At 35.0% G+C, this 72,089-nt stretch overlaps 1 long non-coding RNA gene and 2 pseudogenes across 1 annotated transcript; 1 reads left to right on the forward strand and 2 right to left on the reverse strand.

Moving 5' to 3' along the window:
• Nucleotides 1-21,913: 21,913 nt before the first annotated feature.
• LOC141497716 (uncharacterized) lies at nucleotides 21,914-51,172 on the reverse strand. The gene is made up of 4 exons (XR_012471416.1): nucleotides 51,101-51,172; nucleotides 27,697-27,876; nucleotides 24,612-24,664; nucleotides 21,914-22,195 (listed from the first exon to the last, which is right to left on the reverse strand). It is a non-coding gene; the product is annotated as an uncharacterized LOC141497716 (long non-coding RNA).
• On the forward strand, nucleotides 36,875-36,992 carry LOC141503855 (U6atac minor spliceosomal RNA; annotated as a pseudogene).
• LOC141503850 (U6atac minor spliceosomal RNA) lies at nucleotides 38,918-39,035 on the reverse strand (annotated as a pseudogene).
• Nucleotides 51,173-72,089: the final 20,917 nt, after the last annotated feature.

Here is a 72,089-nt window from a genome sequence, read left to right on the forward strand (position 1 = left end):
TTAAAATTTTATTTATTTAAGGCAATGGGGTTAAGTGACTCAGCCAAGGTCACACAGCTAGGCAATTATCAAATGTCTGGGGTTGAACTTGAACTCAGGTCCTCCTGACTCCAGGGTCAGTGCTCTATTCACTGTGTTACCAATTGCCCTCAAATCTTTACAATATCCCTTGCTAATAGTTATTCAATCTCTGTTAAAGACTTCTAGTGAGAGAGAACTCATTGCTTCCAGAGGTAAATATAACATACTTTTTAACAATTCAAATGATTTTGATAAGGATATTTTTTCCTATTATAGCTCCTTTGTTTATATGGGTCTCTGTTTGATCTCTTTGGGATATAGGTTTAGAAATAGTGCATGACTAGATCAAAGAATCTGCACAGTTAAGCTTTTTGGGGGCCATTATTACAAGTTACTTTCCATAATGGCTGGACCAAATTCAAAGTTCTACCAACAGTGCACCTGTTTTCCTATAGTCCCTCTAACATTGGTTATTTTCCATTTTTGTCAATGTTGACAATCTGAATTCTTAATACTTTTTCCATACTGTGCAATAACATTCCATTACATATATTAAACATTTTTTCATTACATTTATGTGCTGCACAATTTAGTTATTCTCCAGTGGATAAATATATAAATTTGTTTCTAGCTCTTTACTGTCATACCCCAAAAAAGTCCTCCTATGAAGGTTTTGGTGTCTAAAGGTCCTTTCTTTCTAAAAGTGGTTTTCTTGAGTTAATTGCCAGCAATAGAAGTTGTGGGTCAAGGGATAGAGATATTTTAGTCCATATAATTTTCCAGAATTTTGATCAATTCATAGTTCCACCAACAATATATTAATTTGCTTATTTTTCTGCAGTTCTTGTACATTAATTATACTCCATTTTGTCATTTTTTGCTACCTTGTTGGGTGTGAAAATAACTTTTTTTTTTCAGGTCAAACATCCCCATTTTCTTCAACCAACCCTCATATGTCATAATCTTGAGACTTTTATCCTTTAGGTTCCCCTCTACTGGAGAGTGTTCATCTTTGAAATGCCTCCTTCCCCCCCAGTATGGGAATGAACCCAGTCTCTACATTTGTTTGACCAGAGCAGAGTACAGCAAGAACATCAACTTCCTAGTCACAGAGACTTAATTCAGCTTAATATTTATATTTCTTTGGCTGTTATATCATATTGTTGACTCATATTGAGCTTTTAGTCCACTACAAATCCCCCAGAGGAATTTCTAGCCATGCCTGCTCTGTCTTATTCTCACGAATTTGATTTCAAGAAACACAGTGAAAGATTTTCATATTTAATCCATTCCATTTCATCTTATTACATATAGCCCAACATCCCAGACAAGTCAAGCTCTTTTTGTTTTACATTGCTGTAACTTAGAGTGTTACCTTATACTTCCTATCCTTTATCTTATTTGAAAATTTGATGAGTATGTCCTTTATTCAAATTGTTGATAATCATACTAAAGTAGCACAAGTTCAAGTACAGAAATGGAGGGCACTTCCCTGATGACCTTCTTCTTGGATGACATGAGAGCATGAAGGACTAATCTTTGAGTCCAGTCAATCAGCCAGGTTTGAATTTAATTCATTTCATTATTTATCATCTATCCCACATCTCAGTATCGTGTTCAAAAGTATGACATGTGAGATTTTTTGCATGTTTTACTAATGTCCAGATTAAACCATGTAAAAGCATTCCACCTCCATCTATAAGGCTAGGAACTTCATGAAAAGAAGATCATAGGATCCTGTATTTGGAGATAGAAGGACATTTGATTCAACTCTCTTACTTCGTAGATGAAACTGAGGTCCAAAGAGTGAAGGAGACTTAAAAAAGTTACACAAGTAGTCAGTGACTGATTCAGAAATTGAAGCCAATTCCCTCTGTCAACTCTCATCTCAGCATACCTTTAAATCAGGTGTCCAACCTGTGGACAGTAGACTGCAAGTGACCCTCAAAGTTCAATCATATGACACCCAATGCATAAATGGAAAACTGAAAGAATGAATGAGCATCACAGACTAGCTTATAACTAACATGGCTTAATTTTTTCATGTCACTAACACTGTGCAGTCTCACAGACTGCTGGAGTTTTTTTCCCCAAAAGATATGCTTATAGGAATTAAGATCTTTATTTTAAAATGTTATATGACTCATTGTAATTTCAACTATTGTATGCAGCAATTAATGCTATTTTGTCACAAGACTTTGAGAACAGATTTTAAGATTTTAGAAATACCAACTGTGTTTCAATATATTTGCTACTCCATTTTCATTTGGCATCAACACATTGCCTGCAGACTTGCAAAGAGAATGTAGAGTATTGCAATCTGATAATAATGCAACTTAAAGAAAAATTTATTTGTGTCTGTACTGGACTTTTAAAAGTTGTACCTGCCTAAAGAAAAGTGTCTGGTATTTCACAAACCTGCCCCTTCATGATATCTCTTTTGGGGAGCATGTATATTTGTGTGCAACTTTTTTCCTGTATGAAGCATGCAATAAATAAAAATAGAACACAAATTTCAGATGAACATCTTAAAAATATTTTTCACATCACTGTAAGCTCTATCAAACTAGATATAGATATGCTGGTACTGAAACAGGCTTAGTGTTCACATTAAAAATGGCATGTTCTTATTTTTTGTTTAAAAAGTAAATGTTTTATTATTATACTCATTATTTTTTATTATTATACATTATTGGATTTTATTATACTTTATTACATTTTATTATTATTATACTTATTGGTTATATGGGTTACATTGTAATCATAAATAAGTAAATTCTATATGTGGACCTTGGCAAGATTTTATTGGGTGATGTAGCACAGAAAAGCTAAAAAGTTGAACACTCATATTTTAAATAGTTCTTATATGACTTAGTTTCTGGTTCCTCCACTAGTCTAGTTTTCCTACTGCAGACAATTTTTTTTATAACAAAGCTGTTTCTTATAGCCAGAAGTTATCTCTCCTTCCTCTTAACATAAAATAGTCTACACCTCCAATTGCATTTTCACCTAGAAGGACAAAATTAAAATCAAAAGGTTTTGGAAGCTGTAGAGAAGGAAGATTTCTACTGAATATCTAACAATTAGTATTATTCCCAAATAAAATGGAATGTGTTCCTCATCACTAGAGGCTGGATGAGCTCTTCTCCACAATGAGGTTAGTAGCTACTTGTTTGTAGTGAAGTCAAGCTGGCTCTTTGTGATTATTGCTTTTTTTCCTAGAAGTTCATTAGCCATACCTTTAACTTCCTAGAATTTAGCAGATTATACACTCCTCCCTTTTGCAAAAAAAGGAGCACAATTTGCCTTCTAGTATAAAGAACTCTAGTACTGACTCCCTCTACAAAATTTATTCAGTTCTTCATTCATTAATTTGAATTCTTACTAAAGAATTCAATCATCCATTCATTCATCCATTTGTTCATTCATTACTTATCAACTGCCTTCTGTTTACGTAGTCTCTACAATATAATATTATTAACTTGCTTCAGGAATTCTTCTTGCATAGCCAGATATACAAAGGCAAAGTCAACTTCAGGAGAGCCCAGCTCAATTATAATGAATTTAAATAAGTAGAGCAAAAATTAATGAGATTTCTGCTTTTTAAAAAAATTATATTACAACACTATGAGACAGTAAAACAAACTCAGCAAAAATTACATGCTTAAACCTGAGTTAACAAAAACTGCAGCCTTTTATTTCCCTGGGCATCACAGAATTAATTTTCCAATCTCAAATAGACCATCAATATCAACAAAAGTTTTAATAATTTTGTGAAATAATAGCAATCATTAGAACCATAATCATTTTTATAGACATTATTACTCATGTGTATAACACATAGGGGCGTTGAAGTGGTGGCAGTAGAAAGGACACTAGGCTTGGAGAGAAATTCAACCATTGATACTTACTAACCAGGAATTTGTGGGAAGATGGCAAAATAAGGCAAGAAATTACCTAGATCTCTCAAATTCCCCATCCCCAATAAGTTAAATTAATGCTTTTAAGTGAATTTTAGTTGCAGAAACAATGAAAGGTCAGGAAAGCATTTGTGTAGCCTAAGATAACTTGGGAGTTTGTTAGGAAAAATCTGACCTCCTTTACTGGCAAGTGAAGATAATTACAGGGAAGAAAGTGAGTCAACAAACAGCAAGCCCATGGGGCATTTGTTTCCCTGGTGGTAGCCTCAGTTTCTTTCTGTGTGAGGTGTGAGTATGAGTGTGTGTGTGTGTGTGTGTGTGTGTGTGTGTGTGTGTGTGTGTGGTCAGATGACTGATTAAGGGAAGATTGTGGGGGCCTTCTGGGGCACTGGAGATAGGACCCTGAAGAGTTGACTAGGCCTAATCCTAGGCTGTGACTGTGGGGGACAAGGAGTGAGCACAAGTAGTAAGTGTGGTTGTAGAGGGGTGGAGATCCTGTTCATTGTGATCACAAACTATAGAGTAGAGTCCCTGCTTAAAAGGGATGACAGGGCAGAGGATGTGCTGTCACTTACAGCTATCTGACAGAACATGTGGAACAAGAATGGTTGTAATGGTAGGGGACTAGGAGTCCTGGTCATGGCTCAGGGGTAGAAAGGAGCTCTGAGGTCACTTATAGATCAAGGTGTGAGTGAGACAGTGACCATACCTGACTTTGGTTGGAGAACAATGGAAGAACCAAAAAGCCAAAGATTCACCCCCCCCAATAGCATGCAGAAAAAAAATAGCACAAAAACCTGAAATCTGAGACATAATTCCCTCATGCCTCTAACATAGTTAGCAGCCAAGGAATAGGTCATTAAAAATAATGAGCATACAAATAATGACCATAGATAGCTGCTATGGCAATAGAGAAGATCAGGATTTAAACTCTCAAGAAGTCAATGAAGTCAAAATAGCTACTTTTAAGACTTTGAAGAAAAATGTCAAATGGTCACAAGCCCAAAAAATAATTCTTGGAAGAGCTTATAATGGACTTTAAAAATAAAGTAATAGAGATTGAGAAAAAAATTGGGAAAAGATATAAAAGTAATGCAAGAAAATCAAGAACATTACAGAAAGAAAATCAGCCAAATGGAAAAGAGATCCATAAACTTAACCAAAGAAAATAATTCCTTAAAAATTAGAATTGGAGGGGCAGCTAGGTGGTGCAGTGGATAGAGCACCTGTCCTGGAGTCAGGAGGACCTGAGTTCAAATGTGACCTCAGATACATAATAATTAACCTAGCTGTGTGACCTTGGGAAAGTCACTTAACTCCCCACTGCCTTGTAAAAAAAATTAAAAAAAGATAGAATTAGACAAAGGAAATGGCTTTTATTTATATAAATTCAGATTGAGTCCCTTTATTTCTTAGAAATTAAAACTTCATCAGATAAATTTACTATAAAGACTTTCCCCAGTTATGTTCTTTCTCACCAAATGTAACTATATTGATTTTTTGTTTGTACAATAACTTTTAATAAAAATTGTTCATTTTATTATCTGTTATCCTCTAACTTCTCTTATCCATAAATCTGACATGTAATTTTGGCCTTGCTCCTCTAATTTGTTTATGCTATAACCCTTTTTTGTCAAAAATCATATACCTAGATGGAGCTTATCTTGGTATATTCACTGTGAAATGTTGATCTATACCTTGTGGTGATTGAAAAAGTTTGAAAGACATAATTTCTGGATAATTTAATAAATTTTTTATAAGGTCAATATATTTATTAATAAAAGAATGGTCATTTGACCATCTCTTTTAGACCAAAGAAAATCATGAAGGTTAGCTCACAGTTTATATACCCTTAGAAAAGTAGGTTTTCCCCATGATGGAAATCAACCCTGATCGATTAACAATTAATGAGAGAATAGAATACTGCAAGGAAGAGCTGAGAGTGACAGCATGTCACCCTTGGACAGGGCTACTACCTCCATACCCAGACTACCCCCTGTCTTGGGCAATCTCTTCAAAGAATTTATGTCCCACCCAAGCCTGAGCAAAACACAATGATTACTCCACTTGGGTGGAGTCTGAACAAGAAAGTTAGTCCAATCTTATTATCAGCTATGTCCTTAAAGTGACTGAAATTTTTAAAATTAGGAAAAAAGGGGGGGAACTCTGAATCTCTGAATTTCCCCAATCCATTGGTTATTTTTTTGTTGAATTGCTATTCAGTTTTCCCAATGGTATTTGTTAAATAAAGAGTTCTTTCACTAGAAACTGGGGTCTTAGAATTTAATAAAATAGCCTATTGAACTAATTACTTCAGCAGGTTTCACACATGGTCCTTTCCACTGATTGATCCTCATATTTCTTACTGTTTTGATGATTATTGTTTTGTGGAATAGTTTGAGATCTGATATTGCTAGGCCCTCTTCTTTTTAACTTTTTTTTTATTATTTCTTCTACGATTCTTAACATCTTGTTCCTCTAGAAAAATGTTGTTATTTTATTTCTAATTGTATAAGGTTATCCTCTGGTAGTTTAATTGGCATGCCATTGAAGAAGTAAATTAACCAGGTAGTATTAACATTTTATCATATTGGTGTATCCATGAAGAAATGTTTTTCTAAGTATTTAGGCCACTTTTATTTCTGTAGATTATATATATAAAGTTATATTCTTTTCATTTCTGTGTATGTCTTAGCAGATAGATTCCTGAGTATTTTATGTATTTTGTAACTATTTCAATTAAATTTCTCTTTCCATCTCTTCCTGTTGGGTCTTGTTGGCAATATACAGAAATGTTGATGACTCATATGAGTTTATTTTTATTTCTTATAGTTAATTATTTCAATTAATGTTTTAATTGACTTTCTAGGGTTCTATGAGTAAAACGTTATATCATCTACAAATAGCAATATTTAAAATTTATCTTTGCTTTTATTTCTGTTTCTTCAATTTTGTTTTCTTGTCTTATTGCTGTAACTAGCATTTCTAGCACTATATCAAATAAGAATGATATTAATGGATGTTCTTGCTTTATCTCATCTTATTGAAAGATCTCTAATTAATTTTCATTTTATATATAATATGGGCTTCTGTTTTTAGATAGACACTAGTTATATTAAACAAAGATTCATCTTTCCCATTGTTTTTTGGTATTTTGTTTTTGTAAAAATAGAAATGAATATCGTATTTGGTCAAAAGCTTTTTCTGTTTCAAAGGGTATAATTATATGATTTGTGCTTCTCTTATTATTAATAAGGTCTATAAAGTTGATAGTATTCTTAAGAGAGGAGCAGAGAAGGTATATAAATTCCTTTAGGCTATCATTTAACTCTGCCTTCATAAACTTTGTTACTGAATAGAGACTTTACTAAATGAAACTTTTTATTTTTGTGTGTCTCATAATTGTCTCATAATAAGAAAACTTCCCTCTTTTTATCCCTCTATTAATCAGTGGCCTAATGCTAGGGGAAAAATATTTCACAATTGATCAAAAATCTTATTCCTGTCATCAAGGACTGACCTTTCCTCCTATGGATTTTTTCTTCACTTTTTCTCATTCATTGTTCTTCACCCAATTCATCTCCCTTCCTCTTTCCTTTTGGAAGTGTTTTTCCATGTCTCCTTAGCAATAGCTCTTCTCACACAGAAACAAACATTCAAGGGGAGGTTGGTGATTTTTTTTGATGCTTTGTCCTTCATTCTTTTTTTTTTTTTTTGCAAGGCAAATGGGGTTAAGTGGCTTGCCCAATGCCACACAGCTAGGTAATTATTAAGAGTCTGAGACCGGATTTGAACCCAGGTACTCCTGACTCCAGGGCTGGTGCTTTATCCACTGTGCCACCTAGCCACCCCTTTGTCCTTCATTCTTTTTTTTTTTTTTAGGATTTTTTTTTTTGCAAGGCAAATGGGGTTAAGTGGTTTGCCCAAGCCCACACAGCTAGGTAATTATTGAGAGTCTGAGACCAGATTTGAACCCAGGTACTCCTGACTCCAGGGCCGGTGCTTTATCCACTGTGCCACCTAGCCGCCCCTTTCCTTCATTCTTGAAGAAGACCATGACATCAGGCAGGTGATGCCATGACAAGCATATGAATTTAATTTGAGTAAGGAATCATCTGGATCCAGTGGCTAGCTGTGAATCAGGACAATTGAAGATGATCCTTGATGCAGGGCAATCAAGAGATAAATGAGAGGGTGAAAGAGATAATTATAGTTGTAGAGGAAGAGAGTATCTTTTTTTTTAAATTTTTTTTATTAAAGATACTATTTGAGTTTTACAATTTTCCCCCCAATCTTACTTCCCTAAGCAATCTGTCAGTCTTTACTTTGTTTCCATGTTGTACATTGATCCAAACTGAGTGTGATGAGAGAGGAATCATATCCTTAAGGAAGAGACAAGAAGTCTAAGAGATAACAAGCTCAGACAATAAGATATCTGTTTTTTTTTTTTTTTCAAAATTAAAGGGAATAGTCCTGGAACTTTGTTCAAACTCCACGGCACTTTATCTGGATACAAATGGCACTCTTCTTTGCAGACAGCCCAAAATTGTTCCCGATTGTTGCACTGATGGAATGAACGAGTCCTTCAGGGTTGGGTTTCTAATAGAATAATAATGTTCCATGACATACATATACCACAGTTTGCAAAGCCATTCCTCAATTGAAGGACATTTATTTGATTTCCAATTCTTTGCCACCACAAACAGGGCTGCTATACTTTTGTACAAGTGATGTTTTTTACCCTTTTTCATCATCTCTTCAGGGTATAGACCCAGTAGTGGTATTGCTGGGTCAAAGGGTATGCACATTTTTGTTGCCATTTGGGCATAGTTCTAAATAGCTCTCCAGAAAGGTTGGATGAGTTCACAGCTCCACCAACAGTGTAATAGTGTCCCAGATTTCCCACAACCCTTCCAACAATGATCATTATCTTTTCTGGTCATATTGGCCAATCTGAGAGGTATGAGGTGGTGCCTCAGAGAAGCTTTAATTTGCATTTCTCTAATAATTAATGATTTAGAGCAATTTTTCATATGGCTATGGATTGCTTTGATCTCATCTGTAAATTGCCTTTGCATATCCTTTGACCATTTGTCAATTGGGGAATGGCTTTTTGTTTTAAAAATATGACTCAGTTCTCTGTATATTTTAGAAATGAGTCCTTTGTCAGAATCATTAGTTGTAAAGATTGTTTCCCAATTTACTACATTTCTTTTGATCTTGGTTACAGTGGTTTTGTCTGTGCAAAAGCTTTTTAATTTAATGTAATCAAAATCATCTAGTTGGTTTTTGGTGATGTTCTCCAACTCTTCCTTAGTCATGGACTGCTCCCCTTTCCATAGATCTGACAGGTAAACTAGTCCTTGATCTTCCAATTTGTGTATAGTATTGTTTTTTATGTCTAAGTCCTGTGATCTTATCTTGGTAAAGGGTGTTAGGTGTTGGTCTAATCTAAGTTTCTTCCATACTAACTTCCAATTTTCTCAGCAGTTTTTATCAAAGAGGGAGTTTTTATCCCAATAGCTGGACTCTTTGGGCTTATCAAACAGCAGATTACAATAATCATCTCCTGCTTTTGCACCTAGTCTATTCCACTGGTCCACCACTCTATTTCTTAGCCAATACCAAACAGTTTTGATGACTGATGCTTTATAATATAATTTTAGATCAGGTAGGGCTAAGCCACTTTCTTTTACACTTTTTTTCATTAAGCTCCTGGCAATTCTTGACTTTTTATTTTTCCATATGAATTTACTTATAATTTTTTCTAACTTATTAAAGTAATTTTTTGGAAATTTGATTGGTAGGGCACAAAACAGGTAGTTTAGTTTTGGTAGAATTGTCATTTTTATTATATTAGCTCTACCTATCCATGAGCAGTTGATATTTGCCCAGTTGTTTAAATCTGATTTATTTGTATGAGAAGTGTTTTATAATTGTTTTCAAAAAGTTTCTGAGTCTGTCTTGACAAATAGACTCCCAGGTATTTTATATTGTGTGAGGTTACTTTGAACGGGATTTCTCTTTTTAGCTCTTCCTGCTGTATCTTGCTAGACATATATATATATGGAAAAGTTGAGGATTTATGAGGGTTTATTTTATAACCTGCAACTTTGCTAAAATTGCTAATTGTTTCTAGTAGGTTTTGGATGATTTCTTGGGATTCTCTAGGTAGACCATCATGTCATCTGCAAAGAGTGAGAGTTTTGTCTCTTCCTTCCCAATTCTAATTCCTTCAATTTCTTTTTCTTCTCTAATTGCTGAAGCTAACATTTCTAATACAGTATTGAATAGTAGTGGTGATAATGGGCACCCTTGTTTCACCCCTGATCTTATTGGGAATGCCTCTAGCCTCTCCCCATTGAATAAAATGCTTGTTGATGGTTTCAGATAGATACTGCTAATTATTTTAAGAAACAGTCCATTTATTCCTACACTCTCTAGTATTTTTAGTAGGAATGGATGCTGTATTTTGTCAAAAGCTTTTTCCGCATCTATTGATATGATCATATAATTTCTGATAGGTTTGTTATTGATATAACTGAGTATACTAACAGTTTTCCTAATATTGTACCAACCCTGCATTCCTGGGATAAATCCTACTTGATCATAATCTATTGTTCTAGTGATAACTTGTAATAATTTTGCTAGGATTTTATTTAAGATTGGAAGAGAGTATCTTAAGAGCTAAATTGTAGAGGTAATTCTTTTAAATTCTACTAGATGACTATTGAGTACAGACCATATGAAAGACATTATGCTATGTGCTAAGGATACAAAGACAAAGATAGAAAGTTCTTGTCCTCATGAAGCTTACATTTTTTTTTGCAAGGTAAATGGGGTTAAGTGGCTTGCCCAAGGCCACACAGCTAGGTAATTATTAAGTGCCTGAGGCCGCATTTGAACTCAGGTACTCCTGACTCCACGGCCGGGTGCTTTATCCACTGTGCCACCTAGCCACCCCAGGAAGCTTACATTCTACTAATAAATTCCAGTATCATATTTATTATTCACTTAGGTACTGGGTCTTTCAGAGTCAGTGATTACCTATTAACAGAGCCTTTTAAAGTATAGAAGCAGAGGGACAGCTAGGTGACGCAGTGGATAGAGCTCTGGCCCTGGAGTCAGGAGTACCTGAGTTCAAATGCGGCCTCAGACACTTAATAATTACCTAGCTGTGTGGCCTTGGACAAGCCACTTAACCCCATTTGCCTTGCAAAAACCTAAAAAAAAAAATAAATTATAGAAGCAGAAAACCAGAATGGAGGGGCCATACTTTGTTGAGCTACACAGATTTAGTTGTCTCTCTTCCTAGGGTTGCAGTGACTGGCCAGAGCAAAATCATTTCATGAAATGCTCTTCATAGTCAAATTAAGCAAAACAAGTCAAATTAAATCTTTATTCTGGTCTGTGCTTCATCTTTGTCTCCTTTTACCATGATATCTGTATGACTAGGATAAAAGAAATAAAGGCCTTTTCCTCCTCAGAAAGGTTATATTCTGATATATTCTATATAGGTCCTCTAACTTCTGAATTAACAGTAAAAAGTGGTAAATACAAAAGGAAAAAGTATTGTCTTGTATGAAGTTGGTGGGAGGGGGAGGCATCCAAACAACTGACTTTGCCATTGCCCCTTCAGTGAATTCTTTAACGAGAGCACCTGTCTGGAGTCAGGAAGATCTGGGTTCAAGTTTGGTCTCAGATGTTTGCAGTGTATGATCATATTGTGTGTGACCTTGACCTGGTTTGTCTTAGTTTCCTAATTTGTAAAATGAGTTGGAGAAGGAAATGGCAATGCATTCTCTTATCCTTACTAAGAAAATCCCAAAGGGGGTCATGAAGAATTAGATATGACTGAAACAATTGAACAACAATAGAGCACAGAACTTAATGAATTCTTACCTCTAAAATAGTGAGGGAGTTAATAATCTCATTTTTCTTGAGAAACAAGTTGAAAATTAGTCAATTTTCTTAGTGGTGCATTTCCAGCACCAGAAAATAGTGGTGCTGGACTTGGAATCAGGAAGACTTGTTTTCCTATCTGGCCTCAGATAACTTTCTATCTGTGTGACATTGGTGAAGTCACAACCTCTATTTGCCTGTTTCCTTTACTGTAAAATGGTGATAATAACAGTTACATCATGGGGGTTGTAAGGATCAAATGAACTGATATTTTCAAAAAAGTACTTATCACTATGGTTTTTAAAACTATAGTACTGGAAGCTCTATAAATGTTTATTCCTCCTTCAATCCAATCCAAAAACATTTAACACAATGCTAAGCACTGTGTTAGCCAGTACCACAGAAAGAGCATTGGATTTCGGGTTAGAAGAACTAGATTCCAATTCTAGGTCTCTTATCTGAGTGAACCTGGGGAAATTCATTCAGCTCTTTCGGTCTTTTTACCTGAAAAGTGAGGAAATTGGATTAGATCATCCCTAAGTCTCTTCCAGTTCTAATAATTCTTTCTTCACTTGTTTGTGCCTCAAGATGTTCATTACTAAAATGCCTAGATTAGATTTAATTGACTTCTTAGCTTCCTTTAAGCTCTAAATGCTATAATCCTGTGAAGAAGGGGGAAAAAATTACTTAATGCCTCTAAACCTCAATTTCCTTACCTGTAAAATGGAGGCAGAGCTGTGACTAACCATTTTTATGCTAATGGGCCAGGGCAAGTAGAACAGAACATGCCTGGGGTGAGTGATATGAATCCCTCAAATCCTGTCAGAGAGGTCAAAGAGAAGGGTAGAGGAGAGGAAGGAGAAGGGAAGAGTTCACTTGAGGAGTGATTACTAATTCACTATTTGGGAGTTTCCTTTTTCAGTTCCTTATTCTTGCAAAACAAAATTGTTTAAACACTGCTGACATATCACATATGTTGCCAGTGTCCTTTACATTTTATTCTTTCATTTCATTTCAGTGTCTTTTCAAACTCTGGGACAAAGCCCTTGCCATAGTTATGACTCTAAATGGGAAGAATAAGCCTTGTATTACACATCTCCCTGATTTGTTGTAAGGTAAAAAAATGGGTAAAGTGCAAAGTGGTATATATAAATTGCCCCATCATTGTTTAATTTGCATTCATAAGCAATGTGATGAATCTGTTGAATGTGTGTGTGTGTGTGTGTGTGTGTGTGTGTGTGTGTGTGTCTTCGGATTAGTGAGTGAAAGAAGTCATGAGGGTATGGAATAAGGAGTGGGGACTTACCTATGTTAAGTTCTGTAAGGTTTAATGAAAGAGGATGGAATTTAGCAGTAATTTGAATTTGGAAAGTAACCAATTTTGTAGGTTAGGGTAGGAGTGAAGAGAGATTTCTAGCACTGTAGCTTGGGAGAAAACTTGGCAGCATCCAACTTCTACCATAATTATAATTTTCCTAGCAATAATTATATATATATATGCATATGATGAATTTACAGAAATTATTTTAGGTGTTGATGTACTTGTTCCTACTTCAGTATTGTTCTTCCATACTTTTCATATGATGAATTGGTTTGAATCTTCATTTGAAAAATAAGCAAAGCTTTAATCAGAGCTCTATTCTATTACCCTAGTCAGCATCTGCATCTTCTTTTCTCTTATTTCCCTTAGAGGCAAAAGGGTGACAAAGATAAGAGTGGACTAAACAAATTAGAAGTTTAATCAATGGAATGTATGGATGTGCCTTAGAGGACCAGGGAGAAAGGTGATTTGTATTTTACATTTCTCTAGAAACCTAGAGGAAATTGAAACATTTCCAAAGCAAATTAGGTGCATGCGGATTTCTGAATCAGAGTGAGAAAATGTAGAATTCAAAGTGACCCCTGTCTTCTGTTGGGTATAACCCTATTACCTTTCATTGTTTCTAATAATTTGATTTAGTTTCAGTAGCATTCAACATGGTGGGGGTGAGGGTTTGTGGGGAGATGGCTAAATTAGAAGGAAGTCTGAGTAATTCTCTGGGGGAAAGAGTGGTACTTTTACTAGAAAAGATTAAAAACAAATATTCAAATTAAAGTTTCTGGTTCTTTGGAATTTCTTCTGAGGGCTAAGGGAAAAGATATTTTGATTGTCATAGGAATACCACCTGAGCTTTACCAAATTTGGGCAGGCCCATCTACCAAATTGGACAATTAGCTGCTATAGTAAATTGAGCACTTGGCCTGGAATCAGACCTGAGTTCCAATCCAAATCCAGACACTGGATGTGTGACCTTGGGCAAGTCACATCATCCTCTTTGCCTCAATTTCCTCATCTACAAAATAAGCTGGAGAAGGAAACAGCAAACCACTCAGGTATTTTTGCCAAGAAAACCCCAAATGGGGTCAGAAAAGAGTTGGACACAACATCTAAGTTGTCTTCACTCTCAAGCAGGAAGTCACAGTTCTCTTTCTTTGCTCATTTCTCACTCTTACCATCCCTTACTCCTACCATTTACTAGCGTTCCTGATTGCCTTTGCTAGTCTAGCCTCATGACATATTCATGTCTTTATTCATTTGGTTGGAAGAGCTGACTATAATTTTCTTTTTATTACAGTTTGCCTTTAGGTTATTATATGAACTCATTTTTCATTGAAGGCCCTTCTCATTTTGGTTTCAGTCTAGCTTTTCAGGCTTTTAATTTTTTTTTAAGGACTGAGTTTCCCAATCTCCCTCAGGGCAGAAATGCTGGTACTTCTCACAGGTGAATCCCATACCACACCTGGGCTGCTTAACCCTTCCTGAAGTGACCCTGTGATCCCGGTTCCTAGGAACTCATCACATCCATGTCAGCTTTAGTGTGTACATCCAATTGGCTTAATCAACTGCAGCTCAGAACTCAGTTTTAAGAGATCCTCCCTCTTTGGTAGGAGGGATTAGAAAAGTGTTGGATGCTACTTTACACAACCTTTTTTAGACTTTTTGTACATTGATCCCTTTCAAATCTTCTCCATTCCAGGCAAACTAGACTAATTGCTAACCTCTGGATGCAGTATTACATCCTCTGCTGTCTTGCCTTATCACTGGCTGTTGCACTCCTTCCTCGATTCTGCCTCCCAGAATCCCTGGCTTTCTTTCAAGTTCAGCGTAGGTGCCATCTCTCACTGGAAACTTTTTGTCATCTTCCTAGTTTTAATCTTCTCTCTTTTCTGAAATTACTTTGTACTAAACTTTGTACAACTTTGAATGGTGTACTTTCCAAGCCAGTTTCTTGTACAAGGAATAGCCAAGAGGTCGGTGTTCCTGAATAGCAGAGCACATATGAGGAAAATGAGGCAAACAGGGTTAAGGTCACACAGTTTCTGAAGCTGGATTGGAACTCAGGTCTTTCTGATTCCAGGCCAAGTGCTCTACTCCAGCAGCTAGTTGTCCAATTTGGTAGATGGGCCTGCTCAAATTTGGTAAAGTCCATGTGGTATTCTTATGACAATCAAAACATCTTTTTCTTTTTCCCTCTCGTATGTACTCTGCTATCCAGAGCGAGACAGAGAGAGACAGACAGACAGACAGAGACAGACAGAGACAGAGAGAAAGCCAGAGAGACAGAGACACATATATACAGAAAGAAAGAGAGAGAGAGACAGATAGAAAAAGAGACCAAGAGAATCAGAGAGAAACAGAGACACCAGAGAGGCAGAGACTGACAGAGACAGAGACAGATGCACAAATAGAAAAAAAGAGAAACAGAGACTGAAAGACAGAGAGACAGACAGACACTTGCATAGAATGTTAAGTGTAAGAAGAATGGAAAGGTGAGGAGAGGACAAGTTATGAAGTTACTAAACAGAGGATTTTATATTTGATTTTGAAGGTCATGGAAAACCAGTGGAATTGATTAAATAGGAGAAAGGGGTAACAGGGTGAGACATGTGCTTTAGGAAGATTACTTTGACAGCTGAGTGGAGAATGGGTTGGGAAACCAATTGTCAGGCTGTTGCAATAGGCCTAGAAATGAGGAAGGCTTGCCCCAGGATGGGAGCAGTATCAGAAGAGAGAAGGGAGTGTATGCAAGGGATATTATGAAGGTAAAATAGACAGGACTTGGAAACAGATTGGTGAGGGTGGGGTGAGAGTGAGGAGTTGAGCATGACACCTATTTTTCCGGTCTAGGTAACTGAAGAATGAAGGTACCCTCCATCATAATAGGGAAGTTCAGAAGCAGGGAGTGTTTGGGTAGAAAAATGAGTTTTGTTATTGACCTGTTGAGTTGAAGATGCCCACAGGACATTCAATTTGAGATGTCTAATAGGCAGTTAGAGATGTGAATCTGGAGGTTAAGATGATGCATATGATGCAGCATGGCTTTAGAAGATGAATGATGAAATATGTCTCCTGCCTCTTTGTTTCTTGGCAGAGTTGCAAAATGAAACATACATTTTCAGATAGGGCCAATGTGTTGATAGATTTTGTATGACTATAATGATTTGTTATGGTGGAAGGCTTCTATTTGGGGTGGGCAGAACATTGAATTAGCAAGTAGAAATAGAAGCAAAATAGAAGGAAAAAAGAAAAGAAAATATTAAAAACACGAAAAGAAGTTTTGAAGGGGGCATAAATAGGATTGCTATGGGAATCAAATGAGCTCATTTATGTAATATGCTTTGTAAACCTTTAAAATCGATTTAAATGTCAGCTATTTTTATTCTCTTCCTAGTTCCTTTGGCCCATCAGCTTCCTGTGTCCAAAAAAACTTTAATATCTTTAGTACCAAGAAAGATGTCATTGAAATATTATGAATAACATTTTCTATTCTTTAAATTCAGGAAACTCCATGTGAAGGCAATTTTAGCTGCCTTAGTTCTCTCCACTTATGTATCTTAATCTAGGTTTCTCAAATTATAAAAATGACCAAGTCAGCTTGTTCAGAACAAAAATGCCAATGACAGCAAAGCAATTAGTCTATGGAAAGATTAATGGGATTTCTATTGTTCCATTTTGTAAAATGAAAAATGTAAAAGGTTGTGCCCTTGTCTCTCTTCTCTTTTCTCTCTGTACTTTCTCCTTCAGAGACCTCAACCATCTCCATGGTATTAACCTTTAATCTCTGGGGACTCTATATCTGCATCTTCAGTTTTAGGACATACCCTGAGCTCAAGTCCTGAATACCCTATGGACATTGCCTCATTTTCCAAAGAAACTCAGTTTATATATTTGAGACAACATGAATAAAAATATCTGCTCAGGCCTAAGTAGCACACCATGATTAATTTGATGAGGATGGATATTGAGCTACACTGGTTCCCCTTCATATTTGATTTGATGCCCAATGGGTCTGCCACAAAACTTTCAGTGATTGGAGGTAGGGCTTAGGATACTTGTATTTGTCAGGGAATGTGAGTGACCACATCTAGCCAAGCTAATAAATCCTGTAGTAGATATAGGCTAGATCTTCACCAAAAGAGATGCATTCCATACCAAGTCCTAAAAGGATCCAGAAAGTTGTGGCATACTAAAAAGCATACTTTTTCTCATGCTGGCAAATGCACGGTTGGGGATGGAGGAGGGACTCTAGAAATTACAGAAAGGAGATGGGTATCAGAATTCTCCTTGAGTGCTTAGATAAATCTTCCCACATTGGCCATTCAGGGACATTTAGTATATGTTTGTTGAAAGTAAATTAATTGATCTTGACCAACCCCCTCATTTTACATAAGAAGACACCAAGACCCAAAGAGGTTATGTGATTTGCCTATACCTATCCAGGTAATAAATGGCAATTTTAGAATTTGAACTCAGTGATGGAGCACTAGGTAATCTGCCCCACTTGATGAGATAGTTTATAGACTAAAACCTTAGACTACTGTAAACTTTTTTCTTTCCTACTCCAATTCATCCTCTACTCAGTGCCAGGGTGTTTTTTTTTTCTCTCAAGTATAGAATTAACCATATCACTCTCTTGTAGGGGTGGGGAACCTCTGTTGAGAATGACATTATCACAGGACTTGAAATTCAACAAATCTAGTAGATTTTTAGGGATTAATTAATTAAATGTTTAGTCAAATAGAGTCCTTGAATGATTTTACAAATATCCAAATGGTCCTTGGCAGAAAAAAAGATTCCCCACCCCTGTGCCAAAGGATCTTCTGTAGCTTACCTAACCAGTGGGATAAAATTTAAAAAAAAAACCCAACCCAACAGTGATTCTCTCTATCTTCTTCCTTCCTTTCTTCCAGGGGAAGCAGGGTGTCCCTGTGAGTTTTTCCATTCGTTGCCATTCTCTATTTTCATCTCCCAGCCAGGCTATTTAAAATGGAAGATGGGACTCTGTGAAATTTTGTTCCTTTTACTTCTAAGTCTTTGAATTGGGAAACAACTAGTAACCACTAACTACAACATTTAGATTAATTAATATGTTTTAGATTAAAATACCTCCCTTAGAAAGTAGTCTCCTTGAAAGCAAGAATTGTTTCATTCATTCATTCATTATATTTAAAATCTCAGCACTGAGAACAGTCCCTGATCTGAATCTCCTAGAGATATCTCAAATCCATTCCTCTTCCAGATTTCCCCATTTGTTCAGTATACCACCTCTTTATTTGATACTTCTATTCTGAGTTTCCTCTATTAGATTGTAATCTCCTTGAGAAAGGACGATCTTTTGCCTCTTTTTGTATCCCCAGTGCCTAGCAAAGAATTTAGTATGTGATTGATAAATATTTATTGATTGACTGACTCTTCTATTACTCAGTTCCACAACCTCAAAGAAGATGTATTTGACCCCTCACTCTTGCTTAAATTGCCAATCAGTTGCTTAGTAGTGTAGATTCTACCTAAGCGAAGAATGAGGTAAAAGTTTAATAACTGGAATATCTGCGGCAGAGAGGAATGTTTGTATACATATTTTTAAGTTTAACTTATATTAGCTTTAATAATCAATAAAACAATAAATCAAACCCTGACTTGTAATAATTGCTGTTTTTTTGAGATGTAAATGCTCACACTGAACACCTTTGATTCAACCTTCTCTACTCACATGGCTATCATTTTAGTCCAGATTTTCATTATCTTTCTCCTGTATTTCTTCAATAGCCTTATAATTGGTGTCACAGCTTCCAGCCTCTCCCTTTTCCAATCAATTGTCCACACATCTGTCAAGGTGATATTCCTGAAGATCAGGTCTGATCATTTCCTTACCCTGCTTAATATATTCCAGAGTTTCCCTATTGACTCTAGGATCAAATATATGTCTTTTGAGGATTTAAAGGTTTTCACAAGCTGGATGTAACCTATCCTAGATGCAATCAATTTTATTTTTAAAAAATATATTTTATTTTTAATTTATGGAATAAAATAATCATTAAATAACAGTATAATAAAAGATAATTGCACATACAACTGAAATCTATTATGTATAATTTTCTATTGTGTTCAAATATACAACAGTTATCATATACATTTTTTTTCTTTATTCTCTTCGCCCCCTCTCCCAACTTTATATTACTCCCTTTCATGAACTCTGTGATCTAGTCAAAGGTCTCTGGTTTTCTTTCTGTTTCTTATAGACCTTTGCACAGAATTTTTTTTTTTTTGGCAAGGCAAATGGGGTTAAGTGGCTTGTCCAAGGCCACACAGCTAGGTAATTATTAAGTGTCTGAGACCGAATTTGAACTCAGGTACTCCTGACTACACAGCCAGTGCTCTATCCACTGCGCTACCTAGCCGCCTCTGCACAGAATTTTTCAAATGCAATTTCTCTTCCTTCTTTCCTTCCTCCTTCCCTCTATAATGTCTCATTTTCTTCAGCTCAAGCACTACCTCCTATTTCTCCCATCAACTTCCTACCAAAAATTGTCTCATATTTTTATTTTATTATATCTTATTAATTTTAATTATATTTATATTATACTATATCATAGCATTTATATTTATTATTAATTTTTATATTTATTATTTATATATTTTTATATATTTATTTGTATAATGTTGTTTCCTTCAAAAGACTTTAAACTCCTTGAATGTGGACACAGCTTTAATCATGCTCTTTTAATCTCCACTGCCTAATGGATGCAGTGCCTACCATATAGTAGGCATGATTTATAATACAATTTTTTAGCTGGCCACTCAGGACACCTTGACTAGTAAACCTTGGGGGACAGAAGCTACCTACTAAACATATGGTTTACCCAGAATTCCCCATGTTCAGGGGCGTTTCATCATTGAACCTGAACCAGCTTCTGCGGAAAAGAGCTGAGAATTCCAGGAGCAGCTGTTGGGGTGAAGCTATCAGGGGAGATAGTCATTCAAGTATCATATGGTAAAAAAGATTATTAGGAAAAAGAAATGATGGAGGCATTCCTAGAGTGAACTGTGGACAGGATTCTACAAGAATTTCTGACCAAGCAAGATAAAAGAGGATAAAAGAGATAAAAGAGAGTTAACCTCTCAATTCCTTCCCAGGACTTGGATTATCTTAATCTAGAAAATAGAAAATAATAATACTTATCCCCATTTTGAGGATAAAAATATATATAGGCAACTGGGTACAATTTAAAATGCCAGTATTCTTAGCATCTAGGATTGTTGAGGCTGGGGGGGTTTCTTGAACTTGGGAATTCCAAGCTACAGTGGGTTCTAATTGTTTTTCAAACTTAAGTCTGTCATTAATGTGATGAGCCCCTTGGAGCAGGGAAGGGGAGGATCAGATTGCCTTAGGAAGGGTGAACTAGTCCAAGTCAGAAATGAAATCAATCAAAGCTACCATATTGATCAGAGCTGTCCTGTGAGAGGCTACTGACATTCATCCTATGCAATATAGGATAATTCAGTTTTTTAAAATTAAAAAATAGAGAAGAAGAAGAGGGAGGAGAAGAAAAGGAAAAAAGGAGGAGGAGAGAAGAAAGGAAAAAACAAAACAAAACAAAAAGAAAAAGAAAGAAATATATAGATTTAGAGGATTTAAGTGAACCATTATCATACTTGTACCTTGAAGTCTTAGATCCATGGATCCACTCCAGCATCAATATTCTAAGATTTTGGGATGTTATGATCCTTCATACCTCAGTTAAAGCTCAATTGTGTGTGACTTCTTGTGAACCTACCTAATTAGAATTCTCCAATAAATGGGAAATTCTGAATCCACTTCTAAACATCTTTAGTAATGATTATTAAGTTTCATATCTTCATTAACTGGGGCACATATAGGGTTTCCAATTACTTTAGCAAACTTCCTATTCAACCGACAGAGATCAAATGATACAGAAGGACAGAGGAAAAAGGAACCTGGGTTAAAAATCAGATCTGTCTTCTAATAATGATTCTTCTAGTAACTAGCTGTGTGAACTTGGAAAAAAATCACATTAATTTTCTTTGGGCCTTGGTTTTTCAATCTGTACTTTGAGATATTTGGACCAAAAGATATCTAAGTTTCCTCTCCAATTCTGAACTCCTGTATTTATAAAGTCAGAAAGGACCATCAGTTCATTCTGTTTCTTTAGACTGTATATATACTGATCTGTCACTACCACTTGTTTTTATTCCTCTCTAATAATTAGGCTTTCATCAGTTGACAGTCTTGCTAGGTGAAAGACAAAAAAAGGAATGAAACCATTTTGATTATATTTCTGAATGAGATTCCTCAAAATATGCAGGAAAAGCTTCTGGCAGATATTAATTCTAGTGATTTTTTTTCTCTCAATTAGAGAGTAAATTATGGTCAGATAATGGAGCAATTTGTCAGAGGAAATACATAGTTCCCTGTTCACAACCTTGAAGACATTATCTTTTGTCATCTCTCCCAAGGAAGGCATTATTAATAGAAAATTTAATAATAATTTTCCCTCTCCTTAAACTTTGTAGCTGGTGATGCATCATTTCTCTAAGCCTGATTTCTAACTTCTCCCTCCTAACCAAATTAAAGTGCCCAAGTTGGGCATTTCCTGAGAACCAAAGGCTGCATAGATCATTTCTCCCATAATGTATAGTGCGACATAATTATTACATAATAGAGATAAGAGAAGAATAATAGGAAACTTCAAAAGATCTACTAAAGTTTTATTGGTAATAAATCCTGGAATGACCTTTGTCTGTTATCTCAGAAGTCAGATCATATGCTTCCATCCACATGGATTTTGATGCTTTTATCCCGGGCTCTTTATATAGGTATTCTCTAACTCTACGTCAATCCACTCATCTATACTTGAGGAAATTGAAGCCCAAGAAGGTGAATGATTTACTTTAGTTATCCAGGTGATGAGTGTCAGAAGTTGGATCTGAACTGGAGTTCTCGGACTTCAAAGGTAGTAGCCATTCTACTGTATCACAATACAATGAGCCGAATATTCCACGTGAGAGGCAGCTGGGTTGGAATGAATAAAGCAATGGATCAGGAGCCAGGAGACTTCTGTCTTAGATGCCAACTACTAAGTTATTCTTGGGGTTTGGGGAAAATACGACATCAACCAACTAGATGAGCTAGGAAATTTTACAAAGAATTTTTGAGACAAATAAAAGTTGAAATCAAAAGTGTACTATTGTTGTTGCTTAGTTATGTCTAAGTCTTTGTGAACCCATTCCTGAGTTTAAATCCAGCCCCAGATCCTTACTATCTGTATGACCCCAAGCAAGTCACTTAAATATGTTTTCCTCAGTTTCCTCATCTGTGAAATGAGTTGGAAAATTGGTTTTCTTAGCAAAGATATTAGAGTAGTTTGTCATTTTCTTTTCTAACTCATTAAAATTTTTTATTTAAATTTTAATTTATGGAATAAGACAAGCATTTCCATAGTATGACATAGGGGGGAAAAACATGATTGCCATGAAACTACAAATTTATTATGAACAACTTGCTATTCCTTTTAAATAAATAAATAATGAAATCAACTTGTAAATTTCTTTTTTTTCCTTTTTTTCTTCCCTCCCCTCTCCTTGCCTTAGAGATGGCCACCATTAGACACAAATATGTGCATATATGTTTGCATTTCATCACAGTCATATACCATGATTTGTTCAATCTTTCTCCAATTAAAGGGCATTTCTGCAAATTTGCCATCACAGAGAGAACTGCTTTAGAATATATAGCTTTTTTCCTTTAATCAACTTTACAAAAAGACCAGGTAATGGTATTTCTAGGTGAAAGGCTATAGGCAATTTAATAATTCTTTGGGCCTAATTCCAAATCACTCTCCAAAATGGTTGGATCAGTTTACAATTCTACCAACAGGGAATTAGTGTCCCAGTTTTTCCATATCTCCTCCATTTGTTGCTTTCAACTTCCATCATTTTAACCAGTCTGAAAGGTGTAAAAATTATTTCTCAAGGTTGTTTTGATTTGCATTTCTCTAATCAATAATGATTTAGAGCATTTTTTATATGACTATAAATTGTTTTGATTTCTTCATCTAAAAACTGCCTGTTCATATCCTTTGACCATTTATCAACTGGGGAACAACTCGCATTCTTATAGATTTTACAAAATTCTTTATATATTCGAGATATGAAACCTTTTCCTGAGAGACTGGCTATAAAATTTCTTCCCCAATTTTCTGCTTTCCTTCTAATCTTGGCAATATTTTTTTATTTGTATAAACCTTTTTAATTTAATAAAAATTATCCATTTTGTACTTCACTCTGCTTTCTATCTTTTGTTTATTCAGGAATTATTTGCCTATCTGTTAGTCTGATAAGTATTGTTTTCATGTTCTTCAGATTTTCTTGTAAAATCTCTCTTTACATGCAGTTCATTTTCAGATGAGGAACTGAGACAGAGTTAAGTGACCTATACAGGGTCACACAGTTAGTAAGTGTCTGAGATTGGACTCTATCCACTGTTCCACCTAGCTACCCCACGTTGAAAAGGTACCTCTGGCTAAATGTGAAACAAGAGCATTGAATTATAATGGATAAGAGTTGAGAAAATTCACTTTCCTTTAATAGGTGTCACAGTCTTCAAGCAAGTCACTTAAATCTATTTTCCTTAGTTTCCTCATCTGTAAAATGAGTTTGAAAAGTTAATGGCAAGTTACTCCAATATCCTTGTCAAGAAAACTCCAAACGGGGTCATGAAAAGTTAAACACAATTGAAACGACTTAAAAACAACTCTTGTCAGAGGTGGGTACTTATGGGTATGGAATACAACAAGTTTTTTGATATTGGGATTATTTAATTCTTTCTATTTGCAGTTCCAGAGCATAGCACAGTATTGGGCAAAGAAGACATACTTAATAGATGCTTGTTGATTGATTGACTATTGAATGATACACTTGATAGTATCAATTCACAGGCAACTAGGTATCACAGTGGATAAAATGCTGGACCTGGATTCTGGAAACCTGAGGTCCAATCCATCCTTAGATATGTACTAGCTGTGTGACCCTAGGCAAGTCACTTTATTTCTGCCTGCCTCAGTTTCCTCATCTGTAAAATGAGGATAATAATAGCACCTATCTCCCCAGGATTGTTTCAAGGCTCAAATAAGATAATAATTGTACAAATCTTTTCAAATCTTAAAGTATTATGTATATACTATTATTATAATCATCACCACACTTGTTTGCTATGACATTGACTTTGTTGAAATGATTTCCTTTGTTTTTTAAAAAAATTTTTAAATAGAAGAAAGTTTCTCTTGGTAAGGGAGGGGAGAGGGAGATACATTTGGAAACTGAAGTTATGTAAAAGCAAATGATATAAATGAAAATAAGATTTATGAGAAAGTAAATTGAATTTGGAATCAGAAGAGTTAGGCTCTTATCCCAAAACTGCTTTTTATTACCTGTGTGATTCAGGGCAAATTCCTTTAACTTCTTCAGGTCCCAGTTTCTTTATCTGTAAATGAATTGGATTGAATTGGATGATTTTTAAAGTCTCTTTCATGTCTAACAGTCAAGGGAAGCAAATGAGCCTTTGTCAAATATATGTTTGTGAAGAAAAAGTGGAGTTAAAAAATGGGGCAATTAACAATTTAGACCTAAATGATACTTTTGTCTGAAAAATTTGTATATTTAGGAAATAGTACTTTTTACTGATAGCATTTCTTGATGCCTCATTAGTTTTCTCTCTGTAGGTAGACATAGCCTGTGGTTTAATTGTGTTGTCCTAATTTGCAAGAAGAGAAACAAAAGGCAGGCTAAGGTAATTTACTTGCTTAATGTAGTCCAAAAAAAGAACTTTCATAATAATGCCAAGGAAGGGAGCTTAATTTTCCTAGTTTCTTCTCCATTGTTTTGACCCTTAAAATACAAAACTTTCTAATTGGTTTTGGGCCTCTATTTGTATTGGTCCCTATTGATCATGTAAGTCTGATTTGAGAGAGTACATATTAGTAGGCTGGTGGTGTATAGTATAGAGCACCAGGCCTGAAGTCAGGAAGACTCATCTTCCTGAGTTCAAATTCAGTCTCAGACATTTACCAGCTTTGTGACCCTAGTCAAGTCACATAAGCCTATTTGTCTCAGTTTCCTCATCTGTAAAATATGGAGAAGGAAATGGTAAATCACTCCAGTACCTTTGCCAAGAAAACCCCAAGTGGGGTCAAAAAGAGTCAGACACAAGTGACTGAAATTCAAACAATTGAACAGCATAATGTGGAATTTTACTATTGGAGGAGTCAGAAAACCTGTACTTGCATGTTGTAGCTCAATCTTTAGGATGTTATACCTCACTCCTCATGCCTTGGCTTCCCCTTTTATAGTAAGATGAAAACACTGAGGATAGCTAGTTGGCACAGTGGTTAAAGCAATGACACTGGAGTTGGAGGACTGGAGTACAAATCCAGTTCAGATGCCAGCAGTGTGACTCTGGGCAAGTCACTTAACTCCAATTGCCTCAAAAAGCAAAAAAAAAAAAAAGGGAAAGTACTAGACTAGGAGCTCTCCTACAGACTTTCATACTCTTAATTGTTCCTTGGCACTATGAAAGGTTATTGAATACTTAACTTGGGAGTTGGTCACATATAGTTTCCAAGACTACTTCCAATATTTACTAGTAAGAACTTTATTTAGGGCATTTGGTCTATTAATCTCTGAGTTCCCTCTGGCCCCAGATCTTCCATTTCAGGCTTCAAAGGAATTGCTACCTCTTTTTGGAAGGATTTCAATTTCAACTGTAAACATTCTGATTTATATTCAAAAGACTAGAGAGAGCTCATTTTATCAGAATGATTTTTCATTGATTTTCTTTGAATTTACTACTTAAAATCAATGGCAGTGCTGATGGTGCTGGATGGCCTGTACAAATGTGTTCTTATTGACCATTTACTTCAATTTATCAGCTACTAGAAGTCAGACCTCTTGGACTAAGCAAGGAGAAACCTCCAACCCACAAAACTTTGTCACCAATTCCAGTTAAATATAAATTATTTAGATCTTTGAAACACTTAAAATCAGAATCATTGGGTCAGAAAAGGTTTCCATTTTTTTAAGAACTTCCCTGATTTGGACATATATTCAGATATCCTAATTTGAGAGTGAGTGATATCCTGGCACAGAGTTAGCATCCTCGTTAGATGGTACAGTCCATAGAGTCAGGGGGACCAGAGTTCAAGCTATGTGACCCTGGACAAATCACTTAACTTCAACTTGCCTGTTTCCTCACCTATAAAATAGGGATAATGAGGGCATCTACCTCCCAAGGTTTTTGTGAGGATGAAATGAGGTAATACTTGTAAAGTGTTTAGCACAATGTCTTAACACATAATAAATGTTGTATAAATGTTATTATTATTTTTATTATTTCAAGGCAGTTAAATTTGGTTTAAATCCAATGTCTGAGATATAATATCTGTGTGACTTGAATGAAGTCACTGAATTGTGCACTATCCTGGGAAATTTTCTAGAAGTGGTAGAGCAGTTACTTACCTGTATTAGTGGAGAGTTTCCTCATTGGAAACATTTCCCTATACTAATGAAATCATAGATTTAACATCCTACTGCACCTCCCCCCACCAAAAAAAAAGAAATTTACTGGATTCTTTCAAGTCCCAACTTTTACAGGAATTTTTTCCTGATCCCCTTTAATGCTAGCATCTTTCCTCTGTTGTGCATCTCCAATTCATCCTATATATATTTTGTTGGTACATAGTTGTTTGCATGTTATCCTGTGAGCCTTTCCAGGGCAAGGACTTGTCTTTTGCCATTCTTTTCATCTCTAGTACTTAGCATAATGGGTAAATGCTTCCTCCCTTGATTTTACTTGACCTGACAATGGCAATCTAATGTGTTATCATAAACATTGGAGTGAACTCAGGACCTAAAATATAGTTCTTACTTTTCTTTGTGACCCATGTAAGGTAATGTAAAATGGCATTGAACTAGATGAAGGAGAAATTTTTTTTAACTATATAAAAAGCACACTGCTATGCATTATTATTTGGAGCAGGTCTTGGAACAAGAGTAGTTGTTGAGCATTTCAGTTGTGTCTGACTCTTTGTGATGCCATTTGGGGTTTCTTGGCAAAGATATTGGCATAGTTTGTTGTTTCCTTCTCCAACTCATTTTACAGATGAGAAAACTGAGGCAAACAGGGATAAGTGAATTGTCTAGGATCACACAGTTAGCTAATGTTTGGGGATGGATTTGAACTCAGGTCTTCCTGACTCTAGACCTGGTGCTCTATCAACTATTCTCCCTAACTGCTCTGAAAGAGCAGACAGGGCAATAAAAAATAAAATTGTTTTTAGACATTTTATTATTAACATAATAATTAATCATCTACAGAAGCCCCCATTTCCCTTTCCATGGATCTAGAAAGGCATAACTAGAGTGGACAGAGTGCTAGACTTAGATTTGAAAAAGACCTGGGCTCACACTCCACTGACACCAGTTGTATGACTTTGGACAAGTTATTTAACTTCTACATACCTCACTCAATTCCATAGAATTCTATTAAGTCATTATTAGTTTGCAGTCTTCTTGACAGAAGAAATTCCCACACTGCCAACATCATAGATTCCTGGTTAATGTGAAAATTATCTCATTTAATCCAGTTCAATTTAGTCCTTGCTATAAGGTGGTGCTCCAATGTTCTGTGAATTTCCTAACCTGCAAAATGATGACGTTGGATTAAGTTATCTCCAACTAGCTCCAAATTCTATTATCCATTTCAATTAAATTCACAATTACTGAGCAACTATTAGGTGCAAAGGGCTGTGGCAGAAATGGACTATAGGTTGATGGGGAATGTGGAGAAGAATAATACCTAACTCCTCTCTTTAAGGAATTTATCATCTAGGAGTGATGGATAAATCAACACACACATAACTATAGCAAAAGACACACTGTGGAAAGGCACAAATTAAGATCTATGGGGAGTCCAAGGACAGAGCTGGTTATGACAAAAATCTTAGAGAATCAAAATTTAACTTGAGAGTTCTATAAAAATGCACATGCGATCCTAAATATCTACCTACCTTTTCTACTATCAGAGGTACTCCTTTGAATTGAGACATTAATTCCCCCAAGACTCAAAATTATTTATCAAGGAGGGCAAACATAATATAATAATTAATATGGTATTATAAGTAATGCAACATAATAATATACATATATATTATTATAAGTAACAAAATACAACAATAATAATAAAGCAATTACTCTGAGGGTTGTTGTGAGGATCAAATGAAATTATGTGAAGCAGGATACAAGCCTTAAGTCTTACGCAGATACCAACTTATTTTCTAATTTTGTTATATTAGTTTCAATAATTATATTACTTATACTATATTGTTTACTTTTGTATTGTTACTTATAACTATCATATATAATAGTATTACATTACTTATAATATACTATATTAATTATTATTGTATTAATTAAAATATGTTAATTATGAGATTATTGCAGGGTTACTCCCTAGGAAGCATTGCAATTAATATTCTAAGCCAGCTCTTCCTAATTCCAGTTCCAGGCTCTATTCAGTTCTGTTGCACTACAACTCCTGGAGAGAGTTCACAAGTTCCCAGCAGAGAAGATGGGTCAAGCTTGGTAATAATAAAGATTTCTAAAAGTAATTTCTCTCTCTCTCTCTCTCTCTCTCTCTCTCTCTCTCTCTCTCTCTCTCTCTCTCTCTCTCATTTTAAAGTGCTCCATCTGCTCTTTCAACCTGTGGTCACTATTCCCAAATGAGATTGTGGAGGAGAACCTTCCGCTTATATCTCCTCTGTGCTTTGTAAAGCAAAAATAATAAGTTGAATTTATCTAGCAATTTAAAGATTATAAAATACTTTTTTTCACAACAAACTCCTCTCACTGTTCTCCTCCATCTCCAAAATTTTATATTTGTCACTAATGAAATTTGTTTGCTCCAAATTTTTTTATTTGTTTAGTTGTTTCATTCATATTCAATTCTTTGTGACCCCCACTTGGCAAAGATACTGGAATGTTTTGTCATTTCCTTTTCCAAGTTTACAGTATGATATTAGTTTAGTAAATTAATTAATTTACTTAGTCTAAAGCATAATATCAATATTAAAGAGCCACAGTAGTAATATACTTGTAATTGTTAAAAAAAAAGTCTCTCCAAAAAATATACAAAAGACATGCTTTCTAAGTTGAATCTACACTATTAAAATTTTCCCCATATCATTTTCTTAAGTCTAGACAGTCAACAAAGCAATGCAACAAACTCCATTTTTAGCTTCTCTGAAAATTTAACATTTATCTCTAATAATCTCTTTTGTGTTGACTCTCACATATCCCTGAAAAGGGAACTATGATGTGTGTGTGTGTGTGTGTGTGTGTGTATGTGTGAACAATGTGTTAGGATTTCTACAAGAAACCTTTCCTCCCCACTGGGAGGAAGATTATGATAACTCTTGAGAATTGTAACTCTAATAGAGAGGATATACTTAGACTGATGGTATGGACATTTATGGTATTGTTACTGCTGAGATTTTTGTGTAATTGAGAAATCTAGGGTTACTGAAAGACGAAGGAATTTGCACACTCTGGGAATTTAAAACCATTCAGGATTTTACAAGTAAATAAGGTAAAACTTCAAAAAATCAGTAAGCACTTTGAGGATAAGCTAGTTGAAGTGAGTGAGTGAGAGAGACAGAGAAAGAGAGGGAGAGAGAGAGAGAGAGAGAGAGAGAGAGAGAGAGAGAGAGAGAGAACAAGCCCTGGCCACATGGCACAGGGGCCCATGGTGAATCACCAGGCCCTAGCATGGGAGCACATGACCTAGAAAGGAAAGATAGATTCAGGCATTCTGGAGGGTCAAAGATAGAGTCATGAAGAAGTAAGGAGTGGTGCTTCCTCTTACATACTCTTATAGTAGGTTGGACAAAGGGTAGCACTTTGGGCCAGGCATTCTCCAATGGGAAGCAAAGTATTGGTCCTTCCTGTCCCAAGGTGCATGGCCTCTAAGTTCAGCATGTCATTTCTGGTCACTCCAGCACCAATGGGCACTGAGGGCAGAAGGGGAAATCCATCCCCTGTTACATGACTGAAACCCGGTAGAAGGTTGGAAGCTGGGGTTGGAAATGAGGAGAAAGGATCCAAATTTTACATTAAACAATGAAACAATAAGAGTCAGTTTACATCTCAAGACTAAAGAAACTTCCTTGACCTTAAAAAGATTCTAGATTTTACAGCATTAAAAATTAAATTTTTAGGGACAGCTAGGTGGTGCAGTGGATAGAAACCAGCCATGGAGTCAGGAGGACCTGGGTTTGGATTCAGCCTCAGACACATAATAATATCCTGGCTGTGTTACCTGGGGCAAGTCACTCTTAGCCCCATTACCTTAAATAAAAAAAAAATTAAAAAAGAAAAAAAATTAAACTTTCTTTCTTCATAATTCTCTTCATCAGTATGTCCATAACTTTGATGGAATGATTTTTTTAAAAAAAATTCATTTAAAAGGGAGAACAGTAAAGAAACAGGAGAAGGGGGAGATTGAATAGGATAAATTACATCACATGAAGAGGTACAAAGAACCTATCGCAATAGAGGGGAAGAAGGGAGATGAGGACCACTTGAATCTTACTCTCATCAAATTTGGCTTAAAGAGTAATTAACACATACACTCAGTTTAGAAATTTATCTTACCTTTTTAGTATTAGGAGGTGAAGGGGGGAGGGAAGAAGGAACTGATAGCAGGAGAGGAGGAAGAAGGAAAAAAGGGAAAAGGGAAAGAAAAGGGAGGGGGTGGACAGAAGGGGGTAACACATTGAGGGAGGTGGTATTCAGAAGCAAAACTCTGGGAAGGAGGGATAAGTGAAAAAGAAGAAAAATACAAATGTAAGGAAAATAGAATGGAGAGCAATAAAGAGTTAGTAGTTATAACTCTGAATGTGAATGGGATGAACTCTCCCATAAAATAGAAGCAGAAAGTAGAGTGGATTTAAAAAAATCTCCAGGGTCAGATGGATCCACTAGTGAATTCTACCAAACATTCAAGGAACAATTGGTTCTAATTCTAAATAAACAATTTGAAAAAATAGGTGAAGAAGGAACTTTGTCAAACTCCTTCTATAATACCAATATAGTGCTGGTACTTAAACCAGAAAGAGTCAAAACAGATAAAGTAAGCTGTAGAACAATTTCCCTATCGAATATAGTTGCAAAATTTTAAGTAAAATATTAGCAAGCTGATCACAGCAAGTTATCACTAGGATAATACACTATGATCAAGCAGGATTTATACCACAATTGCAGGGTTGGTTCAACATTAGTACAACTATCAATATAATTAACCAGATCAATAACAAACCTAACAGAAATCATATGATTATTTCAATAGATGCTGAAAAAGCTTTTGATAAACTATAGCACCCATTCCTACTAAAAACACTTAGAGAGCATAAGAATAAATGGATTGTTCTTTAAAATGATAAGTAGTATTTATCTGAAACCATCCACAAGTAATGAGGATTAAGTAGAAGCATTCCCAATAAAATCAGGGATGCAACAAGTATCTTCTTTATCACCACTATTATTTAATATTGTATTAGAAATATTAACTTAAGCAATAAAAGAAGAAAAAAATTGAAGGAATTAGAATTGGTAATGATGAAACAAACTCTCACTATTTGCAGATGATATGATGGTATACTTAGAAAACCCTAGAAAATCATCTAAAAAAACACTCCTGGAAACAATTAGTAACTTTAACAAAGTCACAGAATATAAAATAAAGCCATATAAATACTCAGCATTTCTATATATTGTTAATAAGAGATAGAAAGAGAAATTCCATTTAAAATAACTTCAGACAACATAAAATACTTGGGCGTCTACTTGCCAATGCAGACTCAGAAACTTTATGAAAACAACTATAAAATACTTCACACAAATAAAACCAGACCTAAATAACTGGGCAAATATCAATTACTCATGGGTAGGCTAAGCTAATATAATAAAAATGGCAATTCTACCTGAATTAAATTACTTATTTAGTGCTATACCTATCAAACTTCCAAAAAATTACTTGTGAACTAGAAAAAATAGTAACTAAATTCATATGGAGGAACAAAAGGTCAAGAATATCAAGGGAATTAATGAAAAAATAGCAAAGGAAGGTGGTCTACACATGCTAGATCTAAAATTATATTATAAAGCATTAGTTATCAAAACTGTCTGGTACCGGCTAAGATATAGAGTGATAGATCAATGAAATAGATTAGGTGCAAAAGAGACAGCAGTAAATGACTATAGTAATCTACTCTTTCATAAACCCAGAACTCACTCTTTGACAAAAACTGCTGTGAAAACTGAAAGATAGGATGGCAGAAACTAGGAATAGACCAACATCTCACACCCTTATCTTGGGTGTGATAACGTTGAAGATAAGGTCAAAATGGGTGTAGGATTTAGACATTTAGATATAGATAATATTGTAAGTCAAATAGGAGAAAAAGGAATAGTTTACCTGTCAGATTTATAGAAAAGGGAACCTATTATGAACAAAGAAGAGATAGAGAGCATTATAAAAAGCAAATAATAATTCTGATTGTATTAAGTTAAAAAGTTTGTGAACAAACAAAACAATTGTAGCCAAGATTAAAAGGAATGCAATTAAATGAGAAACAATTTTTACAACTAGTGTGTCTGACAAAGGACTCATTTCTAAAATATATAGAGAACTGAGCCAAATTGATAAAAAAAAGTCACCCCCAATTGATAAATGGTCAAAGGATATGGAAAGGCAGTTCTCAGACAAAGAAATCAAACCTATCTATAGTCAAATGAAAATTTTCTCTAAATCATTATTGATTAGAGAAATGCAAATTAAAGTATCTCTGAGATACTACCTCTCAGATTGGCCAATATGACTAGAAAGTATAATGATCAGTGCTGGGGGGGCGGGGTTGTGAGAAATCTGGGACACTAGTGCATTGTTGGTGGAGTTGTAAACTGATCCAACTTTTCTGGAGAGCAATTTGGAATTATGTCCAAAGGGCAATAAAAATGTGCATATCCTTTGATCCAGCAATACCACTACTGGGTCTATATCCTGAAGAGATCATGAAAAAGGGTAAAGATCCCACATATCCAAAAATATTCATAGCAGCTCTTTTTGTAGAGGCAAAGAACTGGAAATTGAGGGGTTGCCCATCAATTGGGGAATGGATAAACAAATTGTGGTATAGGTATGTGATAGAACACTATTGTTCTATTAAAAATCAGGAAGGATAGGATGTCAGAGAAACTGGGAAAGACTTTGGTCATGGGGACCCATAGTATCTGTGGATAGATTTTTAGGGGATTTACTTCCTTGAAAGGGAATATATTATTATATCTTTATTTTCACCAACCTGTAACTGAAATCTAGTAATTCCTTTAATTGCAAAAGTAGGCACCAAACAACAGTCTGGGAAGGGGTTGTGTATGTCACTAGACTGTCAAAGGGGTCCATGACACAAAAATGATTGGGAACTCTTGAATTAGATCAGTGGTTGTCACACTTTCCCCACAATAATAGAACCCTTAATAGTTTAAGCAAAACTTTGGCATAATTCTTGTAGCAAAATTCTTTAAAATTATTATTTTTAATGCTTGTTGAAAAACAACATAAGATATGTTTGGCTAATGCAGAAATTTGTTTTGCTTGATTTTTAATTTTTCTTGGGGGTGGGAATGAGGGAGGAAAAGGGATAGGGGAAAGAATCTACAACTATAAATAAAACAAAATTGAATTTAAAAAATCCAAACAACATAAGGTTCATTAAATAACAAGGACAACAACAAACTTGGGTATTTCAGGGTTTTATGCAGTCCAGTTTGAGAAATATTGGACTAGATGATCTCCAAGTTATCTTCCAGTTCTGACATTTTTTTTATGGAGTGATGAGTAATAGGATCCAAGGTTTTTCAGTTTTATTTTCCCTAGCTCCTATCCTTTTTTGGCTCTGAGACTATTCTGATAACTATCAATACAGAAATGTCTAAGGCTTAGTTGCAGACAATTTTGTCTTTAATGTTCTCCCACCTTCCTACCCCCCCCCCTTTCTTTTCCCCATACTCTACTTTTCAAATTATAGTGTCTTGAACCTTAATGCATCCTTATGTTCTCCTGGGCTTCAAAGGTCCAGGATCTTTAGTGCAGAACTCCATTTGCTTTATCTTCTGGTTCAAAACAGGATTTGGATTTAGAGGACTTGGTTTCTGTTTTTAGTTTTGTTGTTTACCATCTGTGTGATCCTGGGCAAGTCACTTAACCCTACTTGCCTCAGTTTCCTCACCTGAAAAAAAATGAGTTGGAAAAGGAAATGGCAAATGACTTCAATATTTTTACCAAGAAGACCTAAATGTGGATGTGAAGAGTTGAACATGACTGAAAATGACTGAACAGTAACATTAACAATAACAAAACCCTGTGTGACCTTAAACATATTATCTAATTTGGACTTCACTTTCTCTAATCGTAAACTAAGGAAATTGGACTAGATGACCCGAGGTCCCTTTTGGTTCTAAATCTGTGGGCTTTGGATCCTCCTCAGATAATTTATCAAGATATGGAGATGATTCTGAGTTCTTTTTTTTATATTTGTAAACATTAATTTTAAACAATTGTAAAATGAGGAGGAAAAGAGCAATTCTATATACCCAGCAAAGCAAAGAGAGGATTCCCTATAAATGAATAAATTTCCATGTCAATAAAACCTATGTAATAAATACTGTATACTGTTTTCAAAACTACCCAGCTTTTCTTTGCTTCCTTGTTGGTTTTCTTTTTTTCTCTCTGCTGTGCAGTTTTACTTTCTCCCCCCCCCCCTTTACTCTGCTTCCCTAGAAAAGGCTACAATTACAGACTTATACACTGATATATACATATATACATATCTACTCACATATACACATATATTTATATACACATACATGTATATAGATTTCTATAAACATATACAGATGCACATTTATGTAAGATTGTATTATATCTATTTCCACTTGTCATCTCTTTCTCTTGAGGTGGTGATATCTTCCTTCAGGGGTTCAAGTTTTTCCATGTTTTTCTAAATCATCTTAACTCATTATTCTCTACACCACAGCAGTATTCCAACCCAATCACATCTTATCTGAGAGATTATCAGTGAAAGTTTCCCTCCAGTTTTCTGTATTCCTTCTATTCCTAGCTACATTGGTTTTATATATACAAGGACAATTTCAATTTAAAATAATTGAAATTATCATTTTATACTTCAACAATGTTCATGCTTTAAAATATAATTAAAGGTTTGAAATTCTGAATCTCCTTCCTTTGCATCTTTCCCCCCAGTTTCTTTGAAATTTCTGACCTTTTGTTCTTCCAAATGAATTTTGTTATTATTTTTCTAACTCAGTAAAATAATTTTTAGTAATTTAATGGCAATGTATTGAATAAATAAATTAGGTAAAATTATCATTTTATATTGATTTTACCTACCCGTGAATAATAAATATTACTCCAATTATTTATAGTTGACTTTATTTGTATAAAAATGTTTTATGTTTATGTTCATGTAGTTCCCGTGTCTGTTTTGGCAAGTATAATGTCAGGTTATTTTATATTAGACAATATATTAAATAGTCTAAAACAATGTTGGAGAATGTTCTTTCCCTATTTTTCTATTAATTAAATCTATTTTAACTTTAACTTTGAGTTCATGATTACTATCTGTGCTTTTTTTACATAATAAATTCTGTTCTGGCCCTTTATTTTACCTTTCTGTGTAACTCATTTTTATTTTGTTTTCTGAAAACATATTATTGAATTCAGATTTTTAATCTGCAGTTTGTTTATGGGTAAATTCATCCCAATCATATTCTAAGCTAAAATTGTGTATTTCACTCCTTCCTGTTTTTTCCTTACATTTACCCTATTCTTCTTAGTCCTTGCTTTACATCTACCAGCTAACTTGACTTCCTATTCATTAACCTACCACCGCTGCAAGTCTCTCTCTTATTCTCTCCCCTTAAGTTATCCTCTTGATTTCTTATTTCTTTCTGAATTTAGAAGACCATAAGACTATTCTCCCTTCCAGATATGTTATTTCCCTCTTTGACTCATTTTCAATGAGAGTAAGGTTCTAGAACTACATGCTCACACTCTCTGCCCCCCACTTGCTTCTTCTATATCAGTTCTTCCTTTCCTGTCTCATTTGTATGAATCAATTACATCTTTTTATCTTTCCCCTCACAGATTTATTTTTTAGACTCATCCATCTTACATAGCTCAGCCCAAGGCTTTCTTGCAAATTACTCAAATGATGATGACAGTCATAAGAGTACTGATAATATTTTCACATATAAGGAGTAAATAACCTGATCTTTTTGAGTCCCTCATAATTGACTGTTAATGTTTACCTTATATGTCTCCTAAATCTTATATGTTGAATTTTCCATTAAGTTCTGTTTTTTTTGTTGTTGTCACAAATACTTGAAAGTCTTTCAGTTCCTTAAAGGTCCATTTTTTATTCGGGATTATATTTAATTTTGCTGAGTAAGTTACCCTTGACCATATTTTTGCCCAAAGTCACGCAGCTAGTAAGTGAAGTCAAATTTGAACTCAGGTCCTCCTGACACACAACTGATGCTTTATCCACTGTATCACCTAGATGTATTGCATAAAGGTGAGCACTCCCCTTGATAAGGATGGAAGAGGTCCTAGTGGTCTTACAACACATATGAAGTCAAGGCATTGCCTTACTGAGTGCAGTAGTTGGTAGGTTTTATTTAATCCTTATTGTAGCTCCATGATATATGATTTTTTTCTTGTGGCTTCCAATATTTTCTCCTTAACTTGGGAACTCTAAAATTAGGCTATGACATACTTTTAAGTTTTCCTCTAAATATGAACTGAGATCTTCTCTATCTTTCAGAGTAGCTGTCTTGGGTTAGGCTCTTTCTCCTTTGCTTACTCCTTTTTATTTATTTTATTTTTTAGCAGCTTTTTGAATAATCAAGTTCTAAACCTGAGTTATAAGGGATGATGCTCTAAATCTCAGGTCTTTCTTACACTTATTCTCTGAGCCCTGTCCTAGGACCCAATCTTGGGCACTCTTTTCTACTCCTAAACAACAGCTAGGGCTCCCCAAATATCTTGTTCCACAAATACTCTTGTTTCCTATGGCTGTAAACTATAGCAGTCCTCAAAGCAAGGACTCAACTCTGGTAAGTGCCCACAGACAGGAAGATCCTTGACCCTTTGCTCCTGCACTTACCAGATGTATGCTAGCTCCTTTCTTAGGTCAGCACTGCTGTGTTTGGCATTCCTCCATGGTGGAAAGTCTTTCAATTTTCTACCCAGAGACTGATGATCCCCTTCTCTGTTGGGAGGTGACAGTTCCTGAACCTGAGGCTACCTCTCTACTCAGCTGCTACCAGGGCTTATTGTTTGAGATCTGACCAAGCTAAGATCAGGAAGGATCATCAATAACTTGGACACTAGGTGATAATTTCTTTTGGGCTACAGCAGTTCATCTGGACCTTATTTAATAGTATAGAGTAAGGAGTCACAAGTTGTGATGATGAAGAAAGTATTCATACCAGTGAAAGTGATGGTCCTTGAAGTTTTAAAGCTGAAATACTGTAATTAAAATAATCTGTAACATTTGTTCATTGTCCTTTAGATAAATGGCCATTTTGATTCTTGGGTTATTTTATGATCATAATTATATAGCATCTCCAGGAGAATATTGATGTTTAATGTGGAAGATGGCCTTCTGACAGACAGCAAGCATTTTAGTATGGTTGAAAGTCATGGTTATTATGTTTAAAATCCAGTTGTGGATTTCCTACTACATGTTCAATATTTTTACCTGGAAGTTTCACCAACATCCCAAATCCAACATTTGCAAAATTAAACTTGTCTCCTTTCACTTCCAACTTTCTAATTTCTTTTATTGATGCCATTATTCACCTAGACTCAGTCTCAGAATTGGTTGGCTTCTCTTCCTTTATACCTTCATTTCTACTAATATTAACTGAATATTTAATATGAATATTCTTCATCTAATATGCCTTCATCTAATCAGGCACCAAAGCCCGATTGTATCTCTTCCACAATGTCTTTTGATTCCAAAAAGAAGTGGAAAGAACTTCAGACTTTGCATAAGAAGGCCCAGAACAACAGTAAAACATACCTAAATTTATATTTTTCCTCATCTGTAAAACATGAATAATAATAATAACTCAAATAATCTCTAAGTTTGGAGGAACTATGTGTTTGTGAACTGTATCATCATATAAATATGATCAGTTCTTATTGCTTTTCCATTCTCACTGCCATCACCATAATTAAAAAGCCTATTATTCTTATCTAGGACAATTGTAGTAGTCTCCAGTTGGTTTCCCTATTTCTAGTCCTTTGCCTTCTGTGAATTCTGTTTAATGTGCTTTATTATTTTTCCTAAAAGTTCCTTATATTACACCCCTATATTGTTCTCAAATCTTCAGATGCTCCCTATTATGTAATATGTTAATGTCCAAATAGTTAATGTCTGGTAGACTAATATTCCATATTTTCTACAATCTGGCCACAGTTTGTACTACAAACTTATTTGGTACTACTTTACTATTCAAACATTCAAATGATCCATTAACTGTTTTCTGACTTATAATGTCTTACATTATAGTTTTAGATCTTGCCTGCATGACTTGGTAGACACCATGGTTAAATACCATAGAATAGGTGGCAATGCCTTAACTGCATGTGTGATAAAAGGCCACTAGGAATTCTTCCATCCTTATCAAGGGGAGTGCTAACTTTTATGCAATACAACCAGGCAGTACAGTAGATAAAGTATCAGTCGTGTGTCAGAAGGACCTGAATTCAAATATGACTTCACTTACTAACTGTGACTTTGGGCAAGTCACTTAACTCTGATTGCCTTGCATCCATGATCATTTCCAATCAGCGTGATTCATATTTGATCACAGATCACTCTGGAGGATAAAGTGAGGTTGGTGACTGCCTTAGCATAGCCCCTCCTCACTCAAACCCAACCTGTTTGTCATAGCACTAGCTCCCTGATGTCATGGTCAACTATCATCACTGCATTCACCATTTTCCTAACTTGGAATGACCTCTATCAATTTTTTAAGGCCTGACTCAAATTTTGCTTCCATCTTTGTGTCTTTTCTGACCACCCAGACATGCAAGTTAGACATTTCTCCTGGTCATTTAGCACTTGTCACAATACTATCTTGTAACTTTATTTATCTTTTTAAACATATAAATGCCTTTTTCTCCAACTGGATTGTAACTTCCTTATCCACAAATACTAACTCACTCTACAGTCCCACCACTTTGCAAGATGATTGCTCATAGTAGTTGCTCAATAAATAACTACTGCTGATGATAAATGAGCATTATCTTTTTTGGCCAAAGATACTTTTCTGCCTTGTTATCTTTTTCTCCACATTTGCAAGAAGCAGCATAGTGCAGTTGAAAGAAAAGGATCCTCAGAAGTAGGATGAAGATTCCTGTTTTATGAGGGACTTTGGATGCAAAGGGAAAGAGTAAGTAAAGGAAATATTTAAGCCAACCAAAGAATGAGAAATCAAAGTAGGTTCACTATATGAAGTAAATTATGCAGGAAATGGGCTGGGATCAGCATGATGACTGGAGGCTGATCAATGATGGGGAAAAGGGGAAAGTTTAAGTCAAGAGATCAACAGAAAAGAAAATTCATAATTTACATATGTAGTACCTAGGGTATTCTCTAACATATATAGCCCTATTATAGCTATCCTAGGAGCAAAATACTTTGTGAGTCTACTTCCAATTAAAACCACAGTTCATGATCCCGAACTAATAAAGTTATTTTTACTTTAGTCTTCCAGAAGACATACTTTATTTAAAGACATTTAATGAAATAACATAAAAAAATCAAGATAGGATATTACTACCCTCCAACCCCATGCCTAAGCTTGGGCACACTTTCCAACTAATATCATTTTTAATTTTATTTTTATTTTTGGGGGGTTGCAAGGCAATGGGGTTAAATGACTTGCCCAAGGTCACACAGCTAGGTAATTATTATGTGACTGAGGCTGCATTTGAACTTAGGGTCTCCTGACTCCAAGGTCAGTGTTCTATTCACTGTGCCACCTAGCTGCCCCTCCTACTAATATCATTAATGGGAAGAGAGAGCAAAAATATGAAGGTCGTACATGGGAACATTTATAGTCAAGTTCCATGAATGGAACATGGTTTCCTCTCTGTCTCTGTTTTTTTTCTCATTGTTAGTATCTAAATTTGGATAGAAATACTGCTTGTGTGTGTGTGTGTGTGTGTGTGTGTGTGTGTGTGTGTGTGTGTGTGTGTGTGTGAATATATTTGAATATATAGATATGAGAGGCAGCATGGTATAGTGGATACAAAGTTCATCTCATAGAAAGATCTGGGTTCCAGGCTACAGGTAATACATGTCCACATGGATTGTCTAAATGCAGCTCATGAAAAACATGTATAAATATATCTGAAATCTTTTTCACTCCCTCCAAGAGAGTCTGATTCTTGCCCTGAGGGTCAAAGAAAAAGCATCATAAAGTTGGATCATCTTCCCTCCAGTCTCTAAGAGAGGTCCTAGACTAAAATTCTATTTGCCTCTCTCAATACTTAGTCTTGGGGCAAGATTTTTAGATTCAGAATTCTTAGATTCAAAAACCCACTTCACTGGTTGCTAGCCCTTAGGAGGGTAGGGTTCACCCAGACTTATACTCACTAATTTGGTCCCTTCCTACTAAACACTGGTTATACAAAAAGATCATCATGAATAGCCAATAATGAGTAACCTATTTATCCAAGAAGATAGCAGTCAGAAATTGGAGATGTTATACAGATTAAAATATACCCGAAAATTTGAGTTGTCCATTTAGAAGTGAGTTGAGATCTCAGGGCAGCCTTAATCTTATTTAAGGAGATCTTCCCTAAAGTTTCCAGGAAGGCAATTCATAAATCTGAGATATGTTCCCTTACACATCTATAACTTACAAAATCTTTCTTTCTCTTCATGTATCTGGATTTAATCCCAAAGTGTCTTAAACTACATTTTGACATTCTTGCAGAATGAATGACTAGTCTCTCCAATGTTCTACTCCCCTCATGTAGACACTCAGCATCACATGAACAATTAAGAAAGTCTCAGGCAAATTTCCTAGTATTGAAGCATAAACAGTTGTATATGTAACTTGGGAATTAGGCTTACATGAACATCTATATAAGCTTTTAGATATCACTTTAAAATTCACAAAAGACTCTATAATAACTCTCTGAGATGACAGTTTGAGTATCATTACCCCCAATTTACAGATGAGATTCAGAAAAGGTTAACCTATAATCACACTTATGACAGTAGATCATAGATAAGAATTATTTCCAACACACCATTACTGAGTTTGGAATGGTCACTGATTATTCCAACAAATTGTTCTTTTAGTAGCTGATGAGTTTAGACATGTCCATGTACATGGTACAGAAAAAACAAACAAACAAACAAACAAACCAACCATGAATGGCATTTCTAAATCTTACCTTGTTTTCCCATCCTATTCCATCAGTTTAGGTCTAATAAGTTTAATATCTAAGTAATGGTCAAAACATTGCAAGTCATTCTTCCAATGTGTATATATATATATATATGTATATATATATATTTTTTTGGCAAGGCAAACGAGGTTAAGTGGCTTGCCCAAGGCCACACAGCTAGGTAATTATTAAGTGTCTGAGACCGGATTTGAACCCAGATAGTCTTGACTCCAGGGCTGGTACTTTATCCACTATGCCACCTAGCCTCCCCCAATGTATATATTTTTTTAATCCTTTCTACTTCTTCATTGTGGAAGCACTTAATATTTAAATGCTGCAAACATGACAAACAATCTTTCTAAAACTCTATGATTCCTGCACTAATTTTATGGATAATGTAAATATCTACAAATACTTTTATAGATATTATTCAGTATTTTACACTGGCCTGAAAAAGAAGATTCTGGCCTGAAAAAGAAGATTCTAAACTTCTATAGACTTTGAGAATTATTTGAAACCTATAACTGTAACCAACTAGGACTGTTATTTCTTGGTCAATTTAAAAGGTTATTTTTTAAAATTTCTTTTGTATCCATTTTAATCTTTTACCATTTAAAAGTTAAGTTTATGAAAATATAAAAGTTCTTACTTTATTTTAAGAAGTCATTTCTTCCTATACAAGGTATGAATATTACCCATTGAGATGACTGATGACAATTCCTTGATTGATTATGCAAGAGTATCCAGGTCGTTTTGGTGAAGTTAAAGAAGGATGCTTTTATTCTGCATTTGAAGATATTTCTTTATGAAGATGGACATGTTTTGACTCATGAATTGGATCATAGTTAGCCTATAAAATGCTCAGATGTGCCAAAGATCAGGGACTATACAAAGAGAGAGGAGCTTGGGTCCTTGCTGGGTAAAATTTGAACATACATACAGTTCTCTGTCTCTCATTTCAGACAAATCCTCCACCTCACAGATAGCAGCCCTGAAAAAACAATAGCTGCATGTCTCAACTTAAGAAACAATAGCATTGGAATGGGATGGTGGAGTAGGAATTTACCTGTTCCCCACAGCTTGACCTAAATGAGCTTTGGGGAAGATGGAAGTGGCAGAAATTTTGTGATATGTATTATTGTAGCACTTAAAAAATATCCTTCAGATTGAAGTTTTTGGTTTTGATGATGGTCTACATCTGCATTCTGACCCTATTTTTAACCTGGGGGGAGGAATAGGGAAAGGAAGTTACTATAATATGAATTTGTTGGTTTTTCATACTATCTGTATAGCCCTAATGGTTCTCAGATTCAGTTGTACCAATAATGAGACTTTTTTTCCCCCTGTGACTAGTAGAAGAGAAAAGCCAAAAAAGAAATAAAGAAATTATAACCTCAAGGTGGGGATGAAGTGTGAGGAGAAATGATAGAGCTATGAAAATTCTTGGTTCTGATCTCCTGAAGAGTGAAAAGATTTTTTGTATGCATCAAGGCCCTAGGCTCAAAAAACCTCCGAAGAAGAGGGTAAAACAAGTGGCCCCCAAATTGGAGGGTCAGCAGTGGACTGACACTAATGTTTAGAACAAATACAATCATTATCCTCTATGACTTTATGTGAACCACACAGGTCCAAAGGTAAGTTACTTTTCAGTAGATCCAAGGACAATATTCCCATTCAATAAAGCACAAAACTTTAAGGTAGTATCATAACTATGATGGACTTTATTAGTCCCTAAAGGAAATCTAGAATTGCAAAACTCCGAGAGCTTGTCTTTCTATTCAGTGAGTAATAATCAACCACAGTGTTGCCACTCTGAATTTAGGGAACTGAACAGGTCCATAGGTGAGACTCCCCTGAGAGGAAAAGGGTTATTTTTTATGATTTGTGAGTTTCTACTAGACTTACATCTGTGAGTATATATGTATAAAGGCTATCATGTTTCCTATATATTAATTATTTACTTGAATGCTTGCATAAAAATGCTTTTTATCCATAACTGTAAAAATCTAGACATTTTTCTAAGGGAAATCCAGGAAATGGTAGTGGTAGATTGAGTCAAAGTCTGATATTCCAGGTAGAAACATTGGATAGGGCTGATAGCCAAAAAATAATTTATGGGAAGTCTCAAAGTTTGAATTTAGCACATGTAGAAATAGAACTTGAATATCAAGGCCTGGGTTATATTTTCCTCCATAAAATCACCCAGTGAGTCTTAAAACTGGTTAATTTATGAAGTATTTTCCTATAAACTATAGAATAGAGGAGGACATTTCCATATTTCTCCTGGATGTGTCATGGCATGGAAAATGATAGATGGCAGAGACTGATCAGGGCAATCGATACAATATGAGTATTTACGCACTATGTATCATCTGCAGGATGTTTTGTATTTGCAAAGGCTCAATTGCTAATAAAACACTTTAGTTTACATTTGCTATAGTGACTAATGTTTGCTCTCAGGACTGCTTTGCAGTATTTCAGAAATTATTTCCTTCTGTTTCCTTTACATCATCCCATAAGACAGGAGTATTCCAAGTTTCTTTCCTCCTTCCTAGAGAATATTTTTACTTGTTCTCAGGTCTCTATCTCTGAGATAACTCTGATATAGTTTCACTTTATATGGTGTCCCAAACATCAGTGAAATTTTGAGCTTTATTAACTATTTTATATTAAATTATGAAAAAATTACCTTTATATATATTACTTTACAGTTATCAAATAGATTCCTATAGGTTGCCTCATTTAATTTTCATAATTGCCCTATGAAATAGATAGTACAAGTAATAGTATCCTCTCATATATATATATATATATATATATATATATGTATATGTATATGTATATGAAAGACTTCAGAAGCCTCAAAGAAAAAATACAGCTTAGATAAAAATTCAACTACATTTCCTGGAAAAATAGAGCAAGTTTTAAAAAGTGATTTTATAAATGAAATGAGAGTTCTAAAGGAAATAATTGGATGAGGAATAATAGGTTTGGAAGAAAGACTTGAAAGAAAAGTTAATATCTTAGTACAAAAGATACAAAATCTCATCCAAGCAATAGATTTCCTGAAAATTAGGATGGATTAAGAAATAGGTTAAGGATTCTAGGAGATTTTTTAAAAATTATTAAAACAAAGTCAAAATTCTAAAAAATAAAAAAATATATTTTATCTCATTTAAAACATAATTTACTTATAAAATAGAATAGTGAAAGATAATTTAAATATTATTGTACTTTCTAAAAACCACAATGAAGAAAAGAGCTTAAAAATTATATTTCAAAAAAAAATCATTGTCTTTTGTAACCAAAGGACAAAGTGAAAATGGAAAAAAATTCATTAATTACCTCCTGAAAGTCCCAAATGAAAATTCTCATAAACATTATTGCCAAAATTTCAATATTATGTATAATATACATGAATATATTATATATACATAAATATAAAAGCATTCCAAATGGCATAGTGATAGTTCAAGAAAAAAGCTAAATAAGTAATTTGAAGAAATATCAGTAAAATGATAATTATGCAGGACCTCAGTGTGCTGCTTTCAGAGCTAGACAAATCTAAAAAGTCAATAAATTGAACAGAATTTTAGAAAAATTAGATATGACCATTATTTTTTGAGAATAGAAAGAACCACACATTGTTGCTACACAGCTGTATGAGACTCTTTTACAAAATTTAACCATATGTTAAGGAACAAACTCACAAACAAATGTGGATAAAAAAGAAATATTAGCCAGTCTTTTATAGAATACAAAGCTATAAGAAATGATAAAAAGAATGGTTTTAGAGAAACTGAGGAAGACATATAAGTTAATGTAGGGTGAACTAGAACAATTTATATAGTAACAACCACATTTTAATTACTTTTGAAGTAATTAACCACTTTATTCAAGGCAATGAACAAGATTCTAGAGGACTGAGTATGAAAATGTTATCACTTTGTGTCAGAGAATGACTTACTCAGGGTGCAGAAAAACATTCTTTGACATCACTAATGTGAGAATTTGTTTTACCATACTATTAAAAAAAACAAGAATTTTTATTTTTACTGAAGGGGTTGTGAAATAAATGCTCCCCCCCAATAAAAACAAACAATCTCCACCACAAAAACCCAGCATTCCTCATAGGTATATAAATCTTCTGCTTATTTGATTTATTTAAAACTTCCTCATTCCAAATATTGTCCTGGGTAATGGGAGAAAGGGCAATTCTAGGTATTTCAATACCCTTAATTATAAGCACCATCCCACTATCACTAAATAGAAGAAATTTTTCCAATACCTCAGGCAATGTTCTTCATAAGAACATTCATTTTGGTTGCTGTATAGCAGGCAAGTCATTTATGCCATCCATTTTTTTTAGGTTTTTGGCAAGGCAAATGGGGTTAAGTGGCTTGCTCAAGGCCACACAGCTAGGTAATTATTAAGTGTCTGAGACCGGATTTGAACCCAGGTACTCCTGACTCCAAGGCCAGTGCTTTATCCACTATGCCACCTAGCTGCCCCTATGCCATCCATTTCATAAGTGAATAACCTTGGGGTATTATTAGTGACTTATAAACTTGTAAACTACTCTTTGCCCTGTCTTCCTACTCCCATTCTCTCTCACAGACAATCAGAGCACTGATAAAAATCTTTACAAGTCTTAATGAAAATTTTTGTTAAAGAACAAAAAAATTTGAGGAAAAATGCTGTAACAACTCTTAAAAGTTTAAGTCCTTATGTCTAGCATGATTACAATTCTGTTAGTCTCACTTGTAAGTCATCTCTCATTCTCCTACTTTAATAATTCCCATATTGAATCTCACTCTGATTTACAGGGTAATCTAGGATTATGTTTGATATTTCCTTATTCATTAATTAAATGAAAACATATCTCAATTAAGCAATTAAACCCAGAGCCCTTACTAGTTTATCAAATAGTATTTATTTTTTTTAAACTGTAGAAACATGCATTCTCAAAAGTGTTTACTCATAACTTTCTTTTCTTTCTTTTTTGAAAAATAATTATCTTAACCTCTTAGGACTATATATACACATTAGAATTACAGAAGAGACAATTTCTAAACAATGAAAACCATGATAAAGACATGGACAATTGATTACAATATTTTAACTATGAGTAAGAGAATAACCAGAATCACCTCAAACTGTCTCTCCAAAGACAGATGTTATCTCTTTATTTCTTCACAAACTAAAGGTTAAAATAATTCCATCAAGAAATAAGACTTTTTCATCTGCTTTCTCTTCTGCCTTTTTTCAGCCACAATTAAAAAAAAAGTATCTTCAACTCTTCTCAAGTCACCATTCAATATTCTCCACATTACCTGAGCTTTCCAACTTGACTCTCTGTGATTTTCTGACATGAATTTTTTCAGTGATCTCAATTGGCCTGAATTAGCTAAAGATTAAATAGGTCTTTGTTAAAGTGTAATGTTATAAAGGAGAACTTAGATCAGTAGGTAGAAGAGAGGCAGAATTTGGGCCAATATAAGGAAGGACTTACTAAAGATTGCAATTATTGAAAAATGTAATGAATTCACACTAGAAACATTCTATTTCACTGGACAGCATGGTGATTTAAGTTGAAAAAGCACAGAAATAGGAGCCCAGGACTTGTGTTAAAATTCTGAGCCTACTATTTAACATATGAGACCTTAGCCTTGGTCATGAAAACCTGAGTTAAATCCAGCCTCAGATATTTACCATTTATGTGATCCTAGAAGAGACACTTAACCTCTGTCTGTCTGTCACAACCAGAGTCTTTGTGAGGATCTAGTGAGGTAACATATGTATAGTACTTTGCAAACCATAACACACTACATAAATGTTATTATTCCTCTCTGTTCATCAGTTCCTCTATCTGTAAATTAGAGGGATTGAAATAAATGATCTTTAACTTTCCTTTAACTTTCCTAGCTATTTAACTTTAAATCCTATAAAATTCCTGTGAAATATTATGAAACACTCCTTCCTTCCAGCCCTAGCTTTCTATATTGCTTGTTGGAGCTACAAATCTCATCTTCTCATTTGTATGAAGCATCCCAGTATTTGGTGCACACTGTGGGATCTCAATAAATGTGTATTGAATGAGCAAAGTAGAAATTAATATTAAGCATATGTTATACAATTTTAAAGGAAGATTCTCACCCCAGTATTTTGGAATATAATGCTCATGGCTTCATTGGACCTTTTCAGGCTGTGTATGGTTTTGTTGTTATGTAAGTATACCATGACTAAAGTTTTCTTTCTACTAAGAATTTACAGGGTTCCAATATCTTTGTGCTATACTCTAATATTGCAACTGGTAAGGGGCAAGGTAGATGGTACAGTATATAGAGCATTAACTCTAGAATTAGAAAGATCTGAATTCAAATGTGACCTCAGATATTTGACACTAGCTGTGTGATCTTGGACATGATTGCCTCACATCTAGGACCATCTTCAGTCATCCTGATTCATATCTAGCCACTGGACTCAGATGGCTCTGGAGGAGAAAGTGAGTCTGGTGACTTAACACAGCCCTTCTTCATTCACACCCAGTTCACTTGCTTTTTATGGTATCACTTTCCTGATACCTTAGTCCTCTTGGAGAATGAAGGACAAACATCAGAAGTGGCTATTCTTTATTTTTTTTATCATGAATGTTATATATAGTTGGAAGAGTAGGACCCAAGTTTATGGAGGGAAAAGTTTTGTGTCTACTGATTTCACTATGCTTTTGTAAAGAATTAAATTGTGAGAGTCAACTATATGTTAATGAGTGGCACACCAGTGAGAGTCTTGACTTGCAGGACCTGTAAATTCTTTCTCTCTTTGTGGAGTCCTCTAAGTTGCTCAATTCTTGATTCTTAGTGTTAACTCTCTCTGGAATCTATAGTTGGCTCTTTTCTCTACTGCCAGGGATCATGCCATGCTCTTTGAACCTGCTGCCTTCATCAAGTTATAGTCTTTCCTTATCTGTGTCTATTTGAAGTATGATTTTTCTCTTTCAACTAATTTTAGAGTTCTCTTGAATCAAGACTATACTTTTTTTAGTTTTTTTTTTTGCAAGGCAATGGGGTTAAGTGGCTTGCCTAAGGCCACACAGCTAGGTAATTATTGTCTGAGGTCGAATTTGAACTCAGGTCCTCCTGACTCCAAGGCTGGTGCTCTATCCACTGTGCAACCTAGCTGCCCCCAAGACTATACTTTTGGGTAGGATGTCCCCTTCTGAAAGAATAAATGCACTTTTAAGTGCCATTGCTGTTGGGGGAGGAAAAAAAAAAGAGAGAGAGAAATCCCTTCATCTTCCCACCTTTGTCTTGGAAGAGGTCTTCTTCCACAACTGTTCATACTCTTCAGGACTTGGCTAAATTCCTGAGGAGTTTGGCTAGTTCATTTTCTCAGTCAATTATAGATACTCTTTTTTTTTTTTGACTCAGATTGGTGGTTTTACATTTGTTTTACATTTGAGGAAAAACTTCATAAGATCTTTTATACTCATTTGAATGAAGAACTTAAATGATCTTAACTTCATTAAAACATTCCTGATTTGTTTATTCTTATCCTGCAGACACAGAATTGAATTACTGAATATGAGTAATTCATTTCAACAACATTCATGCAATAAATATTTATTATAATGTTTGCAGACAACCATTCTAGGTACTGAGGAAGATATAAAAATTTTAAGGATATAACCCTTATTTTCATGGAGCTTAGCAAAATTCCAAATCATTTAAAGAGATTTGAAATGATAATGGCATCTTGCTGCAGACCACATTCCTCTCTCATTCTATGAAGAGAGGGAAGAAAGGTTTCCTAGCTATTTATTATTCCTGGATAGGAAAGGTGTAAGTGCCTCATTTAGAAAGATGGAGGTCACTAGTTGGGAACGGGATTTTTAAATTACTCCCATTCCCTCCACAGTCCTCTATATGATTTTATATATATATATATATTTCCCTTTTATATTAAGTATATTTGTTTCTTCTCTGTCATGTAAAGTCAAATGTTGTCACTCTAAACAAAAACATCAAGCTGGCATCATTATCACTGGCAATATTTCTCTCATCTATCCCCTTCTCTCTACTCCCAAGCCTACCATACTGCTTCAGGCCTTCATCATTGTTTATTCTGGTCTATTACAATAATTTCCTAATTGGTGTCTATGACTCTTCTATCTCTTCTCCAATCCATCCTCCAAATAGTTGCAAAACAATCCTGCCCCACCACTATATTTTGCGTCTATATTCAAATGAAAAGTGAAAAAAAATTGTATAACAATTAAAATGTCTTAAATAATTTAAGTTAAATTAGAAACTACAAAAGATGAGAAAAACAGTGCTCTTTTAAGGCTCATATTAGTTTATTAGGTAAAATATAAAAGTGAACTAGGGAAAATTAAGGGAAACATTTAAATATGAAAAACAAACAGCTAAATGAGGAATTGGCCAACTAAACATACAAAAACACACAGTGCATATCTCTAATTGATTTTATTTATTTATTTTTTTGGGTGAGGCAATCAGGGCTAAGTAACTTGCTCAGGGTCACACAGCTAATAAGTGTCAAATATCTGAAGTCAAATTTGAACTCAGGTCTTCCTGATTCCAGGGCAAGTGTGCTATCTACTGCACCAACTTGTTGCCCTTCTAACTGACTTTTTTTTTTTTTTTTTTGGCAAGGCGATGGGGTTAAGTGGCTTGCCCAAGGCCACATAGCTAGGTAATTATTAAGTGTCTGAGGACAGATTTGAACTCAGGTACTCCTGACTCCAGGGATGGTGCTCTATCCACTGGGTCACCTACCTGCCCCATCTAATTGACTTTTGATTATATCAGTTCACTAGTAAAAAAGAGAATAGTGGTAGTTTGGGAGAATGATGCCAGAGAAGCATTTTTATTACATGATTGAAGGAAGAAGAATACATTTTTGAATTTACTTTTTTTTCTTATTTTCTATTATTACTTATTTCCTATTAAGGTTTTAATCCTTAAAATTGCTTTTAGTTCTGATATTCTAAGATTCTGGGATTTTTTGCATAATGCTATTTAAAATTATATTTAAGTGTTGATTTTGGCTAAACTTCTGGGAAACTAGCTTTTATACAGTAAAAGATTTTCTTACTTGTATTTTACAAAGTATTATAAAGGCCTGACTAGTGTAGGTGAATGGTACTGGTATAATTTCCTTCCTGAACCAAATATTTTTATTTCTAAAAATCTGCCCTTTTTAACTGCCACCTTGCTTTGCCACTGAACTACATTCAGGCATACCTCACTTAAAACAAGTCCAATATACAAAAAATTCTAATAGAAGTACCTTTTATATAAGGAAGTTCCTCACCCATAGGAAGGGTGGTAGCAGAGAAAGGAGAGATGTTAACAAGTCCATAGACACATATCTGCCTGGACAAAATGCCAGTGTGACTAAAATCCCCAGGGGGTTGTTTATATAAGAAGGCATGCAATTATTACCACATCTGGTGGTCACAGATGGCTAGAGGCTTGCAATCCTTGCATCTGGTTAGTTTATTATGCCTTTTGGGGATTTGTTTGATTATATTCTTAGAAAACATACCCTAACTGTGGCTAAAATTAAATTTGGAAGAGAAGGAAAGTAGAATCTAATACAGTAATTAAAGAACTAAATTGACTATTGTCAATACAAATCTCCCCTCCCTTATTGCAGAAGCAATATTGTATAAAATTTTGACTTGGTTAAAAGTCTAGAATTTTCCATTTAAAAATTTTTTAAGAGGCTATTAGGGACATTATTGTTTCTGAAAATTTGGGCATAAATGCTTACTATTTAAAGGAACCCTAAAGTAAGTCCTTGGTATATGAACATTCATAAACACCAGTCTCCCACTTCTCAGTTATCTGCCTTTTAAGTATAAATTTTTGTATATTGGGTTTGTTTAAAATGAGGCACACACACACACACACACACACACACACACACACACACACACACACATATATATATATATATGTATTGTTTATCAGCAAATTGGGATCACAATTAATTAGCATTTTCTTGTGTGACTCCCAAGAGTGCAAGAGCAAAATTCTCTTTTTTATGACATCACCAGCCAGGTGCATTTTGCTCATATTTAGATGAAATGGGAATATTTTTCTAATTTGAATAGTCATTACCTAGAATTATTATTCTCCTTGAATCTATCAGATGATAATCTTTTGGGAAACACAGTTGTCTCTTTAGTTTTGAGATATTCTACTCAGGCAGAAATCCCTTGATGTGACAGTTTCAGAATATTCTGCCTCTTCCCCCTCTTTAAATGCTATACCTCTCCAACCATCTGCTTTATGAATCTGTATGACTCTGATGGGAGTTTTCTAAAATGTAGATTAAGTAACATGTCATTTGATATTCAAATGCTGACTGCCTGGAGATCTGAAGAGCAGATTAATCAGCAGAAATGTCACTTCTACCCTTAGTCCAGTTAATTTCCAAGTGGCATCTTTCCTACATAAATGATGCCCTCTCTGTTAGAACATGTCCTTCCAAGACTTGGGTGACCAGTCTTCTCAGAAGGAACTATGGACTGGGGACTTCAAATACAGAGTTCCAGAGGGATGGTAAATGAAAAGGGACCATGTTGAAAAAAACTTAAATAAAACAAGAAGGAAGGAAATGAGAGGTACCACAGGTCAAGACATGCAAAGTATCAAAATCATCATGCCTTCCAAGACCATGAGAAAAAGCTTAGCTCTATAGACAGAGGCTTAGTAGCTCAAGTTGCAAGAATCAGGAGCTCAGTTTCCCGGAAAAAAAAAAATGATCAGGGACCAAAACAAAAATCTGGGAGGAAATAAGGGAGATCAAAATATATGGAAAACACGAAGGGAAGGAAGGTCTGGACAAGGTATTAACAATAGGGCCACCAGAACAAGAACAGATCTTGTTGTAAGCCTTTTTTTGTGAGCAGGGAACATGTGTCATAGAATATGAATAAGTTTAAGTCTGGTAGTGGGTCAACTTACTGATGATTGGACTCAAGAGTTCTGTATTGCTAGAATGCTGTGGTTTTGGTTTTAATAATAGTTTATTGACTAATGCTGTACTTGATTCAATATTTTCAGGAGATGCTTTCCCTTTCGCTGACACTTGGTCACAACTTAATTATTTGTAATAGGTTTCATGAGATGCTAGTGTAAAAACATTCATCAATTGGTGATCAGCCTCTCCAAATTTGGCTAGTTTGGTCCTTGAATAACACAGCTATTCCTTCCACATTGTGACTTTCCCCTTCACAGTTTCCATATATTGCAGGTCAACACAAGAAATAAATTTGGGATTTTGGGGGAGTTTTGCAGAAGTTACACATAGCACATGAAGGCCAACAAATGACACAGAAAAACTTTGCAAATTCATAAATGACCTATATACATAGTAGATAACATATACTATATATAATATATTATTGTATAATATCAACATATTTTATCTTTCAATACCATATACACAATTTTTAAAATGTTAAAATAAATTAAAGATTAAAGTTTATGAAAAGCACAAAAGCCAGCAGATGACAAAGACTGGAAATATCTTTTGTTATATACATGCATCATTATTCTCCTCAAATTTGTTTTATTTTTTAAAAAATCATATTTTTCATATTCTTTCTTTCTTTTTCATGCAGTATTTTTACTTCACATTGACCTATATATAACTTATGACCAAAAGTTAACCCAAATTTTATAATAAGGTACTGCAAACACCCCATAAAAGATAAAGAAAAAAATCTAGACTTCTCTGGTATGAAGAAAAGTTCAAAAACTTTTATATGGATTTTCCAGATCACAGGGGTGCTATGCCTAACCAGTCCCTGCCCTCTTTCCTCCTCCTCTACCTCATGATGTATAAGGGATAATATATTTCTGGGTGCTTTGAAGACTTTCTAACTTGATAGAAGTTGTCAGAGCTTACCCTTCACTGGAATAGCTTTTGCGAATTCAGGATCACTCCAAATCATGATGAATCATCAAAGTAGGATTTCAGTAAAGGTTTAAAATAATAGTGTTACATTCATTCTGAAATTTCCATGGACAGTAGAATTAATATGTGATTTAAATCCCTATCCAACTGATACACTGCACAAGATCATAAATCAAATGGCAAAACATTAAAGAAACAAGAAAAATTAGGAAGGAGACTATTGCAAAACTTCTGAAAAGAGGTGATGAATAGAGTTGTGGTTATGTGAAATGAGAAAGTGAGGTATATGAAATAGGTAGAGAGAGATGTTGCTAAATGATTAGATATATAGAGTGAGTGAGAGTATAGAGTAGAAGATGATGTAGACCTGGGTGACTAGAAGAAATGTGATGTGCTAAGAAATACAGATAATGCTCAACTTTCATGTATGTGTGTGAGGGGGTGTAACATTCCTATAAACAGCACAAAAGGAAGAAATCTGAATGTTGATACTTTGAAGATATGGGAAATGGGGTTTCCGCAGTCATCAAAAATGATAATCTTTCCCTAGAGAATGCTGAAAATACTCTTTTCTACATACAGTTCTTTATAACAAAACATTAATTCTGATAATATATACTTTTCCTAACACAATACCCATGAAACAACTCATAAAATGTAGCACATAAAATAAAATTGGCACCATGAAAACATTTTTTCTCACTAGCAATTCCTTAGAATTTTGTGACAACTCAATTAAAAATGAACAAACATTGATTTTGGATAATAACTATTCAATAGTAAACCTCTCTACCTTGGCTGTCCTCTGAAAACAAAGGGAGAGGTTGCTGATACTTTAGTTGCTGCTGTTGGAAAACTCTGAGGCTGTAGAAGTCTTGACACTTCTGATGCTCCAAATGCTCAGGAATTTCTTAACTCTCCAGTGGTAGGAAGAACAAGATCAGTGAAGTGCCAATTAGGATGTTCCACAAAGCTGCACATTGAAGCACTTATTTTTTTCCCCTTTGAGTATAGTTATAAAATTATGTAAATGCTTGAAGTCTCAAACGTTAAAATCACAAATTTTGAGGTTTGACTGCAACAAGGAAGTTTGGAAGAAGGATATGTTTTGGGAAAAGATTATGAGTTTTGTTCGGATCATTTGGGGTTTGAGAACATACAATATGAAGTGTCTAATCTGAGGTGAATATGCAGGACTGTAGAGCAGGAGAAAAATTAGGGTCAGCTATATAAATCTGGGAGTAATCTGCATAGAGGTGAAAATTGATCTCATTGGAGCCTGTAAGTAAAAGATGTTTATATATATATATATATATATATATATATATATATATGTATATGAACATATTTGTATATGCATAAGAGAAGATAATAGGACCCAAGAAAAGATATTGGTATATACCAAGTTACTGAGAATGACATAAATGAAGGAGTTTCAGCAAGAGATTGAAGAGTGGTTAAAAAGGGAGAAGAACCAAGAGAGAACAGTGTCACAAAAAACCTAGAGAGAAGGAGGGGATCCAATAAAAAAGGGTATTCAGTAGGGATAAACTACTGGAAAGTCAAAGAGAATAATTAAGACTTAGATCTGACAAGTAATCATTGGTAATTTTAACGAAAACGTGATGTAGTCAGAATCAGCATTGAGAAATGGGAAGTGGACATCAGAAACAATACAGAAATTTATTATAATAAATTTATATAAAATTTTATATAGAACCATTGTAAATCTGCTGCTTTAATTAGACCACAAGAGCCTAAAAGGTGCCTCAATGAACAAATATTTTACCTTTTTTGCCAAACAGATAGATAGCTGCCAAAAGCAATAATGGTTTAAAAACATAAACCTGCTTGAAAAATATTATGAAGAAGAATTTCAGACATTTATAATCAATTTAATTTCATAAAGCAAAGAGAAGGAAAAAATAGTAAAGACAGTTGGAAAAGATGTTGAAAAGAGAGCAAACTAAGCAAAATTATCCTGAGTATTTAAAGATGAAACATGGGATGGCAAATAGAAGAAAAATAGAAAAGACCAATAAATATAACTTTGATAAATTATATTCACTATTAAGGACAATGAAAACACTATTCTTGGATCCTATATGGAGAAAGTAGAGATGGCATTTAAGAGGAAAAATATTTGGGAGCAGATTTCAAATTGGATCAAATGTATAGAGAGGGCATCCATTGGAGGAGCCATGATTGTGAAGATGAATGCATGAATGAAATGATTAATAAAAATCATTTATTAAGTGCTCATTACATGTTAAACATCGTACTTAAAATGGTAATATAAATACAACAATGAAGACAGACAATGCCCTCAGAAAGCTAATAGGGAGAGATAACACATATATGGGGATGTCAGTAAATGAATATGTGGGTTAAGAATGAAGAGTTAAAAATATACCTCGGTTGAAGACTTGGGTCATTAGATATTGGTGCTCTTAACAGAGGTAGAGAAGTTTGGAAGGAGAACATATACAAGGAAAGATACTAAGTTATTTTGAACATATTGGCTTTGAGATGACTAGGGGACAACAATATGTAATGTTTAAGAGGCAGTTGGAGATATGTGGCTATGGCTTAGTGGAAACAATAGACCTGGATAAATAGATTTTGGAATCATTTGCATAGAGACGATGACTGAACTCAGGGGAGCTGATGAGATCACCCAGTGAGATAATATAAAAGGAAAGGAAAAAGGGGGCCCAAAAATAGAACTAGAGGGACACCCATGAAAAAGGGGCACGATATGAAAGGATTAGCAAAGGAGACTGAGAAGAAGTGGTTGGACCAATAGGAGGAGAACCAGGACAAAGCAGTCTCACCAAAATCCAAACATGAGAATTTTCAGAAGATGGTAATTGGAGATGTTAAAGATTGTAGAGGTCAAGACTGACGAAAGGCAATCAGATTTGGCAAAAGAGAGCACTGGCAGTTTTGGAGAGGACAGCTTCAGTTGAATGATCTAATGTCTTATAATCCCATATGATTGTGGGATACATACCAATCATTTTAGGGGTAGTTAGGTGGCACAGTGGTTAGAGTACTGGGCCTGGAGTTAGGAAGACTCATCTTTCTGGGTGCAAATCCGGTCATAACTTACCAGTTATGGGACCCTGGCAAATCACTTAACCCTGTTTGCATCAGATTCCTCATCTGTAAAATGAACTGAAGGAGGAAATGACAAGCTAGCATCTCTGCCAAGAAAACCCCAAATGGGGTCAGAAAGAGTCAAACACGACTGAAAATGATTGAACAACAACCAATCAGTTTGCAATTTGTGCCCTACCATTAGAAATTATTTTCCTTAAAGGCATAATAAATATCTAATGACTAGAAAAATTAAAGAGAAATTCAAAATCAGTAGTACCCATAATCAAAAGCAATATTCCAAAATTGATAAATCATAGTCAATTAATATCAATGATCAATAATTAATTAAGTCAGTTATTAATAGTTGATAACCCATATTCAGTACCTTAAATTAACATTTCACAATCAATAGCTAATAGTAAATACTTGTTTTTAGTTTTTGATAGTAACAATAACAATGCTCCTAAATCAATAATCCCAACTACAGAAATGAAATTGACACCAACTGACAGTGATGTTTGATTTTTAAACTTCTACATTCATTATTTATTATTCCTATCCTCCAATAGCCTCCATCTTTAAGAATTGTAGCAGAGGGGTGGCTAGGTTGCACAGTGGATAGAGCACCAGCCCTGTAGTCAGGAATACCTGAGTTCAAATCTGGCCTCAGACAATTAATAATTACTTAGATGTGTGGTCTAGGATAAGCCACTCAACCCCAATTTGCCTTGCAAAAAAAAAAAAAAAAGAATTCTAGTAGAGACATTAATCACATCATGTCCAACAGAGAAATGAAGAGTCTCAAGAAAAACCAAATTATATCATAATATGTTTTCTCAAATAATGGATATTTCCAGATTGATCAGAGGAAAGAGGAAAAAAACTTTTAAAATGATATAGATCAATATATTATGTAATTTACAATGAACCTACACACTATTTCTTAAAAAGAGAAAGTTATTTTAAGATGTGCAAGTGGAGGGAAAACTTAAGAACACATTAAATTATTAAATAATTAAATTGCTATAACAATACTTGAGATTTTTCATTTTGGTCTTTAGATCTATCAATGAAAAATCTTTTTGAATTTATTTATGTACTGTGATTAATTATAGAGGACAAATGATTTGCAGAATTATTACCATGATAAGAATTTTTCAGGCAAGTCAGATCATCACTGTCTCCTAAGACAACTTCCCATCAGAACAACCAATCAACCAAACAAACAAACAAACTACTGACCCTACTTACACAGCTCAGGTCTCACAGACATTACCCAGGTAATCAACCTTTGGGCAGATATGAGCAGGTCACTGCTTCAATTCTAGTCTATTCTATCTCCACCCTTCTCTAGGGAGACTTTCATTCCCACCAGAAAAAGAAGCAGGAGACTGGGACCAGAAGTCTGGCTACTTTACCATAGGCTAGAAGTATATCTGTTTCCTTCCTTAAATTTTGTTCAACTAGGGGATATAACTGGGTGTCATTTAACTTTTGGTTTCTTTGTAATTTGGAGGAATGTGATAAGAATGTCAAACTCCAGATCTAAGGTTTAATCCATTTCCTACCATATATTAGTTCCACAATGAACATAGTAAATTAGAAATCAGAGAAGGTTTATATAGAAGAACATATAATAAACAATAACAAGTGGAGGAACTCTCCCATCGGGAACAAGATAACTCAGCTCAACCAAGAAAGAAGGTCCTGGATCTCACCAAAAGGGAGAAACTTGCCCAAATCTCTAGAGTAGCAAGCTCGGAATAGGGGCATGATGGACACTCTTATCTCCTCTCATACCTTCCCAGAGGCTTTTCCTTCAGCAGTCTGAAGTTGTCCTCTTTCTTCTTTCTTGAATCTGGAAGCTAATGATGCTTCCCTTGAATAAGACTTTCTCTCTTGGAGAGTCCCCCAAAAGGAATTTGAGGGGGATTCTTGCTTGGAGAGTCCAAAGAGTGTTTGGCTGAGGATTAAAACTCTCACATCATATTATCAGCAGATGGATAGTTTTAACTCTTCTTTACCTGTCTTTATGCTTTTAATTTCTTTCTCTTGTCTAATTGTTGTTTCTAGCATTTTCAGAACCATATCAAATAACAGTGGCATGAGAGGGTGTCCCTTTTTTTACTCTTAACTTTATTGGAAAGGTCCTATGAATCTCCATTTTATATGGCTTATACCTGATTTTAGACAGATACTTTTAATGATTTTATAAAGGTCATTTTATGTCTACATTTCATAGGAGTTCTAACATAAAAGAGCATTTACTTTGTCAAAGACTTTTTTCTGCATCTACTGAGGTGATCATCTGGTTTAGAATGTTTTGGTTATTATATAATTATGTTGATTATTTTCCTAAAGTTATACCATTCTTGCATCCCATGATAGAAATCCCACTTGGTTATAATGATTGATTTCTTGTATAAAATTGCTGTATTTGACAGAATTTTGTTGACTTTTTTGGTCAGTAATTATTACTGCCATTGTCTTGTAGTTTTCTTTCTGTTTTTCATCTTTTCTTAGTTTAGGTAATTAGTTCTTTTTCTTAAAAAAGAATTCCGGGGGCAGAACCAAGATGGCAGTGTGAAGGTAGCATTTCCCGGGAACTCCTCCCCCCCCCAAACTCCAAAAGCCAACAAATTATGACTCCAGACAAAATTTAGAGGGGAAGAACCCACAGAAAGACTGAGTGATATATTTTCCCAGTCCAAGATAACTTAGAAGCATGGCGGGAAAGGTGTATTTCATTGGGACTGGGAGTTGGAAAAAATCCCTGGCCACAGCACAATGCAGCCCAGCCCAGCCCCGCCCAGCCCAGCCCAGGGATCACTGAGAACAACTTGACCAGGCAGTGAAAGAACTCTGCTGCACCAAAATGAGTGTGGAGTGAGGAGCATTGACCCCAGAACCTGCAGCAAGAATAGGGAGAAACCAGCCTGTACCTCCAGAGCACAGCCCACAGACGGTAAGGGGATTGGGGAGACTGCAGAAATCTCTCTGCTCTCCAGGGGGCAGGACTCTGCTGTTTACCCACACTCAGATCCAGGTTGCAGTTTGGTCTTCCATACTAAGATAGTAGGTGAACCTCTTCACAGCTCCAGGGCAGAGGGGAATGCCTGTGATCATCTACATGTCAAAGCACAGGCTAGAGAGCATAAAACCTTGGAGGAATAAAGGTCCCAGTGGGGTGTCCCCAAAAAAACCCCCAAAGCCTTGGAAGTTCTGTAAATTAGTCTTGGACTGAGGAAATGAGTAAACAACAGAAAAAGAAGACTCTGACCATAGAAAATTACTTTAGTCCCATGGAAGCTCAAAATACATGCTCAGATGACAACAAAATTGAAGCTTCTGTATCCAAAACCTCTAAGAGAAATAGAAAATGGACTCAGACTATGAATGAGCTCAAAAAAGACTTTGAAAAGCAATTAAGGGAGGTGGAGGAAAAATTGGGAGGAGAAATGAGAGCAATGCAGAAAAATCATGAAAAACCAAATCAACAGCTTGGTGAAAGACATACCAAAAAAATTACTGAATAAAATAATGTTAAAAACCAGTTAAGGCCGAATGGAAAAAAGCAAAACAAAAGGCAAATTTAGAGAAGAATGCCTTAAAAAGCAGAATTGGAAAGGAGATAAGAAAAGCTCTCTGAAGAAAATAACTCCTTCAAATGCAGAATGGAGCTAAAGGAAGCTAATGGCTTTGCAAGAAATCAGGAAGAAATAAAACTCTTCCAAAAAAGCCAAAAATTAGAAGAAGCTGTGAAATCTCTCATTAGAAAAACAACTGACCTCAAAAACAGATCCATAAGAAATAATTTAAAAATTATTGGACTACCTGAAATTCATGACCAGGAAAAGAACCTAGACTTCATTTTTCAAGAAATAATACAGCAAAATTACCCTGAAATCCTAGAAGCAGAAGGTAAAATAGAAATTGAAGGAATTCACCAGTCACCTCCTGAAAGAGATCCCAAAAGAAAAACTTCCAGGAATATTATAGCCAAATTCCAAAACTCCCAAGTCAAAGAGAAAATTCTAAAAGCTGCCAGAAACAAGCAATTCAACTACTGAGGCTCCATAGCCAGAATTATACAAGATCTGGCAGCATCTACATTAAGAGCTTGTAGGGATTGGAATATGATATTCTGGAAGGCAATCAACCCAGCAAAACTGAACATCCTCTTTCAGGAGAAAGGATGGACTTTCAATGAAACAGGGGACTTTAAAACTTTCCTATTGGAACAACCAGAGCTGTAAGTGTTCCTGCATGGGAAGAAGATCTTGATAACTCATATGAACTTTCCCATTTATAAGAGCTGTTAGAAGGAGCATATATAGACAGGGAACAGGAAGGAATGGAATATAATGGTATAATATAGTAAGAAGATGGAGTCAGTGGGTGATAAAGGGAAGTACTGGGAGGAAGAAGAGCTAAGAAATTTCACATAAGAATCAAGAAAAATCTTTTTCAATGGAATGGAATAGGGAAAGGCAAAGGGGGAATGAATGAGCCTTCAGTCTCATCAGAAATGACTCAGAGAGGAAATACACTTAATAGGGTATAGAAATCTATCTTACCCTAGAGAAAAATGAGAAGAAAGGGATGGGGGAAGGGGGAATGGGGGAAGGGAAGGGGGATCAGGTGATAGAAGAGAGGGAAGATTGTGGGAGAGGGTACTCAGATACAACACATTTTTGTACAGGATGAAAGGAGAGAGAGAGAGTATAATAAATGAGAATGGGGAGGAATAGAGAAGAGGGAAATACAGCTAGTAATAGCAACTATGGGGAAAATATTGAAGCAACTTCTTTGGTGGATTTATGATAAAGAAGGCAACTCACCCCAGAGACAGTCATTGGAATTTGAACACAGACTGAAGTACATTTTTTCCCCCTCTCTCTCACTATTCTTGAGGTTTCTCATCTTCTTGGGGTGGGGAGGGGGGTTTATGTTTACTTATAACAAAATTATTTTAATAATATAAAATAAATAAACCAAAATCATACTTCAAAAAATAAAAAAGAGAAGAAAAAAGTAGGAAATAATGCTACTTCAGTAAACATAGTATTTGCAGTAATTTTTAATAAATATTTTTAATATACTTTTGAATATGAAATAAAAAGAATTTTGGAAAGGTGCTTTCTCTAAATTTTTGAGACAACTTGTGGAATATGAGTATCAATTATTCTTTAAAAGTCTGATAGAGGGGCAGTTAGGTGGCACAGTGGATAGAGCACCAGTCCTGGAGCCAGGAATACCTGAGTTCATATCTGGCCTCAGATACTTAATAATTACCTAGCTGTATGGCCTTGGGCAAACCACAACTCCATTGCCTTGCAAAAACTAAAGAAAAAAAAGTTTGATAGAATTCTCCTGTAAATTCATTAGGACCAAGAGATTTTTTCCCCTTTGACAGCTACATTGCAATTAGCTCTATTTCCTTTTCTGTGACTAAATTATTTAAGATCCCTTTCTGGACTTCTGATATTTGGGGTATTTTGTATTTTTGAAGGTAATGTATTCTAATTTGAGTTCTTAGTTTTGTAATCATATAAGTGTTTATCCTATGTTCTAAGTATTCTTTTTGATTTCTTCTGGTTTTGTTGTAATTTCATCTTATTCATTTTATTTTTCTGCCCTTTTAAAGATCAGATTAACTTTAGTTTTATTCATAAATTCTGCCATATTTTTTTCCAATTTATCTATTTCTCTTATAAATTTTAATATCTTTACTTCTTATTTATCTTAAGTTTATTTATTCTTGACTTTCTAAAACTTTAATTATCCAATTAATTAACTCTCTCTCTCTCTCTCTCTCTCTCTCTCTCTCTCTCTCTCTCTCTCTCTCTTTTATTTTGTAAAGGTATGTTTCAAGGAATATGATTTTCCCCAAATGAAGTTTGGCTGCATTCCAGAAATTTCGATATGTCATTTCATCATTATTAACAAATCAATCAAGATTTATTAAGCATCTACTATGTGTCAGGCTCTCTTATATGATTTATTCTTTGACCCATTCATTATTTAACATTTCATTGTTAGGCCTGCATTTTGCTGTGTACCTTGGCTTGTGGTCTCTGAAACAATTACTGTTTTTCTTAGTTTGTGGTATATAAAGAACTTGTTGATTATTTCTACCTTTAAATATTTATTGGTAATATCTTTGTGCCCTAATGCATGATCAGAGAACAAGATTGCAACTTCTGATTTTTTTAATTCACTTGATGCTTAGTATTTTCCCCCATCCCCTCAGTTTTATTTTGTATCTTTGTTTTATAAAATAAGCTTTGTGCAAGAATAGATTTTAGAGTTTTCTTTTCTTATCTAAGCTGTCACTTTTTTCATTTTATTCAATTATTTAATTCATTCACATTTAAAGTTATGAGATTCAAGTTTATATTTTCCTCTGTTTCTATTTTGGGTTGATTTTAAATTATGCTTTTATTCCTCTTCTGCCGAAGGCATATAAATCAATATATTTTGCTTGGATGGTGAGTATATTTTCTCTTAATCTTTTTAAAAATTTCTTCTATATTTTCCCTTTATTTCTATATATTTGCATTCCCAATTTATTGTTTTTTCTTTTCTTTCTTTTGTGAGACTTGCCAATGTATATTTGCAGTTTTCTATTCTGATTATTTTTGCTGTGCAAGCCAAAATTCTCATCCAGGATCAGCATGTTATAAATTCCATGTTCTCAAATTCCATAGGGTTCTCTGTCTCTTTTAAGTACTGGATTATTTCACTTTGCAGAATTTTTCATAGATGGCAGGACTCATTTATTCAAGATTTTTGAGTTTTCTATTTGCTGAGATTTTTGTAAATTTCAGTCCACCCCTCTCCTTTTATTATCCTCTATTGTTAACTGTCTATCTCTCCTCTTATGGTAGTTACCTTGGGGGCCTGATCTCAAAGCATCTTAACCTTCTTCCATGCTCAGTAATTTGTGGTTCAACAACCTAGGTCATTGTTGCAGTACTTTTGAGATGTTAAACTCTCAGGTAGAGTGAAGCCTCCACAAGCCTTATAACACAATAATGTGCTATCCTGATATTCTATCCTGTTCCCTGTATTCTTCAGTTGTCTGGGTTGGGACAGGTACTTCAGAGGGCTGCCACATTATTTAAAAAAATAATGATTTTAATTTAAGTCTTGGAAACTCTGGAAGGAAGGATGGTAGACTGAAGATGGTAGATCTCTATTCCTCTACTATCCTGCAGAGATCTTTTGCAGCATAGCTTGCTGCTGCCCTGGCATGATACCAGCAAACTTCTTAACCCTGAAGGCAGGATTTCAGTGGTACTGGAAAGAGGGGAGAGGGAACTAGCATGTTGGGTTGGTTTTGTTATTAGACCTTGTATCAGGTCCTTGGGTTGCCTAGTGCAACCACACTGCCAGTAGTGCATGTTGCTGTGAGAGAGGGGTTACTTAGTGAGGTCAAGGTGGACTTCAGTTTTTTGTTTTTAAACTTACTTTTGGAGGTGGAAATCCTAGACATGGAGACATCTGACATATTTTTTTTCTTTTAGGTTTTTGCAAGGCAAATGGGGTTAAGTGGCTTGCCCAAGGCCACACAGCTAGGTAATTATTAAGTGTTTGAGACTGGATTTGAACCCAAGTACTCCTGACTCTAGGGCTGGTGCTTTATCCACTGCACCACCTAGCTGCCCCTGACATTTCTTTTGGTGCATCATTTGTGTCTTAGAGATCAAAGAAAATATCCTGTCCATCTTGTTGGTCACATCTTTGTTTATCTTTTAAATTTTTTTTTTATTTTTGCAAGGTAATGGAATTAAATGACTTGCCCAAGGTTACAGAGGTAAGTAAGTATTAAGCGCCTGAGGTTAGATTTAAACTCAGGTCCTCCTGACTTCAGGGCCTTTGCTTTATCTACCCTGCCATCTAGTTGCCCCTATCTTGTTTATCTTTCAAAGCAAAAGATGTTACAGAAGAGCAAGGGAAGAGAGATACTCCTCTCTGAATTCTTTTGTTTTCTGCTCTTCCCTCTGAGTGACTAAATTCAGAATGAAAAGAGGAAAATAATAGTTGTTCAAGCTGAATTTAAAATTTGGTAGTTGAAAATACCTTCTTACTATTAATGTTCACATCTAAAATTGATTACAACTGAACTGGCCAATGTCTCAAAAGCTGTGGCAACACAAACTGGCACAGCTAGGACAAATAGGCATTGCTCAGAAGAGCTTTTCTTATATGGGTTGATCAGATTTAGATTAGAAAGACTTCTGCTCAAATAAGATTCCAATTCATTTAATCATATCTAAACAGATATGATATTACAAAACAACAAATCACTTTCCCAACTTCATCCACATAGCAGAAAATAAATTCTTTTCTTGTTCTCATACATGCTTATGCAACAAAAACCAAATTCAAGATTAAATCTAGGCACGCTTTTTAACATTATAGTGTACTACCATACTATTTAAATCTCAAGAGAATTATGAATTACACAGATTCACAGAACTCAAATAAGCTTTTCCTTTTTTTGGGCATGCATAAAGAAGACATATAAGGACCTTATGGCCGCATCTCATCGAGGTGGTGGTGAAAGTGGGAGCCACAGTCCCTTTACCTGAGAAGGCTTAGCCAAGGACAGGACCAGAAATACCCAAGGATGGTGAAAATAGACCAACAACAAACCCATTCTTACTGGAAAGCAGAGTTTTACAACTTAAAAAGAAAATAGTCATTCAGAAAAGATACATAAGGAGCTGACAATCACATCACTGGATGTGGGGGAAAGGGAGTTTCTAATTCCCATCCATCCCAGACTCTCCAGATGGGAAGACTTTGTGTGAAGAAGAGAGACATAGAGACACATGAGGGGGGAAGAATAAGCAAACAATACAACCATTCTTTCTGGAAAGCCTGAAAGAAGCAACAACTGCTTTCTCCAACTCTGTAGATAGACATATAAACTTAGTGAAAGAGACCAACCCTTCCACAACAGTGAAAAGAGGTAAGAAAACAGTTCTCTCTCTCAGGATCCTAAACTTTTGCTGGTTCCAAACAAATAGAAAAGGACTTGGGCCAGCTGAACTTAGAACAAAAATAGAATGACAGGAATAAATGTTTGAGGTGGAGGGAAGTCTAAACCTTGGAAAGATGTAGACTCCTTAGGCAACTTTTCTGCTGAGTCCCCTAGGAGAGATTTAAAATGAATCTCTCTTGTCTCAGATCTGATACCACGAAGGGCGAAGAGAAAAGAAAATAGATTCTATCACATTTCTTACAAGAAGTCTCTTTTGGCAAGAAAATTCATTTTATTATGATTTGTAATATGTAAGTAAAAGAGTTTATTCTTTTATTACAAGCTTATTACAAGGTAACAGTTGTCACCTAGATAGATGTGTTGTGGCCAATGTGGTCCTCTGAATCTGAGCCATCTCCCATAGGTACTTAGTGAACGTAAAAATATACTGTTTCTGATTTTCCCTTGCTCTTTCCCTCCTTTCTTCTTCCCCCTTCCTTCCTATCTTCCTTCCTTTCTTCCCTCTTTCCCTTCTTTTTCATTTCCCTCCCTCCTCCCCTCCCTTCCTGCCCTCCCTCCCTTCCTCCCTTCCTCCCTCCCTCCCTCCCTCCCTCCTTCCTTCCTTCCTTCCTTCCTTCCTTCCTTCCTTCCTTCCTTCCTTCCTTCCTTCCTTCCTTCCTTCCTCCCTCCCTCCCTCCCTTCTTTCTTCCTTTTCCTTCCTTCCTCCCTCTATCTATCAACTAGTCAGTGACCTTGTGGGCGGATCATTGTGCTTTAGGAGAGGAGATACAGAGCATTTAAAATCTTCTAGTGTGGTATTTATTGATTTCCTAGGTTTTGAGACAAAACAGACTCTGTTTATTCTTTAATTGATCTTGCACAAGAATGGGGGGGGCAAATGAAAAGATTAAATGTTACTGCTAATTGAGCATTTAAATGAAGGTTTATTATAAAATGACTATTCATATCAATAAAGGAAAAATATGTTGATTCTACCATCATCCTCCCCTCCCCTTCTTTCCCCTTCCTTTCCTTTTCCTTGACTCCAACTTCCTGTCTTCTAAATAGAAGTCTTCCCTACAAATAGAAGCCTTTCCTACAAATAAAACAGCAAATAAAATTAAATCAGCATATTGGTCACATCTAAAAATACCTATCTCATTCTACACCTCTGGTCCATTTAAAAAGTGGGAGGCATGCAACATCATCAGTTTTTTGAGGTCATGATTGGTCAGTCATTACAGTGATTATAGCTGCTTTCATATAAGTCTTCTTAGTCTTTTCTGAATTTTTCATCTTAGTTATTTCTAAAGGTGCACTAATATTCCTTTACATTCCTATACTATAATTTGTCTAGTCATTTCCTAAATGGTGAATGCTTACTTTGAATCCAGTTTGGGGCATAAAATATGCTTTTTAGAAATATTTTTGTATATATGGATGCTTTCCTTATGTCTTTAATCTCTTTGGTGTAATGATGTTGATGGTATGTGTTGTGAAAGGAGCCTGCTAGGATTTGTAAAGGATTATTCATTTAATATGAAGTTACTGAATTTTGGAATCTAATTTGGTGTTGAATGGTTGAGCTAAACTCCCAGCTGCATCAATAGCATATACTGAGTCTGTGCTCCAGCTGACCCTCCAGTATTGATCATTTTTACCAATTTGATGTGTGTGAGGTGAAACTATAAAGTTGCTTTAATTTGTATTTCCTCTATAGTTAGGATTTGAAGCATTTTTCATATGGTTGTTCATGTGGTTTGAGAACTGACTGTTCATAGCTTTTGATCATTTATGTACTGGGAATCAGTCTTACTTTCTAACTATCCAGGATATTAGATTTTTATCAGAGAAATTTGCAGCATATTATCAGCCTCCAGAGAAAGAACTAATATTATTTGAATACAGAGTGAAGTGCTATTTTTCATTATTTCTTTTAAGTATTCTTGTACAAAATGACTAATATGGAATTTTTTTACTTGATTGCTTACCATTTCATGGAGGGAGAAAAAGAGGAAGGGATAGAATTTAAAACTCAAAACTTTAAATAAAAATGTTTAAAAAATTGAAAAAATATTCTCCCCCCCCCAAAAAAAGGCAGTAGAAGGAAAAGAAGAAAAGCAAACAAACCTGGTGATTTCTTTCAACATTCCCATCTTCACAATGAATCTCATATCTCCCATATTCTAGAGAAACTTAGATGATTATTTTTTTGAGAGGAGATGGTAAGAAGTTGGTTTTGGCCTGTCATTTAATTAGTATGGGACCCAGGAATGAAATTCATACAAAAACTCATTCAATTCAGAGATAGATAATTAGTTAGTTGACCATAATAAGAAATGGAATCTGGGCTGTAGGAATATTTTTTTTTAATTTAGAGAAAATATAAGTGATATATTATGACTAGAACTCTATTATAGAAATAAGGTACAAATGATGAGAAGCTCTCAAGATAAAATTCTGACAGTATAATGTCAAATGTGATGTGGAAGAGGAGACAATAAAAGAGAACAATGTGTCTGCACTGTTGTGATAAACTCCTAATTGGTGTCTTTCCCTTCTCCAAGTTGTCCTCCCCATACCTGCCAAAGTGATTTTCTTAAAGGTCAGGTCTAACTATGTCACTCCTCTACTCAATAAACTTCAAGGTCCCCATTCCTATTGACTCTGGGATCAAATTTTTTATTTCATCTTTATCTCCTTTAAACATTTCTATTTTTGTGTAGCATAATTATCAGTAAACTAGTGCTTTATGTGTTTTATAAATAAGTAAATATATACATATTTGTTGTTTGTACTTCATAATATTTTATTTTTAGGTCTGTGTGATCCAAAAAGTTTGGAAACCACCATTCTTTAAAAAAGAGAACTAAGAACAATGGATAGAAATTACAGAGAAAACAATTTGGACTCATTAGAAGGAAGAATTTTCTAATTATAAGAACTGTCAAACAATGGAATTATAATGAATTAGAATTGTCCAAGCAGAGCTGAATGAGCTTATCAGTGATGTTGTTGAGAGGTGGAATAAGTGTGACATTTTTCATTATAGAACTGGAGGGCAGTTTGTCAAAGATAGGTCATGCCCTTGGTGGCTTTTAAAAGGTGAGTTTACCAGCTCTAGAGAAAGGACTAAAATAGGAAGCATGAATGTGGGCAAAGAACCCCAGCTCTTAAGAAGAGGTCGCTCTTAGCCTTACTCTCAGGAAGGAAGGGAAGAATAATATTTTTTTATTCTTCCATCTCTTGTATTCATTGTGCTTTTTGTCAAAACTACTTACCCAAATGGAGACATTATACCTACTGGTGAATAGAAAGAGAGGGTCAATAAAGATAACTCTAAGAAGATTGATCCTAGCAGCAGAAAGGAGGACCAGTTAAGGATTCCAAGAAAGAATTAGCCATAGCAATTCTGTTCTTTAAGTGCACTAATTTATTTGAAAAAAATTATGGCAAAAGAGAGGAGTGGTTTTACTTTTCTGTTAAAAAAACCCCATCATGGTGCCTTTGTATTGGCTATATGCACCCCTGAAATTAATTCCTATCATGTCTGAGTACCATACATTTTGTACATTGTACTGTATATTTGGTTTTTCTTTTAAAATAATTTTATTTAAGGGATTTGGATTAAGTGACTTACTCAAGGTCACACAGCTAGGCAACTATTAAGGAGGCCTGAGGATGAATTTGAACTCAGGTCCTCCTGACTCCAGGACCAGTGCTCTATCCGCTGCTCCACCTAGCTGTCCCACCTAGCTGCCCCTGTACTGTATATTTATAATGCATACTGTATTTTTATATGTATAGTACATTTATCATTAAATATTTTGTGCATAATGGAAAGATTGTAGCTAATGATAAAATGTTTGCTATCTCAGCATTTTTTCAGTTTTGTGTCTCAAAATTTTTTTTTTTCATGTTACTATAAAAAAATAAAAGAATTAATCATACCCCTCAGGAGTTGGGATGCAGAAAGGAATAAGCATAGGGAACCCAGCTGAGAGACCTGTTCGAGAAAGATATTGAACCTAGGGAGGAGAATCGTGATGATACCATGAAAAGAAGAAGCACCTCCAATCCTGCTGTACCTTTGTGTGGTTTACCTTTGCTATTTGTTTCCTCTGTATGTGCTGTATTTCCAGTGCAGTCTTCATTTATGCTCATACTTTCCACTGGTGCTGGGTGTATTTATGGGGGAGTGTACTTCAGATTTGTGGGGAGGATGTTTTGTTTATGATGCCATCCTAGTCATTTCCTTTGTTTTGAGCTAATTATATCCACTTATTGACTACTGCAGGTAAACTTGATGGTGAGGGGTCTTGAGTTATCTGTAATTATACAACTATATAACTAATTTTAGGAGTGCAGACTCATAGAAGATCCTTGAAGCAGGGTCTAGCTATTTCCCTAGGTACCTAATAAAGTGATGAATTGGAGATTGATGTGGGTAGCTTTCAGAAAGCTGGTGCTATATTGTGAAATGGATTTTCAGTACATAGTGGGGATTTGGATGAAATTTCAAGTGATACAATGGAAAGAGAACTGGAATCTGAGTTCAGATCACCCTCTGACACTGGGGTGATGTTGGATGAATCATTTAATTTTTCTTGGATCTCAATTTCTTCAATGATAACATTAGATGAATGGACTAAATGACCTCTGAGATTTCTTCTAGCTCTAGCTCTATGATCTATGGTCCAGTGATCTGTCAGGAATGCTTACTGATAGGAGAATGAGTGTGGCCACATGAGTGCAAAGCTGTTCCTGCTAGAAGAAAAACATTTCAGAGACTATGCTCAACTGATAGTGCATTGGTGTGATTATTTCCACATGAAGTAGCTCATTATTGATATTTAGAAATTTCTTTAATACTGATAGTAGGACTGTGAATTGGTCTAACTGTTCTGGAAAACAATTTGGAATTATATGGGAGAAGTTACTGGACTGTTCATATCTTTTGACTATGTGATCCCACTCCTGCACATATGCCCCAGGGAGGTCATCAGACATAAAGGTCCCATTTATACCAAAATATTCACAGCAGCGGTCTTTGTGGTCACCAAAAAAAAAAAATACCCAAACTAGAACCGAAATGGATGCCTATTGATGGGGGAAGAGTTTAACAAATTGTGGCATATACAGATAATGGAATACTAATGATTTTGTGCAAGTTGGGGACATTCATATTGATCTGCAAAGCATATAAGTGTCTGCTTTCCTCTCTTCCTTTCTTTCTTCCTCCATCTTTGCCTCCCCTTCCTTTCTCTATCATTCTCTGGTTCTCTCTCTCTCTCTCTCTCTCTCTCTCTCTCTCTCTCTCTCTCTCTCTCCCTCAAATTGGTATCTTTATGCAGCTTTGTTTTAGATATTTTCCTTGGGCAAAGAGAAGCTGAATGACTTACCCAATGTTATACAAATCCATTTCACAATACAGAACCAGTTTTCTGAAAGCTACCCACATCAACATCCAATTCAGCACTTTATTAGGTACCCAAGCCTTCCTAACTCCATGGCTTCCTCTCTATACACTACCATGCTGCCTTTGTTTCCTTTCCCTTCTAATAAAGTGTTCTTTTACTAAATTTCCTTGAAGATAGGAGGACTATATTTGCGCTATTTAAAGATTTTTCCTCAGTTTTTTAGGTGAGCTGAGAGAAATATAACTATAATGATAGATGTATGTATAATGTATGGGAATATGAAAACAGATTAGAAGGGGGTTGCTCTTTGTTCCCTTCCCTATCACATATACTTGACCTCAAGCTTTGTAATCTCTCTGTCTGTCTTTCCCTCTTTTTCCTCCCTCCCTCCTTCCCTTCTCAGCAGTACTAAGATAAGGAATATGATGGGAATGATGGAGATCATGATTGTGGTTCAATAGTATGTCATCTTGTTTTCCCTTATATTGTTCAAGAAATTGCCAGGATATAGATTGGCTAATATGTATTAATTCTGAATTTGCCTTCAGTACCCTTATTCTGCTTATGTATAGGACTATTCTTGGTCTTTTTTTTCAGCTTAATTTTCGTGATAGTGTGTGTATACAAATATATATATATATATATATATATATATATATATATATATTATTTAACAGATTACATATGTTTGGAAAAAAATCCCAGTGAAAAAGCTCTTTTTCAGATCTGATAATTTCATTATCTTTTTTTAGATTTAATCTATGTGGTTTAGGTTGTCCTTAAGGTCCCCTCTAACTTGAAATCCTATGAACTGAGGTATAATTTGAAAGTGGAG

This window comes from Macrotis lagotis, chromosome X (assembly GCF_037893015.1).
Source record: "Macrotis lagotis isolate mMagLag1 chromosome X, bilby.v1.9.chrom.fasta, whole genome shotgun sequence".
In the NCBI taxonomy this organism is placed as follows: domain Eukaryota; kingdom Metazoa; phylum Chordata; class Mammalia; order Peramelemorphia; family Peramelidae; genus Macrotis; species Macrotis lagotis.